Raw genomic sequence first — 72,089 nt, 5'->3', positions numbered from 1 at the left:
GGCATTGGATACATTTCTTGTACTGTTTGTTACCTCCTCCCTCATTCCCCCTCCCCACTCCTCTTCCCTTCTCCCTCCATGAGTTGTTCAGTTGATTTACACCAAACAGTTTTGCAAGTATTGCTTTTGTAGTCATTTGTCTTTTTCACCCTGTGTCTCTCGATTTTAGTATTCCCTTGCAATTTCCTAGTTCTAATACCAGTATATACAGTTTCCAATGTACTCTGATAAGATACAGTGATAGTGCCAGTACAACCACAGGAAGGGGATACAAGAGGATCATCAACAATAGAAGCTACAGTTTCACATGGCAGGTTGAAAGTGATTACAACAGTGATATAACACTCATTTCCATAACCTGGAGTTCATTTCACTTAGCATCATCTTATGCATTCATAGTGGCATAGCTATTAGGCTCTTGTGATCCTCTGCTGTGACTTGCCTAAACCTGTGCTAATTATTCCCTATGAGGGAGACCATAGAGTCCATGTTTCTTTGGGCCTGGCTCACTTCACTTAGTATAATTTTTTCCAAGTCCTCTATTTCCTTACGAATGGGGCAATGTCATTCTTTCTGATAGAGGCATAAATTCCATTGTGTATATGTACCACATTTTCCTGATCTATTCATCTACTGAGGGGCATCTAGGTTAGTTCCATATTTTAGCTATTGCAAATTGTGCACTCTTGAACCTATGTAAGGCAGCTGACCAGAAGAACAAAAACCTTCCTTCCCTCACTCGCTATCTCTCAATTGATTCTCTTTTCTCATTTGCTTTCTCTCTCTTCCCTTCCTTTCTTTACTTCATGTTTTCTCCTTAATCCCCCCTCCCCACTTCTCTTTCTCTCTTGCTTCTGTACTTCCTTTTTGTTATCCCAGTTTTCCCCTTCCATCTTTTCAGCTGCTTTGATCTCCATATGCTGTGTCTTAGACAAGCTGGTGACATGCGCTGCCTCCCTGACAATTCATTGTGATAGAAGCTGGATGTCAAAGGAAATAAAATAAATGTTAGGCACCACTCCCATGCATCAGCAGTGACCATGTGCTTCTACCTTGACTTGGATAATCAGTGGGTGGGCAAAAATAGTATGCACACTGTCTTTGGTATGCACTCCTAGTAAAGTTCCCCCAGCTGAGATGATCAAGGGCTACTTTTCCCCAAAGTGCAGCCTATGAATTGTGAAAGGCTGCCTGGCACTCTGAGGTCAGAGTTCCGAGTCATCTGAAATGCTCCATGCAGTACAGGAGTTGATCTGTGCTGCTACACATAGGACAACAAGCTCAGGTCCACAGGCCTGGACATAAAGATTTCAAGGCAGAGCCCAACAAGATTATCAACAAACTTTGTCTTTTTGTGCTTCAATTTAGAGGAGGGGAAGAAGTGTGGTTCTCCTGCTCTCTTTGGCTCATGTAATAATAACTGAAAAGAACTTAGTGTGCAAATATGTAGGAATGTCATGAAACAATAACCTGCATGATTCCTCCATAGAATTCTGTATTTGTCCAATCTTATTGCCTTGTTGAAGAGCATGTTTATATTTTTGTCTTGTGAGGTTTTTATAGAAAGATTGTGTATAGACAATTTGTCATAGCTAGAATCTGGAACCAACCCAGATGCCTCTCAGTAGATGAATAGATCAGGAAAATGTGGTACATATACACAATGGAATTTATGCCTCTATCAGAAAGAATGACATTGCCCCATTCGTAAGGAAATAGAGGACTTGGAAAAAATTATACTAAGTGAAGTGAGCCAGACCTAAAGAAACATGGACTCTATGGTCTCCCTCATAGGGAATAATTAGCACAGGTTTAGGCAAGTCACAGCAGAGGATCACAAGAGCCCAATAGCTATGCCCCTATGAACACATAAGATGATGCTAAGTGAAATGAACTCCAGGTTATGGAAATGATTGTTATATCACTGTTGTAACTACTTACAACATTCTGTGTGTAACCATAGCTTCTATTACTGATCATCCTCTTATATCCCCTTCCTGTGGTTGTACCTGCACTATCTCTGTATCTTATCTGAGTACATTGGACACCGTGTATACTGGTATTAGAACTAGGAAATTGCAAGGGAATACTAAAATCGAGAGACACAGGGTGAAAAAGACAAATGACTACAAAAGCAATACTTGCAAAACTGTTTGGTGTAAATCAACTGAACAACTCATGGTGGGAGAGGGAAAGGGGGAGGGCAAAGGGGGAATGAGGGAGGAGGTAACAAACAGTACAAGAAATGTATCCAATGCCTAACGTATGAAAGTGTAACCTCTCTGTACATCAGTTTGAAAATAAAAATAAGAAAGATTGTGTATAGAAAAATGTTTCTGAAACTTCTGGTAAAACATCTGAAAGTAAAAATAACAACAACCAAGAAACATCTGAAAGAGAGTGTGTGTGTGTCTGTGTGTGTGTGTAAAAGTGGACACAGCAGTGTACATGTGTTTACTATCATATTTCTGACAAATGTATATTAAAAGTTCAACTGAACATTGAAATGAAAAAATTAACATATCTAATTGGTCACTAACCCAAAAGATGTCAACATCAAAATTTGAACTCAGATCTCTGACTCCAAAGCCATTATTCTGTTTCTGTCAAGCTGCCTAGGAATGTGTATTGAAGTAGATTTCCCTCCTCTCACTGATCCCTGCAAGGCCCACTCATTCAACAAATACATGTCTACAGAGTGGATAATTATCCTATGAAAATCTCTCTAAAGTATGAATGTACTCGGGAAAATCACAGTTTGAGGAGAACGGAAGAAATGGACTCAATTCACAAGGTGAAGTTGATTATCATTCATTATATGCACACATGGAAATATTACAATACCCCCCCTTTGTAGAGTTAATGCATTAATAAGAAGTTCAAAAATCTTATGGTAGGGGGACTAAATCATGGTTCTGGGGCCAGCAGAACCACGAGATAATTTGCGGATACGTATCCACATGATTGCTCCTTGTTCTTCCAAGGGAACCAGGGCTGATTGAAGCTGACACGTTTGATTTATATGGTGACTTTAGTGCAGGAGGTGCTGGATATTCCTGAAAAGGGACAAGAGCTATGGAGACTAGATTTAAGCTACATGCCAGGCTACTACCAACTGGAAAACAGAAGAAAACCCTTTCTCCCTTCTCTGTCTTATACTCCAGTGTTTCCAATCACCAGACACTGATGGCAGTCTAAGGCCCATGCTCTAGGGAGGTAGATTGCAGATTCCAGTCCTAGAATTACAGAGAGCAGAAAGATAAGCAGAGGACAATGAGAAATAGGGAAATTGCCAGCACAGATGCTGGAATGCTTAGAGACAGCATTTGTTTATGCTTATTATATCCTAAGCATTTACCTGCAAAAATTATTTAATTGTATCATTCTCAAAAGCAGGTGCCATCATCATCATTTTTTGTTCATAGATAAGGAAACAAAAGAACATAGGGTACTTGCAATCAATGGAGTTCAATTGGTGGTTTACATTGTGCAAACCATCAGTATAAAGGGACTCTCCTATCACATGTTCTTAGTCTGATGACTACAAATTGTGCATGGATCTTCCCTTCATCCTTGCTAATTTCCGAACTTGTATCTTATTGATAACAGATTGTTGTGAACACAGAATCTTTCTAGATTGTTTGAGATAGTTATTCAGTTACTCAGACACCATAACCTGAGGACAGATTGCAAACACATAGCTGTGTTCTAGGTCTAGTGTGTCTTTGGAAAACTGTACAATCTCTTCATGCCTCTGTTTCTCCATTTGTAAAAGTGGGAGAAGTAATACCAGCTGCATAAGCATTTGTGAAGTTATGTGAGTAAATACATAAAAAGTACTAAATGGTGTCCTAGCATTGTATGGTAGACTTGGTTTGTAATTGTTATTATAATTACTGAGAAATGTTTTCCTCCACAATACATAACCAGACACACCCAAAAGACACTACCAATTCATCAAATAAGTGATTTAAGGTCCTTGATCAAGAAATTGACCCTCAGTAACTTTTGACTACTAGAGAGAAGCCTATTACTTCTCCTAACATAGCAGTCTTACTTTGATGATGGTTTAGAATTCCTCTGGTTTCTTGGTTCAGTTAGTAGCTTTCTTCACTGAAAGGAAGAGATGAGGATAGTGCCCTCTCAATGTAGCCACTCAACTCACCTGTGTGAGATGAGCTTGTCACGGAAAAGTCAGACACCTAACTTGGCAGGACTCACCAATCTCTATTCTCTCTTTGGCTGTCTCCTGGTTGAACTTCTCCATGGCCACAGGCCCAGTTGTCCAGCCAGGGAATAATTTATGCACCACTTGTCTTCTACCCTCTCAGCAACCTGGCTGGTTCTTGTGTTGCCTCCCATTAGCAGGCACCAGCAATGTCTCCCAGCTATTTCAGTCTTCTCTGATTCCCAGAAAGAATGAGAGAGTGCATGGGACTGAGGAAGCATTCCCAGGGGAACTCAGTGATGCTGTTAACTGTATGGCTCAGGCAAGCCTCTGGCAATCTTCTTTCTAGCTTTAATTTATGATGTGAGAGAACTCAGATGGATGTCTCTCATCGAATGCAGATAGGGTGCTGGACATTGTGTTATGTGCCTATGATCCTAGCTACTCAGGAGGCTGAGATTTGAAGATCACTGTTCACATCCAGCCCAGGCAGAGCAAACAAAGCTCCATTTTTCAAGAAAAAGCTAGAACTTGAGGCATAGTTTGAGTGGTAGAACGCCAGCTGTGAGCAAAAATCCAAATGAGAGCAAGAGGCCCCAGGATCAAGCGCTAATACCAACACAAAAAATAAAGAAAAGGAAGAATGTATGGTTGGTGTATAAAAGCAAATTAGTAAAAAAAAAATCACAAGTACAAGGAGAGCTCTTGGAAGAACAGGTGGTTATAGTGAGAAGAACTGTGTGACCACTGTGCAGGTATATAGCCTTCACTCGCCCTCAAAGGGCCATTCGGTGATAAAATTGTACAACCATTTTTTTCAAGTGACAAAATCTGTAACTCATCCTTGCCTTTCAAATTTTAACATTCATGTTGACTGCTTCACCTCAAATATTCAACAACAATGTTTAACCTTGCTCTTCCTGTCTTGTTTGTCCCTGAACTTCCACCCTAGCTCTTCTTTTCACATTCTTTGGAGGAATTGTGTACCATGATTGTAGTATGTGTCCCATGATTTTTACAATTGTTCTATGTGGCCTTCTTGTCCTTGCCTTGAACTCCCCAGTCTCTAGGAGCTACGCCCCATCACCCATCACGTACACCTAGTATATTATCCTGCAATCAGTCACCACTTCAGAAACGGACTGAAATGAAGAATACACTAGAATTAGGCATCAGTCAATTTTGGCAAGTATTTTACAAATGAAATGAGTTTCAGAAACTGTAAGGTATTCTAGACAATTGAGTAAATTAATTCAAAGCATTTTCCTGCAGAACCAGCCCCCACCGTTATCATGGTAGCCTGTATCAGAAATTGCATTGTTGGAGCTCTCACAGGTGCGGAAGTTCAAGTACAGCATGGCAGTGAAACTGACAAACATCCTGTCTAAAAGCACACTTGGAACTTGGCTAGCTGTGTAGAAACCCCAGGCCCTAAGTTTCAAGTCTTCATTTCCCAAATCTAAGGAGAGCACAAACACATGATCAGATAACAAACAGGAATTGTAAGTTAATGGCAGAGAGATTGATGCAAAAGGTGACATTTATTATGATTCCATATAAATTGACATGTTGAATTAAAATCCCTTTATACCACTACTTAAAGATAATAGTTAAAACAGAAATAGCTAATTGATCTAGGACTTCAATAAAAGTCTGTTTAGCCAAATGCTGAAATTTGGGTCCATTCTTTTAACTGAAAATTTACAAACCATTATTTTATTTATATACTTTTAATTAAAATTATCTTTAAGTAGTTGTACAAAGGGGTTTGATTTGAACATGTTGGTTTGTGGGTACAATGCATCTTGATCCATGTCACTCCTTTCTTCATTCTTCCCCATCTCTTCCAACCCTACCCATTTCCTCAATTTACCCTGTTCCATTTTCACAAATATACATTGAATATTATGTCTAGATTTGTCTATTTCTCCATTTGTTTGATTCCATGCTTACACCACTCCCCACATGTGTCAGCTTCTTGGTAGGTATTTTTAAACCAGTATTTAAAAAATAACTTAGATTAAATTTAAAGAACGTTTCAATTTATTGCTGAAAGAGCTCCAAGTGAATATTTAAGTGAATTTATTCTAATGTCACAAACAAAAGCAAAGAAGAAAAATATGGAAGATACAGAGTTTCTGTTCTTATATTGCAACCCTGATAGAACTCGATGATAACAAGTCTGTTATTGATAGTGATGGAACCTTAAAACTGTTCTACATCTCCTAAAAGGAGCCACAGTCTTGAAATACGTCAAAATCCCCCAACTGATTCATCTGACCAAAATAATATATTCCTTTAAAGAAGCAACCTGATATCATCTGTCAATACCTTTATTTGTTAAAAACTGGCAATAGCTTATGACGAGCAATGAAACAACTAATAATACTGACTGTTACCACTGCCCCAACACTTTCTTAAGGAGTTTTGGTGACTGAGTGTTTACTTGATTTTGGTAAGATCTTTTATTCTGTTCTTCACTTTCATTACATGTAAAATGCAGATAATAACTTATTCCTCAAGGATTGTTCTAACAGTAAAATACGTTAATATGTGTGAATAATTCAGTGCCTGTCATATAGCAAGTGGCAACTGAGTATCTACAATAATTACTATCAAGTGCCACAGAGAACTTCTGTCATTTACATGTTACCCATTTTAATTTTATCTCATTAATGACCATCTTACAAGGATTTATTTTTAGCATTTCTACAAATGAGGAATCTGAGACTCAAAGGTTAAGTAATTGCCCAAGATTTCACAGAGGATATGATGTAGATTTGAGCTTTGAAGTTGGGTTTCTAGAAATATTCAATATGTAGAATAATGATAAGGAGAATTACTTTCATCTTTTTTTTTTTTTTTTTTTTGGCCAGTCCTGGGCCTTGGACTCAGGGCCTGAGCACTGTCCCTGGCTTCTTTTTGCTCAAGGCTAGCACTCTGCCACTTGAGCCACAGCGCCACTTCTGGCCATTTTCCATATATGTGGTGCTGAGGAATCGAACCCAGGGCCTCATGTATACAAGGCAAGCACTCTTGCCACTAGGCCATATTCCCAGCCCTACTTTCATCTTTTAACCAAACATCTTCTATCTAACTTCCTTCCTGGGCTAGTTTCAACTCTGTTACCTGTTATATCTTTGCAGATACTCTGCCTCAAAATTTGTAATAATAATATTCAACAATCTCACTTTCATACAAAGTAATATATTTTTGGCTTCACATGTTAGTAAAGTTCATAGAAATTAAGTTCACAAATGTACAACTAATAAGGAGAATTGTAATTCATTGCACAAGTAGTGTTCTGGTACACTGCCAGGTACCAGAGTTACAGAAATGGAAGACTTGGTGCTTGTCCCTGAGGTGCTCACCACACATGCTCACCAAGAGTGGAGCAGTGATCAATCTCAGCAGAGGCTGGTTAATGCTATGCTAAAGGTAAGTTCAAGAGACTACCAAGTGAACACCTGACAAAGAGGAGGTGGGAAGAGGAAAATGATCAGGAAAGCTGCTGGGCCAGTGAGATCAGCGCTGAGCCAACACCAATGTTCATCCAATAAGACTACAGGGCAGGGATACAACTACAGGGCAGGGATACGACTACAGGGCAGGGATACAACTACAGGGCAGGGATACGACTACAGGGCAGAGACTGCCAGAGCTCGAGAATTCACATGAGCAAAGAACTGGCGGTTTCAAGATAAGTGGTAACTGAGTAGCTGTAAGCCTGGAATTTGAGAGTAAAAGAGGTTTCTATTTATCCGTGCTAAGATTTCCACTGTGAAGGGCCCTGTATGCCATACTTAGGAATTTAAATTTTATTGTAAAGGTGACAAGGATTTGGAAAATAATAAGCAGAGTTAGGGACAAGACTGACAATGGAGATGACATTTTGGGCCTGAGAAAGAGGAGGGGTTAGAGGTAAAAAATGTGATAGGGAGAGAATTATGTAGAATATGCAGAAGTTTAGATAAGAAACAACATACCTAGAAGGATGGTGAGCCTGTACAGAAAGAGGAAAAACTGAAGTCTCTGTAGGGTGGCCAAGATGTGAGGATTAACATTGGGCATGGGCAGTAGGGCACAGGGATCATTCTAACCTGACTCTCACATTTTGTGTAGAACACTTGAAGTATTCCTGAAAGTAGGAAATATAAAAAGGGATGCAGATTACAAGTAGCTAAGAGTCTTGCTGAGTTGGAATCATGGTGAATTTAAGAAGTATATGACCTATGAGAAAGTCTCTTCACTTGGTTGGAAGCTACAAGAGAGAGCGGATACTAAAGAATGTCTTAGCAGAAATCATGGGATGAGATGCTATCAACTAAATCAAAGGTTTAGTTTACCTTGAATACAAGTTGCTCTAATGTCATGTTCTATACTGTTTCTATGATCCACATTTCCAGCCCCCAGGCATAGTAACAATTTACAGTTGTGCTATTCATTCCATTCAGAGTGAATCTTATCGCTCACTCTGTTTTGAAATTCTACCTGTTCTTCAAAACTCAGTTCAAGTCCTACATCCCCTTCAGGCTCCTAAACTGGTATTGTTAGCATCCACCTTTTCTCCCTCGTCCTTCCACTCCTTGTTTTTGCTCCTCTAATGTACCTTGTAAAATCTCCAAGACCTCAGAAGAGCCATTCAGCGCAAACAAATGCCTCATCTTCAGTAACTTCCACAGGTAATCTCATGGCCCTCACTTTAACAGTTCTTTCAAATAAACAGGTTGCAATTCTCGGCAACAACTCATTTTAATTAAGTATAGTTTGAATTTTAAGAAAATTTGTATCTGGAGTTCTCTGTACTTGATGTGCTACACAATGACCTTTCAGTTGTTTAAAAGCAGTGACCATGTAGTGAGTTTCCTTAAGACGTACCTCTACCCTGCATGCTGCCGTTCAGAGGGGAAATAGCAGGGTCTGACTTCCCTCATAAAGACTCAAGAAAACAGAAGACAAAACCAAGACAGACAAAACTGAAGGCTGAGTTGTGGCATAATGGGCCCCCACCTCAGCTTTAACCAGACCCTCTTCTGGATGAGAGGAAGCTGGGTGGGCTCTGATGCACAGATCTCCCAGCACAGATGTGGAAGAACACAGCACAGTATGAGAGTCTGCTGAATGGGCCCTTCCTACTCAGTGAGCCCGGACCTCCACATCTCATCAGTGTGGAAGGGAGAAGGGCGGGTCTGGAGCAAGTCTGATCCCCTGACTTCTTCAATTTGCAGATAGATCGATCCCCAGATACCAGAAAAACATGAAAACAGACAGACAGGCACTTACTACGGAGGTCTCCCGAGTGACTCCAAACTCCAAAAAAATTTAGTGGCATCCCTGGCATCCTGGTGGTTAGAGTAGTGAAAGCACCATTGGGCTCTGAGAAACGTCTTGAAGGATGCCTGCCCTATGGAGTCTCCCATCCCAGCTGGAATTGCAAAGGCCACTGGTCAGTGTGGCTTCCAAGAACCCATGTGTACCCCTTGGCACTGGGGTCTCACTGACTGGGGTCCTGGAGCAGCCCCCAAATGTTGTAAGGAAACTCAATCAGGAGAAACAGAGAAGCCAACCACTCATGAGACCAAATTATGAGTCTTTATTGGAGATCCGAGGACTACTGATGGACTCTTGTGTCAAAGACCAGCAGCCCCGAATACAGCTAGCATGAAACTTCTATAGGCCCAAATCACATAAGGTGTATGGAATTAAACCTAACAAAAGTGTTCTACATAAGCAAAGCCAACAAGATGAGGCCGTTTGAAGCTAACACAAGTGTTAAATAAAAGCCAACCCTCTAGGGAAACAATCAGGGGAAATAAAGGGTCAATTTTCTAGGGGAAGCACAGACTCAGCACAGACCCAGTCTCCTAACTTCAGTACTACTCCACCTTCCCTTTCTAAGTCTGACACCCTTGAGTCCTCACCCCTCGCTCATGGCCGTTCTCTCACTAATCTTTCCTTTTCATTTCAACCTACCCTAGTTTGCTTATAGCTCTCTAAATACATAATACTAAAAGCTCACCACAATAATCTACATGTAACCACCAAATAGAGTAAACCATGCCCCTGTTTTCTTTTTTAACTTTTTTGTTTTTGGTTTTTTTGTTTTTGGTTTTTTGCCAGTCCTGGGCCTTGGACTCAGGGCCTGAGCACTGTCCCTGGCTTCTTTGATTGCTCAAGGCTAGCACTCTGCCACTTGAGCCACAGCGCCACTTCTGGTCATTTTCTATATATGTGGTGCTGGGGAATCAAACCCAGGGCTTCATGTATATGAGGCAAGCACTCTTGCCACTAGGCCATATTCCCAGCCCATTCTTTCTTTTTTTTTTTTTTTTAACTTTTAAGACTTAAGAAATAGTCTAGGGTTTTATAGTTACTCCATGATCTTCATCTATTACTTCTATCTAATCCTATCCATCTTTTTCTAATTATGTCTTTAAATTTCTCCAAAACCAAGTACCTATCATAATGACAACTTTTCTTAGCATAATCTCTGCACGTAGTTTTAGCATAATAAATGCTGAATTTTCAAACTGACATTTCTGAGGGTGACTTTCTAATGTGTGTTTCCCCCCCCCCGAAAAAAGCCATAGCCAACGTAACTGTGTGATTTTGTCTTTTATTAAGTCATTACTCCTTGTCAACTTGTTTTATTAATAAAATGAATTTACTAAAACAATAGTAAAGGAAAATGAACTTTAAATTTTCATTGAAAACACTGAGTGAAAAGAGACAGAATTTTCTCCAAGAGGAAATAGGAGTTAAACATCTGTTTTTGCCGGAACACATCTTAACACAGCTCCATTCTGAGCCTCTCAGGTCCCTGTCTCTGCATTTTTCTATAATTGGTTTTTAAGTCAGTTGAGAATACACTATTGTCATTTTTTTTTCTAGAAAACAAATAATTTGTTGTTCACAGGAAAGAGAGAACTTTTCCACATTATTGTGATTGGTGTCTCCCCTACATCACATCAAGATGCCCCAAATTAACCTCTTTTTATATTTTTTTAAGGGAAGAGTGAGTTGGAGACCATGTGACTTGGAGACAGTAGCTATTATTATAAAATTGATCATCTCCAAGAGCAGACCAACTTCCTTCCAGTTATCCCAAGTAAATATGTAAAGTACAACAAAAACAGCAAGAAGCTGAGCCTCAGGAGGGCCATGAATTCAAAGTTAGCCGGCATGCAAAGTGAATTTTTGTCTCAAAAAACTAATAATAATCAATCACTCTTGATGATGATAATGATGACAAGGAGGAGGAGGAGGAGGAGGAGGAGGAGGAGGAGGAGGAGGAGGAGGAGGAGGAGGAGAAGCAGGAGGAGGAAGAGGAGGAAGAGAAGGAAGAAGACAACTGATAGTTTCTCATCAACCCTTTCTCTGTAGAAAGTCTGGTGTTCTCTACAAAGAAAAGAGGTATAGTCTTCAGATATTAAAGTCACTTCCATTAATGTTTCAAGATTAGCTGACAAAATAGCAGGAACTGATGATTGAGAACACTAAATTCCTGGAGACTTCTTGGCCCGCCCTTTCTGTAATCTTTTCTAAAACAACCTTCAATAACTTTCACATCTACTGATATCCCAGGTTGTTTCCATGATGCATAAGAAGTGATCACACTGAAGTTATGGATGCCTCTGATATTTCCAAGATGGGAGAGGAAATAATCATCTGTTAAACACACCCTACTCAGCTACATGTAAAGCTCACAATTGGCTGCCTTCTACACATACGTAATGCCAATTTTCTCCAGATCACTTCCCTCTGAAGAAGGCTCATAACAAAGATGAACCTATGAGTCTTTAACTGCAAAAACTTTGAGCTTTTTTGTGGTATTCTATCTGTTGCTTATAATGATTTTAAAATGCAATGTGCTTATTTGATTATCGTATCTGAATAGCAATTATATCAAGACCCTTTGCTATGGTCATTCAGAACCAAAGGAGGGGATGGGAAGAAATCCATTATTAAGTGAAACTAGAGATTAGTTGTATCATGTTTATGTGTCACTAAATCATTTAGCAAATATTAAGTATTTATGTCTGTGTGTCAGGCAGTAAAGTAGTTTAAAATAAATTTGGTTCCTGCTCTCATGATGCATACAACAAAATATAAAAGAGTGATCAATAAAGATAAAAATCAAAGACCTCTACTTTCCAATCCTGGCTTTGCCTGCAGCTACTGTGGACAAATCATCTAGTTTCTGAACTTTTACAGTTAAAAGATGAATGAACGGGACTGTACCAGGACCTCGTCAATTGTATTTTTATAAGTTCTTTAAGAAAAGTTATTTTTGTCTATCTTATATTTAGGAATTCAACCCCTTAACTAAGTTCTAAAATATGAGGTCTATGTATCTTCTTAGTAAAAAAATGTTTACCAATTATGGATCCTCTGTATCTGTCTTTTAGGGATCTCCATGAAAAACAAGTTTACAAATCTGGTTGGCAATTGGATCTTCTGTTGCCTCATTGTTCTCTCCTTAGCAGTACATTTTAGCATTATTAAGTATGAATATATTTGATTTTAATTAAATAACTTGACAGTCAAATTAAATACAACTTCAGGCATAAAATGTTCGTTATTTAGAATATTTCACATGTCCTTTCTACTGTTGTATGTTCTTAATCTGACAGCCTGCTTTTAGCACATGCAGATGATTGGCTCTGAGGATCGTATGATGATTAAGAATATTACAGTGTTTCTGTACTAAGCACCCTGTTCCCCTTTGAGTTCCTCAGTAATTTCAGGGTATAACTGATTAACTTTTATATTTTCACAGTCTTCCCCTGATCAATTTATGTTTGACTCTTTCCAATTTCCTTTTTATTCTTAATTTCCTTTCCTACTCTTCAATTCCTAAAAACAATGGTCTGTAGTTTAGTGACTTCATTATCTGTCCCCTCTGAACTCCAGGAGGTATATTTCCCAGTCACTCTGATTTATTTAGATTTTCTAAGCATTTTTTTAACCTAGCTTTATTAATAGCTATTTTTACAAGGTCTTCATTACTTCCTAATTCTGCAAATTCCATTTCCTTATTTATCTTGCCAGAGACAGAGTTGAGAAAGGAGTTCATTATCTCAGCTGTTTTAGAGTCATTATTAATTTCCCTCCTTCCTTTATTTGTTAATGGCTCTACATATGCTCAGATATTTCTTTCCCTGGTACAGTTGTAAAACACCTCCATACTCTCTTTAATGTATTTGGCCAGCATGAGCTCATTATTCCTTTTTGGCTGTCTTTCCCACCCAATTCCTATGAACCCTGATAGATTGCTATATCCTTTGGGGACAGGGGGAGAGGGAGGGACAAACCTAGGTTTGTGAAGCTCCTTACAAGAAAAAAATACATAAAATTGTAAATATTTGCTATAGAACAAAGCTAAAATTTATCAGTAAATCAAGAAAATAATGACCTTTTGTTCTCACTTATTTAATTCTAACCTACAACTATGTTCTTTTCTGTGTTGCTTGATTCTAAAATTTTTGATAGTCATTTTTTACACTAATTTTGGAATTCAGAGTTGCTACATTTAGCAAATAAAAATTCAGATGTTTGGTTAAATTTGATTTTCATATCATTAATTAATAAAATTTTTAGCATCAAATATATTTCATGCACTATTTGAAAGAACTATTGTTACGGGATCTGGGGGAGGTGGAGAGGTTCTACATTCCCCCCAAGAATCCACCACTCAGAGACAGTCTCAAGCAAAAGATGGGATTATTGGGGAAGCAAAAAGCAAACTGACTGGCCAGGGATGCAGTGTAGACACAGGAGCTTCCACCCTGCCCCTGAGCAGTCCTCAAATTGGGGTTTATAAAGGTAAAAGCGTAGTATAGATGTAGGGGCTTGACGCAGGGGGTAGAACACACAATAAATTCACAGATGTAGAAGGTTGACTCAGGGTGCAGAGCTCACAACAAAGCAAGCGTGGTACAGATGTAGGAGGTTGACACAAGGGGTAGAGCAAATAACAAGTTAAGCAAGCCATTTACAGAAGCAGAATTTGGGGGTCAGGTTGACCTAATAATCAAGATGGAGTCAGCTCTATTCCCCCCAACATTTCCTACCATGTTTTCCTAATCAAGGTGGGTCAGCTTTACAACACTATATAACATTTATTTGCTATACTGTATATTTTTATTACTATCTTTAGATTGTTGTACAAAGGAGTTGCCATTTAACAAAGCAATTTATGAAAACAATGTATCTTTTTTCTTTGCCTGTCCTGGGGCTTGAACTCTGGGCCTGGCTGCTATCTCCAAGCTTCTCTTGCTCAAGGCAAGAGCTCTACCACTTCCAGATTTTTTGAGTAGTTTATTGGAGATAAGGGTCTCATAGGCTTTCCTGCCTGGGCTGGCTTTGAACTCCAATCATCAGATCTCAGCTGCCTGAATTTAGGATTACAGGCATGAGCCACCTGCACTGGGCTTGAATACAATATATCTTGATAAATGTAACCCCTTTCAACATTGCCACCCATCTCTCCCCTACTGACCCCTTCCCTCATTTTCCTAAATTTTGTAAGATATACATTGGATTCTTGTCTGCATTTCTGCCCTCTTCTCCTCTTTGTTCATCTGTCCTTTTCCCCTTGACTCACCTCTTTTGAGTACCCATTTCCTGGTATTTTACTTTGCTAAACTTTGATTTTGACTTTCTAAGGAATTACTACTTGAGATCTCCCTTGGATCTTCCATGTTTCAATGAATACACTTGTATATGCTTGCATACCACCCAACTTATTTACTCACAGTTTGCAAGGGAACTCTCGTTTCCACATGTAAGGGAAAACCTGTCTCCCTTGGGCTCTGAACTCAAAGGCCATGCCAGTCTTGGCCTGCACCAGAGGATATATAATGAATATTCTTTTTCATAGAAAGAGACTGGGGCTGGGAATATGGCCTAGTGGCAAGAGTGCTTGCCTCTTATACATGAAGCCCTGGTTTGATTCCTCAGCACCATATACACAGAAAATGGCCAGAAATGGCACTGTGGCTCAAGTGGCAGAGTGATGGCCTTGAGCAAAAAGAAGCCAGGGACAGTGCTCAGGCCAAGTTCAAGGACCAGGACTGGAAAAAAAAGAAAAGAAAAGAGACTAACAGAATCAAACACATAGAAACCGAGAGTGGAATGTTGCCACAACAGTATTGGGGGTGGGATTCAGAAGATGTTAGTTCAAGAATCAGTGAGGGGGAGTAAATGAGAAGTAGAGGTAACAAATATCCTAATTGTCTCCATCATTCTGCACTGTATCACAGCATCATTTTGTGTTCTATAAATATGCACAATTATAAATTGCCACTGTCCAATAAAAATCAATTTAAAAATTACATGCTGAAATTCATACTTAGCCAAGCATGCTGTATTTTATCTGCCCACTCAAGTAATATTTTCTAGAAGAGAATGCAAGCATATTTCATTTCTCTGCTGGTGTAGTCAAAAATTGTTGCTGGTTTTAGTAACAATGTAAACATTTAGAATTGTCAATTTGGGGGAAAACTTTGTCAAATTTCTTTATATGTTAAATGTAATATTTGGAAGAATGACTTTGCTCACATTGAAGGCTGTCTCACCAGCCCCACCCAAGTCATACCTTTCTGGTGCTGACATTATAGAGCACATCCATATGACAATCAGAATCACTGTGCTATTATTAATGTCCTGTGACTGTGGACATTATAAACATATCCTATTGGCTCCATGCCCAAAGTCCTCCCCCTAGTTCAGTTTGCAAATCTGCACAGGAAAAGATGGAATGGCTCTCCATGGTTGTAGACTGATTTGAGGTAAGATACAGACTTGAAAACTGAACAAAAGGCATTCCCTGTGAGAATGGAGAGCTCCAGCCTTCCTTTAGGTCTTAGAAGGGGATGTGGGCAAGAGAGGTTTCTTAAGCCTTGAATATCATCAGATTTGTGGTACATCTCCTCTGATGTGATGTGTGATGGAAGGAGCCCATTCTCCTCATTTTTCCTTTGGTATGACACCCTCAATTCTCATGTGTCAATTCTTTTCTTGCTCTCTCTGTCTCTCCCCTGTCTCCCTGTCTCTCTGTTCTCCTCTATTCTCTTGTCTGTTTATCTTTCTCTAAAGCACCTTGCTCATTATAGTATAGACTCATATTTTCCTAGAAAATAAAAAACTATTGGATGTCAGAAACATTATTTATTATTATTATTTTTGTGGGGTTTTTAGACTTTCTCCTACTCTTGAAATATTTTATCTTATTAGCTATTTACTAAATTTATTTTTGCAGAGCTGAGGACTGAACTTAGGGCCTTGTACTTGCTAGGCAAGTGCTTTTCCACTGACGTAAATCCTCAGTTCCCCAAAGTCTTGAATTTTAACATAGACTTCCAATTCTTCCTAATGCAAGAAGACTAGCATTTAACTCAGAGCAAATCCTCTCTTTAAAAAGATACTTTTGTGGGGCATTTAGAAGCTAAGGCAGGGGCTGGGAATATGGCCTAGTGGCAAGAGTGCTTGCCTTGTATACATGAAGCCCTGGGTTCGATTCCTCAGCACCACATATATAGAAAAGGCTAGAAGTGGCAGAGTGCTAGCCTTGAGCAGAAAGAAGCTCAGGCCCTGAGTCCAAGCCCCAGGACTGGCAAAAAAAAGTAGAAGTTAAGGCAGTATACAGCCCTAATTTCTCTATTTATAAGTGTCTTCTTCATTTGGTCAGAACTTTCATTTTATTTTTTTCTTGTGGGCCCATCTCCTTTCCCCCCACTGAGATGACCAGTCAGGGAGGGACAGTGAGTCATGGTCCATGAATGCTTTCTGCTATTCCTTGTGAAGTTGCCAAGTTGAAGTAGGAGGGCAACTGGTCTACAGTTGTTTGTAGCCATTAAACCATCAACCTACTACCTGCAATGCAAATGGAGTCTTTTAAATCAAAAGACCAGTAAAACCTAGAGCTAGACTAAGAGGAATTCTATCTCTGTCAATATGTGTGTGGGTGGCATCTAAGAGCGCTCCATCTCAGGACTTAACATGAACCAAGCAATCTGGTGATGTTTGCTTGTTTAGTCATCAGTTTATAGAAGTCCTGATGCCAAGAGAAAACCAGCAGGGAAATCACAAACTAAAAATAATAAAAACTAGATTCGACTGTGCATATTCCAAATATCAAACTTTCAAAACTCAAAAAGCCAGTTGGATGAGTCTAAGGCCAGACCCAGGCTGGCCTAAAAGGAATATATCTGTAAGCTGTCTATCCTTTTTTGAGTAGGCTGTCCCTGGGTGAGACATAATAACTTGTTTGCCCTGGTTGAGGAAAAGGGTTACAGATAAGCCTTTTTGCTTCTCTTGGAGATTGACAGAAAGGAAGTCAAAGTATGAGTGGCCTCGGGGCCAGAGAAGCTTGGAGTATGCTTCATTCTTCAAGAGAATTGGACTTCCCACATGAGAGAACAGGAGCCAGGCCAGAGATAACGTCATGAGATGCCAGGAGCCCTCACCAGCAGAGAACGGTGTGCCAGAGGAGTGGGGCCTCATCCCACCAACCGCAGGGGCAGCCATGAGTGGCACAGAGGGAGGACCAACTCCTGAGCATAGCACTCTCAGAAACTGAGAAACAAGAAAGGTAAATTTTGAAGAGCAATACTTTCTGGAGACAGGAGAAGGTAATTTCATGTAGAACCAACCCTCTATTAAACTGACTAGTTCTAATGGAACAGTGCCAGCAAATTCCTAGTTTTAATACCATCTCCTCTCTCAGTTGTAGCTGTCATTATGGGCCATGGTTTATGTACTTTAATTAAAATGGAGATGGTGTTCTTTAAACTTGAACTCTGAGGTGGTTCATGCGGCTGGCACTATTTTTTTAAGGAAAGTAAATAAAACTGACATTTCCATTCTTAGTATATCTAGCCCAGATTACATTTCCAAATCAACTCCCTGCCTAAAAAATAGATCTCATTGGCACACTAATTCTTGGCATGTAACAATGATTGTCACATACAGTGTTTGAATACTATTTTAATATTTACAAAGAGTTTGCAGGTCCTTTATCTTTTTTGTTCATCAATAGGCCAGTGAAGCTCATAGGGCAAGAATTATTGTTATTCCCAGTGTGCAGATGACACAATTAAGTTTAATGAAGTGAAGTGTAGGGCATGAGCTCACACAGATAGTAAATGATGTTCCCATGTATTTTGAAGCTGGACTTGGCTGTCTGTCTGTTAGGTTCTCTTATTTCCTACCTAAATTTGTCAGTGGTACTTATAAATTATGAGATCTGTGAACCTCATTCCACTACTTTTGGACAGGCCAAGACATTCACCATGGATTTCGTTCATATCTATTCACTATAATGAATGCAGACCCAGAATACTGAACAAGGGGGAGTGAATACTAAGGTATTCTATTTGTATTCTGTTACATGAAGAAGATAATTTGCCCTTTCTTCCCAGGAATTGCTTTGCCAATATATAAAATAAATAGTTAAATAATATTGAATTTCTTTGTAGCTGAGCCATATAGCATTATTCTTGATATCTTTGCTTATGAAATCAATGTCTTTTAGTATAAATATATAATATGTCTCAAAGATGTACCTGTGACACCTGTAGTCTATGGTATTTACTTGTAGTAAATAATCTTAGCTTATTTCTACTTTCTGTGTGAGAGGAAATGAAATTTGTTCTAGTAGGAAAGCCTCTAACTACCTTCATATTAAATAATTTTCTATGTTTCAGCCTCAAAAACTTTCAGTACAATCTAACTATGCTGGATTTATTATTTTCCATTCTTATGGCGAGCAATAATTTGTAGCATTTTAGGTACTATTGCATCTTTATCCTTACATTTTGAATCAAATTTGTAAGAGACCTGAAATTTACAATGAAGGTGTGTCCTATTTAGTAGAATCATATATCAACACAGACTAGTGAATACTCAATGATAATCCCTCTCTGAAAGATTACTATGGGAACAAAAATCACACAATTATCTCTGCAGTTAAAAAGCTCCTTAAATTAACTTTATAGTCATGTGAAGCAAGGTACATTTGCTACCAAAAAATGGGACAACTGGGCATGATGGACTGAACGGAGTCCATCCAAATCCAGACTTTCATACCCAAATCCAAGCTTTAATACCTCACCAGGTGGCTGTATTTGCTGTTAGGTTCTTGAGGCACCTAAAATTTAGTTACAATAGAGTTCTAAGGATGCATCTTAACCTAGCTGGGCTGGAGATCTTATATAAAGTAAAAGAGGGGATTTGGGTATACAAAGAGATATCAGGGAAGAGCATGCACAAAGGAAAGCCCGTGAAAGTGGATGAGCAAAGCCAAGGGAAGAAGAGCAGGGAGCACCACCTGTGTTGCTTGCGAAGAAGCTCTGCTGAGGCCATCAAACCTGCTGACATTGTGAGCTTGCATGTTCAGTCTGTAAGATATATGCCAAAGCAAAGTCTATTGTTGCAGCCATCCATCGAACCTGCACTAGTTTGATATGGCAACCTTAGCAGCCGAGTGTCATGGCTTTATGCAGTTATGTAGAGTCAGAGAAGAATTTTATTTCTATCTAACCAGGTAAAGATGGCCTAATAGTGTTGTAGAGCACGTGGTATGACTCTTCCACATCTCTAAACCACATGGGCTCTTCCTTTTTCTAAATGCCACCATCCTCATTTGATGTCCTGTGTCTGTTAACATCTCCCATCACCAAAACAATGAATGGTATGAGATGATTTTTATGGACATTTGTTGGGAGATGATAGTTTGTTCCCTCTAACGAAACACTCTAATGAATAGAACAGAGTGGTACAAGTTGATTGCTCACAGTGACCAGAGAGCTCATTACCTGCTGAAAATGCTCCCTGCTTCTAAGATGGTGCCTGATGATGCATCTTCTGGAAGGAATGAACAGTGCTTCATCTCATGATGGGAAGGCCAAGGGGACAGGAGGTCCAAAGGGATGAGTTAGACCCCACCATCCCTTTCACAAGACTCTCATTGCTTCCCAGAGAGTCTAACCTCTTAAGATTGCTGCAATGGAGGAAAATGTATGAACCTAGAACAAATCATGTTAAGTGAGGGAAGACAAGCTACAGAGACAGCCTATGTTTTCTCTCATATATAGAAGCTAGATCTAACACCAGGGCATAATAAATTTTACAGATCTCTAGGCATTCACACACAGTAAGACCAAAGGAGGATACTTTTAGAAGAGGAACAGAAAGGCACAATGCCTATGTTCATCTGATCATGGTTGTTTTTTTTTTGTTGTTCTGGTTGATTGTTTATATGTCTTTGGGAGTGTGAAGGGAGGCACAGAAATGGAAGGATAAAGGGTGAACAAGTGCCCCAGTGGTACTCACTGGGCACTATGATAAAATGATTATACAACTTATGGCTGTTGATAGAAGGGAAAAACTTGGAGAGAGTGAGGGAAGGGGTGGCACTGTCCAAAAAGAAATATACTCATTACCTATGTAACTATAACCCCTCTGTACATCACTTTTACAATAAAAAATAAACTAAAAAAAGAAAGGTACCATTTATATGACTTATGTAACTATAACTCCTCTGTACATCATCTTTATAATAACAATTTTAAATCTTTTAAAAAAGATTGCTGCATTGGGGATTAAGTTTCAACATAAATTTTGGAGGAAACACAAACACTTAAGCTATAACAGAAGATTATATTTTGGTGATTGTTTATTTGAATGGTGCATCTCAGGGACAGGAGTATGAGTGACCTATTTTCTTTACCTAGGTAGTCTGTTCATGGTATCCAGTGGGGGGGAAATCAAGTAAGTCCTTGGAACCATGTTTTTCTTTGCAATCCTTGCCAATATTCAGGCACATTGAACCACAGCTTCAAAGACTACAGAAATGTCACATGCTAACATTTTTACAAGGCCTGCCATGAACTAAGGTGCACAATGCACAGATTCCTCAGTTTAATCATTATAATAATTTTCTACAAACTTCATTTTACAGATGAAGACACATAGACATGTGTGCCTCTCTGAAGAGGCACAGAGAAATTGAATAAATCACCTAAGACAACAGAGCCCTAGAATATTGTGGCTGAAATTTAAGCCCAGTAGTCCCTATTCTCATCACTTTATGGCGGGTCCATAATATATATTCTGGTATAGTAACAACAACTTTGGGACTGATGGTCCCAGAATTCTGTAATACTAAGACTCTTATGGAAAGGGAATAAAAACTCTCATTAGACTGGCAGATGTTTAGATAGGAATTGGAAATAAGAACAGTCTCAGATTTGCCTGCCTAGAATGGACTACAAACCTTGGTTCTCAGATCTTAGTTTTCTGAGTAGCTAGGATAATAAGCATGAGGTGTGGGAGCCCAGCAATTGGCGTAATTGTGAGAACAGGTTAATGACCTCTTAATGGCAGAACAATTACAGAACTGAATGAAGACAATGAGCAAAAGAGGTCAAATAACTCACCTCAGACAACAGTCAGAGAGTGGGGAATGTGAGAAGTTTCCAAAGTTTTATAAAAACCATAAAACTTTTAATAAAGAAATTGAAGAAGATATCAGAGGATGGAAAGATATCTCATACTCAAGGATTGGCAGAATTAATATCACAAAAATGGTCATACTGCCAAACGCAAACTACAGATTCAATAAAATATCCATCAAAATCCCAATAGCATTCCTCAGAGAATTAAGGAAATCAATCCAAAAGTTCATATGGAAGCATAAAAGATCCCAAATTGCAAAAACAGTTTAAAGTAAAAAAATGTAGCACTTGGATCTATTACACTATCAGACTTCAAATTATACTTCAGAGCCATAGAAACAAACAAATCTTCATACTGGTAGAAAAGTAGATCTTAAGACAAGGAGAATAATATAAAAGATCCAGGAATAAATCCTCGCAGCTACAGTCAACCAGTTTTTAACAAAGAAGCCAAGAGTATATCCTAGAGAAGAGACAGCCTCTTCAACAAATATTGCTGGGAAAACTGGGCATCCATATGCAGAAGACTGAACCTGGATCTCTTACTCTGTGTGACAATCAACTATGAGTGGATCCAAAAGCTCTGATAAGACATGGAACTTTCAATCTACTACAGGAAAATATAGAGAAAATCCTAGAAGTTATGGCATACATAAATATTTTCTGAATTTTTTTCTGACTCCAGTGGCTCAAAGGATGGAAGCAACAATTGACATATGTCTTTTTCTTTTGTCTTTCTTCCACATGGTTTTACCCCTGATATTGCTGTAACTGACTTTGTTACCCTGGATATTGTATATACGTGTATTAGTACTAGGGAAGGGAAAGGGAATATCAAAATCGAGAGACAAAGGATAAAAGACAAACCAATGCAACAGCAATACTTACATAACAATATGCCGTAAACCAACTGTACAGCTCATGGGGAGGGGGGGAGGGAGGGGAAAATGAGGGAGGAAGTAACAAGTTGGATAAGAAATGTACTCACTGCCTCACATATGAAACTGTAATCCCTCTGTGCATCACTTGACAATAAAGAAATCAATAAATTTAAAAGAAAGTTTCTGCATGGAAATAGTCACCAAAACCAAGAGAAAATCCATGGAATTGGAGAAGATATTTATCAGCAATTCAATAGACAGATGATTAATATTCAGAATATACAATGAGGTAAAAATATTGAACAGTAAGAGAGTAAGTAATCCAATTAATAAATAGACAAGATAACAATTTCCACAATAAGTATAAATGAGTAAAAGATAACATGAAGAAGCCAAAGAAAACACAAATCAAATCTACATCAAGATTCTGTCTGACCTTATTAGAATGGCAGCCATCAAAAAACAGACCCCATTTAATGATGGTAAAGATGTAAGAAAAAAGGAATCCTTATACACTGTTGGTGGGAATGTAAAGTGGAGTAATCACTATAGAAATCAGTATGAGGCTCCTCAAATATACAAGAAAGACACCTGCATACCTATATTTATTGAAGCACTAGCCCAACAGTGAAATCATCCAAGGTGCCCAACAACAGGTGAATGGATAAAGAAGATAAGCTCTCTCTCTCTCTCTCTCTCTCTCTCTCTCTCTCTCTCTCTCTCTCTCTGTGTGTGTGTGTGTTTCTGACTGTTGGTGTTTCTGTCTTTTTCTCTCCCAATCTTTCATCTGTCTGCTTATCTTCCTTATAGAATGGTCTTCCCTGAATACCTTTGCATCCCTAGTTTCTAACTCAGTATTTTCCATATCATATACATTTCTCAAAATTTTACTGAATGAAGGAATTGAGAGAGAAACAAAAAGAAATGGGAGACAAAAGGACTTTGTGAGGAAATCCTCTCTCATCTCCATGGGGCATCCTTTCAGCTCACTGAAAGGTTGAAGCCAATGTGAGAATAGGTAGAAGGAAGCCATCACTGCATGTGGGTGGGCCAGGTGAACATGTAAATTGATGTTTATGGTTGGCACAGCTGCAGACCTGGGCATCATGTGGGCTCTTGCCTAGGGTTATGGAGCAGCAGGTGTGTCTTCTACTGCTTTAAGTAAGCAGTAGAGAATGTTGTATTTGACAATGATGTGGTCATCCAACTCAACTCTCATTTTACAGATACAGAAACTTAAAACCCAGGGAGCTTGAGGGATGTAAGCCTAAAGTAGAACTGCATCTCTGTCTTGTAATGAAGTGCTATTTCCATTCCCCTGTGCTTCCTGGATCATTGGAGAATTGTCCATAACTGTGTCAGCTTTCATGGTTTCCAACTTTTCTCATGCCCTCAGATTTCTAGGAAGGAAAACTAAACTGCAAAAATAAAATCATGGCTCTAACTCTTAATATTACAACATACAATGAAAGAAGAAGAACAGGATGTTATTGCCATAAAGCTCTTTTATTAACATAACATTCTTACTATGTGTACTTTGCCAGCTCCAAGACAATCTGAAAAATATATCATTCTTGTTGCTATGCTGAAAGAGTATTAGATTTTAAACAGTAACTATTGCTTTTATAGATTATAGAAAAAATGTCTATTTTAACTATATGGTAAGCCCAAAAACTATTACCTTCTAGTGTTATCTTCTTTCTTTTCTTTGCTTTCTTTAAAATTCTACTTAGAAAGAAGCAAAAGATTTATATGATCTGATGAGAAACCAGAGTATAAATCTGTCATTGTTTTTGATTTCTGTACCTTTTGTCTATGTAACTTTATCTGATTTGGGGAGGGGAGTGGGTAACATTGTTCAAATGGAAATGTATTCATTACCTGAATCATATAAATCACATCATTATTTTTTTAAAATTAATCTTATTGTCATAGTGATATACAGAGGAGTTACAGTTACATATGTAAGGTAGTGTGTACATTTCTTGTCAAACTTGTTACCTTCTCCCTCGTTTTTCTCCCACCTTCCTTCCTTCCCAATCCTTCCCCCCCCCCCGAAATTGTACAGTTAGTTTACAACATATTGTCTTGTAAATATCTCTGTTGTTGGTTGGCCCATTGTCCTTTGGAAGTGAAATGAGCCAGGCTTAAAGAAACATAGATTTTATGTTTTCCCTCATTGGTAATAATTAGTATATACCTAGGTTAGTTCTAGTAGAGGATCACAATAGCTTAATGACTATGTACATATACTCACATAAGATAAAGCTAAGCAAAATGAAGTACAAGTTAGGAGAACAAGTGGTTTTCATTGCTGTTGTTATTTTTAATGTATTATGCGAGACTATTTCTTTTTCTTGTGTTTTTATTCCCTGTTATATAAACCATGTAATTCCAACCCCTCTGTACATCACCTTTACAATAAAACTTTTAAAAACACAAATAAAATTTTACTTATATCAAAGCCAGGCACTGGTGGCTCACATCTTTAATGCTAGCTCTTCAGGAGGCTGAGCTCTGAAGATTAAAGGTAACCCTGGCGGGAAGGTCTGTGAGATTCTTCCACTAAACTACCCCCACCCCCAAAAAAAAAAAAGCCAGAAGTAGATGGAGCTGAGGCTCAAGTGGTAGAGCACTAGCCTTGAGTAAAAGAAGCTCAGGAACAATACCCAGACCCTGAGTTCAAGGGCCAGGAGAACCATACACACACAAAAATTTACTTATATCAGTAAACTATACATAATAAAAATATAAATCATATTTCCCTTAGGAAAGCATATAGAAGAATTTTAGAAGACCAACACCACCAGCCTTGAATTGGATAATTCTGGAGAAGTACTAATGTTACCTTCTAAATCTTAATATAGTTCCTTTTGTTTACTGATATGGTCCAAGTGTCTGGACTATCAATTGTTACACACTAAGTATTCCACAAATGTTTATGAAAAATTTGTCAAACACGTTTTTAAAAGATTAGTTATTAGCCTAAACAATAATCTATTGTGCAAAGTTGTAGATGACATTAGTTGTACATTTGCTCTGGGTTATGATAAAAATTCAGTTTTTAAAATCATTCTCTTTGAGGATTTTACCTCAAAAAGTTCCATCTGGCACCAAAGAGAATGGGTTGACTGATGTTCCTTATGATGTGGATTCTCATTTGTTCTGGTGCTGCATGGTCTCAGTACATAAAGGGCCCAATGTTTGGACCTCATTGAGCTCTGTGTGTGAATTTAAGTAAACATGTGAGGAAGACTTGCTATTTAAATAGCTAAGAAGCCACATTTAAAATTGACTTTATCTCCAAACACTGGGTTTCACAAACCTAGTCATGAAAATCTGGCACTGGGGAAAAGAGAAATAGAGAGTAATTTATTTCCTTAACTAGATTTCATTAAATGTGACTGTTTACTTGGCTTTTCCATTTGTGATGGACTGACTTTGTAGTTATCATTAATGGACTCATTTAGATTATTTTCCCCTACAGACTGTTAGCTAAAAATTTCTTTTTTATCTTGAATTCGCAGTAAAATATTCTCCTTTTGGTAAGATAAAATGACTGAAAATGGATTGTATGAAGGGAGACGTGAGGTCAACATTTCAATGTGTGGTCAAAAGGAACTGTTGCATGGTGTGGAGGACAGAATGCCTACACAGAGATAAACCATATCTACCTCATGTTGGTCTGGTCTGCCATTGTGTAAACTTATGGCTTGCCTTGTGTTGCTTTTTATGCTTTACTACTTCTAACATTTTCATGTTTCATTTCATTTTTTGTAACAACTCTGTGAGTAATGCAATTTTTTAATAGATGAAAAACTTAAAAAAGACCTTAAGAAAAATGACTAAGGGTCTAGGGTAATGGCTTATAGCTATAAACTCAGTTACTTGGGAGGCAGAGATGTAGACAACTGTATATCTAGACCAGCCTGGACAAAATATTAGAAAATTACTGTCAAAAAAACCCACCAAAACACTAGGCCTAGAGATACCTGTCTACAATCTCAGCTACTGAAGAAGCACAGATAGGAGGATAGCAGGCTGAGGCTGGCTTCCAATTTAAAAATAAAACAATAGAATAAAGCAAAAGTGACACAAAAAATAACTAAAAGGGTGAGGAGGCAACTCCCCCTGACGTAACTGTTCCCGAAGACATAGACAACCCACAAATCATGAGAGATTTTTACTTTAAAACACTATCAGCTGCTGAATCAAAAAATGTAAAGCTCAGCCAGCAGCTGCGGGAGCAGCAGGCCCGTGGCAGGTGCCTGGCCAACCTGGGAGCCCAGCGCCAGACCAAGCTGGAGCACCAGGCCCACTTCCCCAGGAAGTGGAGCCATGGCCTGTTTGGGAAGAGGAAGCAGGACACACAGGTGTCCAAGAGAAAGCTGCAAGTCTGCTTCATCCACGACCTGCCTGACAAGGTGGATTTCCAGAGTCAAGCGGAGGACTTCCAGCACCACTGCAGCTGGCTGTCGGAACACATCCGTGCCAATGGAAAGTCCATAGTTTTATGTAAAGAAGAGATGGAAGTCCTGGATGAGTGAGTCAACCAGCTGTCCCAGGAGAAGAGGGAGAAGAAGAGGGAGCTGCTGTTGCACCTCGCAGGTGAAGGCACTGAGTGACAGGGCAAGACGCCGGCAGACACCAAGACCCCTGCTGCTGAAGTTACCTCAGGCTTGTCAGGCCCCATGAAGATGGAATTTAGGGAGGAACACAAAGGTTTAGAAAAAGTGCAACTTAAGGACAATATGAAACCTGCCAAAGTAGAGGCTTGGGTGCCTTGCCTCCTAGAAGACTCCACCACAGAGCATATTATGTTGCTGATGTCTGATATCCAGCACCACCAAGAGCTTTCAGGCTTGGGCAATGAGCGCTCCATCCCTTTCTTCTCCAGACTGATGCAAAGGATGAGTTCGTGATATGACTATCTAAAGACCTGGCAGCCACCATCTAAAGAAGTAGGCAGCTAGATGGCATGATATAATGGGTCATGAGAAGGGTTACATGCAGGCCAGCTAGGGCAGAGTCTGCTGGGAGGTGGCCCAAATTCTAGGGACATCTAATAGTTCATTGGTTGCCAGTGAAGGGGCCTATGTTATGGTTATTATGAAGAATAAATGCTTTCCAAAAGAAAAAAAACAGAGACAGCACACTTGCCTAGAAAGTATGATGCCCTCAGTTCAAACCCCAGAACTACCCTTACCTTCCCAAAAGAAAAATGCCAAAATATGATTTGAAGGTCTTATGGGTAGTTGAAACAGGCCAGGCCCTTGGTCTTTCATTCTCTCTCTGCAGCTTTAGCCACAAATGCATCCTATGAGCCAGGACTATCCTCTGAATATGAGTGACCCTCTTTCAGGTACTTTCACTAAGCATGAGTAGTAGTAGTAGATGTCCAATACCTGTGGAAAATGAGGCTTCACAGCCTGGCCAGCAAGAGGAAGATACAAGTGGTTGTTCTGCTTTTTCAGTTTCCACACTGAATAAAGCCCAGGGGAAGAATTAAATCTCATGAATATAACATTAGAAAAATATCACCTTGAAATAAACCATTTGTATAGCATAAAACAAACAAGAAAGGGGAAACCTGAGTCTTATATGAAGTCATGCATTAGATAAGCTAGTGTTTTCTAGGTAAATGTGAAAACCATCATCAGGCAATTATTACTGTGAATATCAGAGATGTCACTTCAAGCTAGAGGCATCCAAGTCACAGTCATTCTGGTCCCAAATATAGGAATTCTCCATCACAGCCATTCCCTCTTCTAGACCTGCTTGGAGATACACACACACACACACACACACACACACACACACACACACACACACACACTTGCATACAGATTGGAAGTATATATTGGCCAAGGGGTTGCCTATACTTGATGTGAAATGAGGCAGGGGCTATAAGAGGCATAGACCTACATTCCCAGCTAACATTAGCTGAGAATGCCTTGATTGGATTTCATTGGCTGCTTACCATGTGTAAGAGCCAATGTATGTGTGTGTGCTGATTCTGGGGTTTGAACTCAGGACCTGAGCACTGTCACTGAGCACTTTTTACTCAAGACTAGCACACTACCACTTGAGCCATAGCTCCATTGCCAGCTTTTTGGTGTTTAATTGAAGATAAAAAGCTCTCAAACTTTTTTTCTTCGAATTGCAATTCTCAGGTCTCTGCCTCCTGAGTAGCTGGGTTTATAGACATGAGCCACCGGTGCTCAGGAAACAGTCCACTTAAAAAAATACTTATTTATTGTCAAAGAGATGTACAGAGGGGTTATAGTTTCATATGTTAGGCTATGGGTATATTTCTTGTACTATTTGTTACCTCCTCCCTCATTCCCCCCCATCCCCCCTTCTCTCTCCCCCCATCAGTTGTTCAGTTGGTTTACACCAAATGGTTTTCCAAGTATTGCTTTTGGAGCCATTTGTCTTTTTATCTTTTGTCTCTTGATTTTGATATCCCCTTTCACTTCCCTAGTTCTAATACCAGTATATACAGTATCCAGGGTACTCAGATGAGATACAGTGATGGCACGGGGGCAACCACAGGAAGGGGATCCAAGAGGATCGTCAACAATAGAAGCTCCAGTTTCATATGGCATGTTGAAAGTGATTACAACAGTGATGTAACAGTCGTTCCCATAACATGGAGTTCATTTCACTTAGCATCATCTATGTGTTCATAAGGGCATAGCTGTTAGCTCTTGTGATCCTCTGCTGTGACTAGCCTAAACCTGTGCTAATTATTCCCTATGGGGGAGACCATAGAGTCCATGTTTCTTTGGGTCTGGCTCACTTCACTTAGTATAATTTTTTACCAAGTTCCTCCATTTCCTTACGAATGAGGCAATGTCATTCTTTCTGATAGAGGTATAAAATTCCATTGTGTATATGTACCATATTTTCCTGATCCATTCATCTACTGAGGGGCATCTGGGTTGGTATTTTAGCTATGACAGATTGTGCTGTGGTGAACATTGTTGTGCTGGTGGCTTTAGTGTGTTCTTGTTTGTAGTTTTTTGGGTAGATGCCCAAAAGTGGGCTGCTGGGTCCTAAGGTAGCTCTATGTTTAGCCTTCTGAGGAATCTCCATGCAGCTCTCCAGAGTGGCTGAACCAGTTTACATTCCCACCAACAATGAAGTAGGGTTCCCTTTTGGCCATATCCCCTCCAACATTTGTTATTGCTAGTTTTCTTGATAATGGACATTCTTACTGGAATGAGGTGGAATCTCAATGTTGTTTTGATTTGCATTTCTTTTATGGCCAGTGATGTAGAGCACTTTTTCATATGTCTCTTGGCCATTCTCATTTCCTCATCAGAGAAGTTTCTTAATACAATTCAGTCAAAGTGAGGAGATCAAATAGAAAATATCCAGGTTAGGCATGAAGGAAAGATGTCTAGACAAGAAAATAAAGTGACTACAGGGAATTCCTTAGAAGGGGGTCTGTCAGTGCTTCAGTGGGTGTTGAATGGCCTGAATGCAGGATGATTCTGTACTGGAGAAGTGTGACTCATAGGGTACTGGAATGTGCAGAGACTCTGTTTATGGCTTCTTTTTAAAAAAAAATTCTTTATTGTCAAAGTGATGCCCAGAGGGGTTGCAGTTTCATATGTAAGGCAGTGCATACATTTTTTTATCCAATGTGTTACCTCCTCCCTCATTTCCTCCCACCTTTCCTCTTCCCTAATGCCCTCCCCCGCTTCTCCTGAGGTGTATAGTTGGTTTACAGCATATAGTTATATAAGTATTGCTGTTGCATTGGTTTGTCCTTTTATCCTGTGTCTCTCCATTTTGATGTTCTCCTTCCCTTCCCTAGTTCTAATACACATATATACAATATTCAGGGTACCAAAATCAGCTACAGGAATACCAGGGGTAAAACCATGGAGGAGAAAGACAAAAGGCATAATTTCACATGGTATGTTGAAAATAACAACAATGACAAACTACTTGTTTCTATAACTTGGAGTTCATTTTGCTTAGCATCATATTGTGTGTTCATATGTACATAGCTATTGAGCTATTGTGCTCTTCTGCTACAATTCTTATGAGTCACTGGTGCACTTTCAAAACTCTTAGGATTCAGCTGCTGGTAGCGTACTCCTGGGATCCAGTTACTACTCAAGAGGCTGAGATCAGAGGATCGCACTTCAAAGCCAGACCAGACAGAAAAGTCCACCTGACTCTTATTCCCAATTGAGCACCAAAAAAAGCTACATGTGGAGGTGGGGCCTTGAGCACAAAAGCTTCAAGATGGTGCCCGGAGACTGAATTCAAACCCCTATACCAGGCAAAAAGAAAAATAAATCTTAGAATCCTAAGTTGCTGTGGGTACATGGATGGGTACCAGAAGAGTATAAACAGACTTCATACAGGTACATATTCTAGTGAACTAACCTGGTGATAATCATTTAATTTAAAAGCTCACACATTGCCACTTACAAAGATCAGAGTCCCCAGCATGGAGAACAGACACACATGCGAAATGCAGCCTTGTCTGTGGTGATAGAAACAGAGACAAGAATAATCACCAGAAAAAAAAATAATATTTTCACTGACAGTTGAGGGCAGTTTGTTTCCCAGGGAGAAACGCTGGTGGCAAAGGGCTTTACACAGGGAGGCCTTTGTCATTTTATGGATGCTCATCTGTCAACTGTCAGTGTGTTTCAAAGGGGCTCTGGCCATAATGTTTTCCTCTGCACCTTTCCCATCATGGTGGCCCAAATTTCCCTGACGAACCATTCGTCTTCCTATTTGCCTAGTCTGGTCACTTACAATGAGCAGAGATGTAGTGGTGGTTGGGCAGCTGCAAAGAGTCAGGAACAGGGGCGGGCAGGAGGGGGCGGCTCAAAGAATGGGCTCAGAATCTCTATGGAAGCACTTCTTCCCAGGGAGGAGTTTTTTTGTCTGTACTGTTGTTCCTTTGGTAAAAAGGGTTGAGCCAAGTGTGAAGTTGGCAGGGCAGAAGCAGGGGCCCTGACAAGGCACAGTGAATCCTTACACCCACACATCTACCCCTGGGGCCCCTCCCATGTGACAACGTCATTCTTGGCAGTTCCAGGGGGAAATTCAATGTATATCTGAGCTGTAATGGTTCATAGAAGTAGCTATGATGACTGTGAGTTGGAATGCACAAATCTATTTGTTTATGTCTCTATAAATATTATCAATATTTTTGACAAGTTGGACAGTGAAACAGTGGCTCACTGTGGATGCCACTAACATCAAACTCTGCTCTCTCAAACTGTGCTCTCTCAGCAAGTCCCCTCTACTTTTTAAGCTTTTATTTAAACTCTATTGTTAAATAAGAGTTATAAATAAGCCGGGTGTTGGTGGCTCACACCTTTAATCCTAGTTACATAGTAGGCTGCGGTCTGAGGATCGTGGTTCAAAGCCTGCCCAGGCAGGAAAATCCAGGAGACTCATCTCCAATTATCCACCAGAAAACCGGAAGTAGTGCTGTGGCTCAGTGGTAGAGGGCTAGCCTTGAGCTGAAGAGCTTAGGAAGAGTACCCAGGCTCAGAGCTCAAGCCCCATGACCGACAAAAAAAATAGTTATAAATAGCTGTTTGGGGGTAACTGTGGCAATGCAGCAAAAGAGCCTATGAATCTTTCACTGTCTGGATAGTTTCATGCTGCTTCTGTGTCTTGTTATTTGATGTCATATTCTTGCGCAGTAGCTTCTCTTGGATGTGACAGCCCCACATGCTTCTGTCTCTTAGTTCCAATCTTATCATCGTACATGGCAGTGCTAAGGGCTGGCAGAGATCTGAAGCCTATTTGACATGTGGATGACAGATTAAGCTGATAACCCAAAACTTGCTTGACATGGAAATGAGGGCAGGGAACTACAAAAGAATGAGGAAATAAGAAGGACTAAAGAATAGGAAATGAGGATGAAACAGTAAATCTTTGACAACTCAGCATTTCAGGAAGCACAGGAGAACCAATCAGAAAGCCATGTGATTCTCACTATTAAAACCAAAGCTTAAGTTCTGCAGTAGGAAGACTGCCGAAAGACAGTGCAAAATGGCCAGTCACCAGCTCAACTGCCATCTTCACGGTGATATGTCTATGCAACATGCTCTCTTTCTCTGTCATAGTTCTTATCTAATGAACTTTCCTCTTTTACTATACATCTTCTCTGAGTTCAAGAACTGAGGTTGCTTAGTGTCTTTAAACTTTCTGGTAATAAACTAGGTGCCTGTAACTCATACTTGTAACTCCTAGCTACTTAGGAGGCTGAGATCTGAGGATCAAAATTGAAAGCCAGCTTGAGCAGAAAAGTCTTTGTGATTCTTATCTCCAATTCCTGAGTTCAAGCCCTAGGACCAGCACAAAACAAAAACAAGCAAACAAATTTTTAAAACCCACACATCTTTCTGGTAACATACTTGGCACATTAGCCAGGACATTGGGAATTATGTATGTCTTCTGCCTTGGACTCATGGAATGTCGACAGCCTCTTGGAAAGCTGGGCCTGAGCCTGGGCAAGCTTCAGATCTATCAGAGTGGGACATGAAACAGGAAGGCAAGCTTTCCACCCAGTCCTTCCCTATCACTTAGAGCTTTTTCTTTTTTAATCCCAAACTTGTTACTTCTGTGTCACACATACCAATTGCTGCCTTTGAGGCTTTGTTTTATGTTATAAAGCCCTTTCTTACCCTAGGATCTGAGAAATAACATTAAAAAAAATTTAAGCATAGAACATTTATCCAACTACTATTGAATTTTGGCTTTCTGGTGTCTTCATTGTTTTTAATAACAGGGCAACTGTTACTGTGGGTTTGAAGAAGTCATAGACAGAGCCATTCTCTCCCATATCCACATCACTAGGCTGTAGATACAAAGCTTCGGTTTGAGCAGTTCTCTCTCTATCAATACAGTTCATGAGGTAAAACACTAGAAACAGACTTTACTTTGGTGCCTGTGGCTCTCTTTTGGTCCAAGGATGCCTGCTGTGGCATTCAGTACTTAAGGCCAGGGGCTACAAGTGAAATAAGCTAGTTCTGTGACCCGACTGAGAAGCCAAGAGCTGCTTGCATGCTAAGGGTGGCATCACTGCTTAGAGGCATGGCTTGGCAAGTCGAGCTTTCGGGTGGCGACACAAGCATGTTTTGTTCTGGGTGATGTAGCACACACTAAGACATATGACTTGGTGATCTAGAGGCAGTGGGCCTCAAATTTTGAAGCCTAATTATGGACTCTTTCAAAATCCCTTTGGAGAGTGAACAACCTTATTATCCATAACAGAAAGTAGTAAGAATTTCATGTTGTTGTTTTTTTTTTAAATTAAATGGGTGGTCTGTGGGGCACACCTGGAAGTCAACTAGCTGGCCCCTCCTGTTTCTCAGTCCTGGGGCCACGTGTGGCTAAGATGGCACCTAACCATGAACCCGGAGGTGGTTCTGTGGGCTGTGATGCCTGGCTCTTCTGCCCTTACACCCCTCCCCTTCCTGCTGATCTTTGACCTGATTGGCTCCTGTGCCCTATTTAGCTGTATGTACTTCCTCAATAAACGAGATCTTGCGCTGACTTGACTCCCAGGCCGTCTGATTGTCCTCCAGTGAGGGAGGGCTGGGTACGGGCAGTCTGCTGACCCTTCTCCTTTCTTGGCTCATCCGGTCGGGTCGTGCCTTCCCTGTCTCTCCCGCAGGTCGGGGAAGCGCGGGGGCTAAAAACCCTGACAACTGATGCCCAACGTGGGGCACAAGGAAGCGTAGGTTTAAGCTTTAGACGACCCAAGGTAAGGGTATCCCCGAAAAGATGGGGCAATCTCACACTAAAAGTGAAATTCGTCGAGCCAAGCTAAGCGAGTTCCGATGAAAGGGTATCCCCGAAAAGATGGGGCAATCTCACATTATGCTTTAGATGACAGGAAAATGAACAAAGAAGACTGTTTAGGGAAGAAGAGAAGAGCAGGAGGAGGAGAGAGGAGGTGGGTGAAGCAGAGCAGAGTGGAACCAGACGGACTGGAGGAGCAGACTGGAAAGCTGAACCCGGCTGCCTGGAGGAGTGGTGCAGAGCCCACCAGAGCCGGCTGGAGGAACGAGATGGAGAGGAGAACCGACCCGGCCTGAGGAGCCCAGCTGCCTGAAGGAGTGGTGCAGAGCCCACCAGAGCCGGCTGGAGGAACGAGATGGGGGAGGAGGACCAGGAGGAGGCTGCCAAGATGAGAAGCAGCAACCAGAAGGGCAAGAGGAAAGGGGGCTGGCCGGGCCCGGGAGCAAGCGCAAGGGAGTTCGCGCGCCTCAAGGGCATCTGCCCCTGGAACAAGAGCGGCCTCCCACGCGCTGGCAGCAGCGAGCAGCGAGTGGTGGCACCAGTGGGGATTGGCGTGCCCGCGAGGGAGCGCCTGGCACAGAACGGCGCTGTGGGTGCTGGCGCGGGACAATGCGCAGCTGCTCACCAAACGGCTGTGGGGCCCCGGCGGGAGCGCGTGACGTGGAAATGGCGGCCCCGAGAATGCCGAGGACGCGACCTGCTGCTGGGTGCTGAGGAGCTCCATCAAGGACAGCTGCCCCGTGCAGTAACAGAACTCCCTCTTGAGTGTCAATCTCTCCCCTCCCCCCAGTAAAACAAAAAGGGGAGATGTGGGGCACACCTGGAAGTCAACTAGCTGGCCCCTCCTGTTTCTCAGTCCTGGGGCCACGTGTGGCTAAGATGGCGCCTAATGATGAACCCAGAGGCGGTTCTGTGGGCTGTGATGCCTGGCTCTTCCGCCCTTACACCCCTCCCCTTCCTGCTGATCTTTGACCTGATTGGCTCCTGTGCCCTATTTAGCTGTATGTACTTCCTCAATAAACGAGATTTTGCACCGACTTGACTCCCAGGCCGTCTGATTGTCCTCTGGTGAGGGAGGGCTGGGTGCGGGCGGCCTGCTGACCCTTCTTCTTTCTTGGCTCGTCCGGTCAGGGCATGCCTTCCCCGTCTCTCCTGCCGAGGGGGGGGGGGAGAGCGCGGGGGCTAAAATCCCCAACAGTGGTCTAGCTAAAATCTTTCTAGTTCCTTCATCCCTTCCTTCCTTCCTTTCTTCCTTCCTTCCTTTCTTCCTTCCTTCCTTCCTTCCTCCTTCCCTCCCCCTCCCCCCCTTTCTTTTTCATCATTACTCAGCTCCAAGCTCTTGCTAGGCATTTTTGCTCATGCCTAGTGCTTTACCATTTGAGCTACAGCTCCGCTTCTGGCTTTTATTTTTTCTGGTTAACTGGAGATAAGGGTCTCAAGTATTTGCCCACCCGGGCTAGCTTTGGTCCATGATCCTCAGTCCTTAGCTTCCTGAGTAGCTAGCATTATAGATTGGCACACTCAGTATATTTCTTTTCAGCTTAAGTGATTTACAGTGAGCTTCTGTCATGAGCAACCAAAACCTAGTTTGGTAAAACAGTATCTACTTTAAGGCTGTAGATATTTGCTTGAATATGACTAATTATTACCCAAAAGACCTAGCAACAATTATTTTAATATGTCTATTTTTTCTCCTACTCTTTAGAAACCCATTTTTATGTTAAACTATTTCATCCATACTCAAGGTATACCTGTAGATATTATTCCTGTTCCATTTACCTACTTGTTCTTGCTGTGTATAGCAAGACACTCTTTATCAGCCCATCTTTGGAAGGCTCGCCTAAGAAGCCTACCTCTGAGACTAGAAGGACTGGAAGCCCAGATGGATGCAAACAAATTTATGTCATGGAAAAAGGAAGCTGAAGCAGTTTCTACCTGATGGTATCCATTCTTTTAAAAAAACAGAAAGTAGGTAAAGGGTACCCAACAGCTGACTTCTCAGCACAAGCTGGGCTTTCTGGGGTACCTCCAGGAGCCACACTGTGTGCTCCACATCCTTTCCTACAGCAGGAACTCATTGGGTCCTGGGATTGTGTCTTGCTTCCATTACAGTCTGTCAAAAGCTCTGTAATCGCTTAATTGACGAATAAGTGGAAGAGTTCCCTTTCACTGGCAATAATATAAAGTGAGTTTTGAGATAGATGGGAATCAGTGAGGAGGTCCCTGCCAATGCACTGTCGCATGGATGCTCAGCAACCTTGGTGGTGGAAGAGGAGCAAAGGTGAGTTCACAGCATAGCTTCATCTAGCTTGGCACCCTGGGTTGGTTGTGAGTGGACTGTGGTAGGAAAGCTCTATCACTCAGAGCCACAATGTTGGCAGAGCACCACTGCCCTTCTTTCACTAAAAAGATGTGTACATTTATTTTCCCAAAGGGAAACAAAGAAAATCAAACACATAGGAAACCTTATGCACTTCCATGAATGTTGATCTAGTGTCTGGAACATGCAAGTTTAGAGCACTGAAGAGTACAAATTAGCAACAAAGGAAGTCTGGTTAATTCTGGCTAAGTGACTGCTCAGCTTTCTTGACCTTGGTTTTCTCATTGATAAAATGAGTTGAATTTGATGCTAGATTAAACCCTTGGACCAGGGCCTTAAACACAAATGCTAAACAATAATGAGCCATTGCTCTATGCGTAGCAAGGAAGAACAAGAGGATTGGTTCATGCTACAAATATGTGAAAACTTGACACAGGATCCTCATCAATATAGTAGGGCTAAAATAGAGCAAGAGCTGGGTTAAAATAGAGCTAGGCTCTACCATCTCATTTTTAAAACCACTATTGGAAGAGATTTCACATGCAGATGATACAATTTTAGGATGACCAACTAGAAGTGGTTTTAATAGACCTGACTTTGCTGGAAAGAAGCATGAAAGATCAGTGTTTCCAAAGCCAAAGGCTATAACTGGAAGACTCACCTCAGCTTATTTGATAGTTCTCTATAGAAGCTTACTTTATTTACAAAAGTGAAGCAGAATTATGAGACTAATTTTGTTGAAGGTCACAAGAAATTACACAGGGACACAAATTAAATTGCATGTAGAATGAATGCTTCACTAAGAGTTCTAGTGGTGAGGGTAACAAAACTGTTTCACAAATTGTCCATTAAAATTTTTGCCAGCCACAGTGTATGGTGGGGGGCATTGACTTCCTACTTATTGGTTCTGTGCATTCAGGTAGATTTAAGGAATTACTTCCTCTAGAGAAGCTTGGTCCTGCCTAGGATCCAGTCCGCTTGTCTTCCTGGGGAGATGAGATGGCCTCTCTCCAAGGATGTTTAGCTTTTATTCATTCTGTCCCCAGCTCAGTTGGCTTTTAAAGCAGACAGCTCTGTATTTAACTTGCCACATAAAATAACTGCCCTCCAAGGAATTATCAGGAAAAATATTCTCATAATCACTGCCAATCAATAGCTATTTAATTTTTTTTGATGCTAACAGTGTTGCTTTGAACTCCAGGAGAGCTCTCAAAGTCTCTCCCCATCATCTCTTCATTCCTCATCAATGTTCACACCTCAGCCACCATCTAAGAGCCTTCTATGTCCTCTCCTCATATGTGTACTCAGCCTAACTCTTCCAGTCCCCACATCATATCCTGAGTAACTTTACCAATTGAGTTGAGCTACCCTCTGGCTTAAAGGCCTTCAGTGACTTCTTAGGTTAAATTCAGGTTATCATTCTGTCCTTCAAGGTCAGAATACTTTGGCTTTTGTCCCTTTCTATTTCCAATTCATTGGGCAGCACTGTCCATTGCTGGCCTTCTCGGCCCCCTCAAGATTAACCAAATGATTCTCCCACAATTCCATGCTATGCTCCTACCTCTACTAATGGTTGATAAATCTTCTCAATTTTCCTTTTACCAACACTGAGGTTTGAATTCGGGGACTGGCTACTGTCTCTTAGCTATTTTACTCAAAGCTGGCACTCTACCATTTACCCACAGCTCCACTTCAGTGTTTTGGTGGTTAATTGGAGATAAGAGTCTCATGGATTTGTCTTCTCAGGCTGGCTTTGAACTGGATGTTCAGTTCTCAAGCCTCCCAAGTACCTAGAATTATAGGGGTGAGCCACCATCACCAAACTCTCCTCTCACCTTCTTGTATGAGTTTGTCATGGGCTTTTGAGATTTCTATTAGCTTACTTACATTTTTCTTGGTATTTTATTTTATGTTTTCCTATACTATTGTTATTATGAAGGTGATGTACAGAGGGGTTACAGCTACATAAGTCAGGTAACAAGTGCATTTCTTTTTGGACAGTGTCACTCTAGTTTACTTATTTTTGAAATTATCAATTATTGTCAGTAATTATATTTCAATTTTGAAATTATTTAATATCCCTACATCTTTCTCTACAAAGACGGATACTAAGATTGTACTTAAGGATTATTTCCTATGCTTGTGATTGTACATTGCATATATTCAGAACCTGCTTGCCAAGGATACATGGTTTTTCCATTCTTCTAGGTATTTCAAAATCTATTCTTGGGTAAAATAAGCTAAGAGATATTTATATTTGATTTCCTAAATCTTCTCACTACTCCCATCCACTATATAATGACTTAGACTTAAATGTGTCTTAGAACAATTTCATCAGCTTCTAATGGGGGATAGTATAAGATATAGCCTTATGAAATAAGCATTTGCATAAAACAAATCGAGACATTATCCATTCCATGACAATGTACAGGAAGCATGACTTTCTGAAGTAGGCCTGCTTCTCTGGAGTTACTGTTGGGTTTTTTGAACACCATAAAAAGAAAAGTTAACAATCACTTTAAGAAGTCTGGTTGGCTACCCGCTTTTGGCAAATGTATAGGTTTTCATGCTGTGGTTTTTATATTCTAAACTGGTAACATTTACTTTCATAGGCTTTTTTTTAAAAACCTCAATTTTCTAACCAGTTTTGAAATTGTGTTACCATAACCCATCTTTTTAGGTTTTATTTATTAATTTTTTTTTCAGAGCTAAAGACCAAACTCATGCCCTTGTACTTGCTAGGCAAATGAACTTCCACTGAGCTGAATCCCCAACCCCCGTAACACATCTTAAGTCCTTTCTGAGATAAAATAGAGGCATAAATAAATTAATGCATAATATATGTTCTCAGCAATAGTTTTGCACGTTTCCCACAAGGTATCAAAACAATTGTGCAAATCAAGCCAAAGCATTCGTGTCAGTTTCCTCCATCGTCCCAGCGTCGCTTAAGACTCCCTGACAGAGTTCCCCTGATGGAGTCAAGTTGCTTCTTTAGTAATTCATTCATAAATACTCATGGGCTGTCTAGAAGAGCACTTGAAATCGCCATAATCAAAAGCTTCTTGTGTGTTTGTGAAGCTTGAAAAGGAAATTGAAGCTAATACCAAGGGAGAATAGAATCAAGTTAGATGTTTTCCTTTAAAAGCAGCAGGAGGTCATCTCAAGTATAATGTCATGCACAACTTTTAACTTTATGGACCTTTTGGCTTTTTCTTCTCTTTTTGTTTGGCATTTACAGTAGTAAGGTTACTTTGTCATGCATAATTAACTTGCGGTGTGTAGAGAAAGAGAGAAAAAAATAAAAATCAAACTCCAAGGGTTGCCTGGTGCTTTGGGATAAGAGAAGGAATGCCTGGCATTGAAAATCCTCTACTGAAAATGTATTAGAAGGTTAAAAAAAAGACGATATAACTTAATAGTATATAATATCGTATGTAATATATAGTTATACCTCAGTTATTTATATATGTATATATAATATATTAAATATAGTATATATAATTGTAAAAATACACAGTATTACTGTAGTGGAAAATGGCCATTTAGAAAAATGAGAAACTTCGTTAGGTTAGAAATGAACTTTACAAGCTGGGGGCAGGGAAGTGGGGAGTGGCAAGCAGTAGAAAATGAGGGAGGGGATAATGGTGTTTAAAAAAAATAAATCTACTCATTTCCCTACTTGTGAACCTGTAATCCCCCTGTTCACCACCTTGATAGCAATAAAAATATATATTACTTTTTTAAAAGAGGAACTCCATAGCCATTGAACAGAGCAACAATAGAGTTTCTTTGGCAAGAATGACACAGAAAAGTCTTTGGCCCAGCCATCTGGCTGCCTTCCACTGGTCCCAGAGAATGCCTACGAGGGCCCTTGTCTTCATCATCTCTGGTTATTTGTTCTGATACTTTCTTCACTTTCCATTTTCCTCCATGACCACATCTGTGGTGGGCAATGGATTGCTGCTTTTCTTTGAGGTTTCACAGTTTTTGTATCCTATTTCTTGCTGGCCCAGGTTGTTGAGCCCAGGGACTGCATCAGGGCCTGGCCAGACTTTTGCAGATCACATCAGTGGTTTCTTTGGCTCCACAAACCCATCAGAAATTTGGTTGGCTTTGGATATATTTCTACCTGATCTGTTTCACATATCAGTCATACTAGCCAAAGATCTAGTCTTGATACAATTTTAGACTACGTAACTCCTGACTTTTACTTTCTACTAGGTTTATGCCTTCCTATTTTACCTAAATATAAATTCCCTTATAACAAGCTACCTGAAGATAAGTTTCTTGAGCTGGAATTTTCCTCTGAGCTACTCGCATTGTCTTGGAGAAAACAGTTATTAGATGCTTGTAAACTATATGGGAACATTAGTTATATAGCCAATGCTTCTTACCTATTCATTTAGAATAGATGCAGTCAGGGTTTTCTACCATACAAGATTTCTAACAACTGACTTCTCCATAATTTGTAGGCCACATGTCAAAACTTTTCCTTTCTACTTTTTAAATTTTCCATCCTGGGGCTTGAACTCAGGGCTATGTGCTGTCCTTGAACTTTACTGCCTAAGCTGGCTTCAAACTGGGATCCTCGGGTCTCAGACTACTGCTTAATTAGGATAACAGGCAAGAGCCACCAGCACTTGGTCTTTTGTACAGATGAAGTACTTTGGGTCTGTACTTATATTTCCTCTTTGAGACTTCACTGAAAGAGGTAGGAAGCACTCAACACTCCCCAATGTATTGGATTTTCTCTGCAGAAGCAGCATTTGGTTTGCCTTCATAGGATTGGCTACACGTTTTGCAAGTTGGTTAAGCCATCTTCCACCCTTTCAGGTTCACTAGGCCATTGATTCATGTGGGTTATGTTTATCTGCATTTCCCCAATCCCAGTCAATTATGCTTAGCTGAGGGTAACAGATCCCCAAGTCACCATAGCTTAAACAGCACATATGAGCTACTCTCACATGAAACACAATGCGGAGGACTAGCAATCCACATTAGTGTGCATGGTCATAGTTTCTTTAAGCGCATAGGGGCCCTGGTCCTTTTGGACCATCTATGTCTTCCCTTGGGATATTGTTCTTATCCTTATGGTCAAAGGTAGACTGCCTGCCACCAAGTCCAAAGTCCAAACAGATTCGCTACTGTCAAAGTCCCATAGGGGGTAAGAAAGGTATTGCTCTCTTCCAAAGTTGCACTGACCATTGACTACATGTCTACACTCAGGAACAAAAGCAGTCTTCATTTGGGGATAGCCATCTGCTTAGCTAAACACCAGTGCTTCTGTTGTTACTAGAAAGGGTAAGATTGGGTGTGGAGAGGCAATAGGGGTAGATAATCACAATTGAGTAGAGGGTTATAGGGACAAATGCCAAGATGCCATCCAACCTAAAAGTGCTCAAAAGTAGTTCTCTCAAGATGGGCTCTCTGTCTCTCAGGCTCCAAGTGCCTGAAGGAGCCAGGTGGTTTTTAGAGTTAATTAAGCAGCTGTATGTGAGATATAAGGAAGCAGAGAATAAAAAGACTAGCTGTCTAGATATTCCATCTCCTGTGGCTAGGTCTTTGAGGCTTAGCAAAAAGGCTTATGAGAGATATCAGATTGCTAACTAACTTTGATAAATCATGTAGACCAAAAGTTCCTGATTTTTAAGAATGTCTGGATAAAGTGGATAATAGTGTTATTTCATTTGGGCCAAAGTTGACTTTGGCAAACAAAAAAGATTTAGGAATACTAGAATATAATCATGGATTGTTTTCCTTTAAAAAAGCAAATGAGAAGGAAAAAATTGGCTACTGGTTAAGAGGTTAACATGATCATGAAAATCAAGATCAGACCAAACTGAGATTCTGAAAAATCAGAGGATAACAGATATTAATAGAAGGAGAGCTACTGGGAAAACAGAAGAGAAGGAAATGCTAAAGAACAAATTAGTTAAGGATTCTCCAGATTTTACATAATTTATGTGTGTGTGTATATATATACATATATATAATCCCATATATATACGTATTCACACATATATACATATATGTATACACACATCCATACATAAGCACCCAAATATATGTGGACAAGTATTTGGTTCATGCTTAGATAATAAACTTAATATTTTGGTTTATAGTTTATATTAGCCATGAAATTAATGTTTTGGTTTGGTTTCAGTTACAAACGCAATGTGATCTTGCAGACATTTTCCTGGTTTGTAAGTTTCGACATAGCGGCATTCCATGTCATTGAAAGATTTACTTTCTTTGAAAGATGAAGGGGACAGGGAATATGATAGTACAAAACTCAAGATGGGATGAAAACCCACCTTGATGACAGAAATTCTATCTATCTATCTATCATCTATCTATATATCGTCTATATCATCTATCTCTTCAAAAGAAAAAAGGGCATAATACAAAGAAATAGAATTGATCTGGAGAAAGAGGGCCTAGATGTGGACTTTCAGCAAAATAGGAAAGTACTGATTTCAGATTATGATACCTGCCATATTATAACTTAGTATCTAGGACTCAGAAATCTGTACCTAAAATACAAAAACCCACCCTTTGATTATTCATCATCAAGTCAACATGTAGGAATATCCACATTCCCAAAATAAGTACCACAGACATTCAGTGAGAGAGACTGAGAAAAAAGAAATCCACATTCCTAAAGCCAGCCACAAACAAGCAGAGAGATGAAGTTTCACCATGTTGGGAACTACATCAGCCTCACCCCCAGGAGCTGTCCATTTCCTTCAGAAGAAACAAAGCATGTACTACGTTATTATTTAACTTCTCACACTGAGAGCTCCTTGAATACTGAAGAAGGAAGGAGGGAAACAGGTTCCTGGACTTTTCTGCTTTCTTCCAATCTCTCATCCAAGTGCCTAACATTGGCTGAATCCAAAGGAAGCCAAAAGGCTCAAGAGGCTGTTATGTATCCTGCCAGCTTTGCCTCTGGAGAAGAGATCAGGGAAGAAAAGAGTAGACCTTAAGGGACATGGGGGTATTTTAAGGGCACTGAAGGAATGCGAGAAGTACTACAGTGTATAGGTAGTACATACTTGTGTGATTACCCTTAATATCAAATCTACTCACCTATCAAATCTACTCACCTACACCCCCCAAAAAAGCTGCTATAGACGCTTTGCCTGGTGTTCATGAAGATGGAGCTGCACAAAAAGGAACAAGTTATACAAAGGAAGTGCAAACTCTGAAGCAGGAAAGGAGCTCCTTTGCTGCTACTAATGCTTTCGCTTGAAATGGGTCCCACTGGGCTGTCTATGTAGTTAGTGCTATTTTCGCTAGCAAATCATACACCGTAGCCTCTGCAAAGAAGGCAGACCTTTATCTCACAGAATAAATGATGATAGAACTGGATACAAGTACAGAAATCTAGATTAGGCCCATTTATTAATCTGGGATTCAACCTTTCCTTTGACATGTAAGCATTAATCTCAAGCAGAAAGAGTTTATTTCAGTTTTATTTGCTGGTGGTTCCTTAAAGTCATGCCTGTAGTTGTCATGTTGAAATGAAATTAGTTTGGCAAAAGAGCTAAGGTACCAGCGGTCACTCTGGAAAAGAGAAAGGTATATGGGCAGATGAGAAATCATAAGAACTGAAATTTCAAATGCAAGCTTCTATGGAAATCACTCGAGCAGGTGATCTAGGATGATGTATATTTTATCATAATTTTATTTCTCCTCATGCTTATTATTGTAGTATCATATTCCCCGTCCCCTTTATCACATCAGTTTCTTTCAAAGAAAGTAAATCTTTCTATACCATGGAATGCCATAACGTAAAAACTTCCCTCTTGGTAACTGCGTAATTTCTGGCTTCTGGCAGAAGCAGTCACTTAGATTGTGCTGGTCTTGAACTAAGTATCCCCATCTTTTCCAACAGCATGGCCAAAAGAATGAGAGAAGCATATGGAACAAGTATCAGGGAATTTCAAAAGGCATTTCTTTGAGATTAAAGGACTAGCAGATCCTGTCTCCTTTAATGTACTAATCCTCTATTTAATTGTATCTAGCATAGTGTTTTGTTGGATACATAGGAAGAAATGAATTAGTACTTGATTAAAATTTACTAATGTATCAACATAATTCTATATCAATATTTATCATGTATGATAATATTAAATATTATAATATATTATGAATTATAAAAAATATTTATGCTGGGTGCCAGTAGCTCATGCCTGTAACCCTAGCTACTCAAGAGGCTGAGATCTGAGGATGGAGGTTCAAAACCAGCCAGGGCAGGAAAGTCTTTGAGACTCTTACCTCCAATTAACCACTAGAAAACAGGAAGTGGTGCTGTGTCTCAAGTAGAGGGGGCTAGCCTTGATCTGAAGAGCTCAGGGACAGAGTCCAGGCCCAGAGTTCAAGCCCTATGACAGACAAGAATAACAAGCAGACAAACAAACAAATAAAATATATGTTTATATATAGTATTTATATAGCTATGTAGCTGTATATATGTTATACACACAGACACACATATATGCTAGGCACTTATTGATTAATGAAAAATATACAAGTCAGGGTCTCTTCTCTCCTCGGGCTTACTTCAGAATGGAGAATCCAATGGTGATCCAAACTAATATAGGATTAGTAATTGTGATACAAATCCTGAAAAAGAACTACAATCTTTGAATTATTTTAATAGAAGGATGTGGTTTGGCCAAGGATTAGTGATGTCATTCTCTAAGGAAGTGCTGTTTTAAGTTTATTCAACTGCTCACACTGTAGTGTAAGAAGTACAAACTGGCTTCCCCAACTCCCAACTCTTTTCTACTTTGCAGCTTGCAGTGTTTGGGATGGATAAGTAATATTTTGAGATTTGTTTTAATACATGTAATAATGGCCATGGAAAAAGATCTGGCCAATACCACCTAAATTTGAGTGTGTTACAACAAGGTTATGAAAGCTTTTTGTACATGATGCAAGTATTGTCTCATCTCCACCTTTTCTGTCTCTTTGACCATGATTGTGATGGCAGGAGCTTCAACAATCATATTGATTGTAAGGATTAAGGAAAAGTATCAGACAGGTCAGCTGCGAGGTAACTGAACAGCTAAAACACGCTAGCAATAGCTACCTGCAGACCTTATGAAAGACAAAATAGCATTTCTTGTAGCTATTTTGTTTTCTATAAATTGAAGAAAATAGTCATTTCTAACCAACAGGGTAGCATTACAAATTTGACAGTAGGAAGCATACAGATTATAAATGGAATCAGGGTTGAGAAAAAGGACCAACACAGGTCCTGAGGAGCACAAGGGTAAAGAAAACTAAGTGGGAACAGAAGACCAAGAAAACATAAAAAATTTTTTTTAAATAGTAAAGAAACAAAAATACTAGGAGACTCCTGGAAAGAAATATTTTTAAAAAGGACTAAATGGTCAATGGCATAAAGGGCTGCTGCAGGGGTCCCTGCACCCTGGGTGCTCTCCCAACCAGCGGGAGAGGCAAGGAAGCGCACCCCGCCGAGGGTGAATCCAGAATAGGTAACAAGCCACGAGTCGCCCGCACCCAGCCCAACCCAACCTTTCCCGGCAGTTGGACAATCAGACAACTCGGCAATGGCAGCAGGAAGAGGAGGGTGTAACATACCTAGCCAGGGGCGATGATTGGCGGTCCAAGCTGTCAGTCAAGGGTGGAAGGCCATGGGACCTCCCTAAGGGGCCACCTAAGTACTAGCAGGACCGCCCCCAGGTTACTGCCGGCAGCCATCTTGCTGCACATGGTCTTATGGCTGGGAGGCGTGGCCAGCTAGAGCTGCCTTTCCAGTTCCGAACCCAGAAGGCAGGCGGGGCTAACCAGGATCCCTCTTCCAGAGGCGGTGTAAGCAAGCACGCCCCCAGGGACTGAGGCAGGCGGGGCTCTTCAGGGCCTCACTCCTGAGGCACAACAGCCACACACCTCCGGGGCATAGACAGGTGGGGCCAGTAGGTGCGCCCGCAGGCTGCAAGATGATGCTTAGTGAAATGAACTCCATGTTATGGAAACGAGTGTTATATCACTGTTGGAATCACTTTCAACATGCCATATGAAACCGTAGCTTCTATTGTTGATGATCCTCTTGTATCCCCTTCCTGTGGTTGTACCCACACTATCACTGTATCTTATCTGAGTACATTGGAAACTGTATATACTGGTATTAGAACTAGGGAAGTGAAAGGGATTATCAAAATTGAGAGACAAAGGATAAAAAGACAAATGACTACAAAAGCAATACTTGCAAAACTGGTGTAAACCAACAGAACAACTCATGGGGGAGAGAGGAAGTAACAAACAGTACAAGAAATGTATCCAATGCCTAACATATGAAACTGTAACCTCTCTGTACATCATAAGATGAGAAGAAAACAGCCAGTAGGAGCTGTAAAGTCCATTACATTTTTCAAATGAGATACTGAAGGAAGCTTGGATGTAGGAAGGTCAGCAGAAGCAGAGGAGAGACCATGGAAGCCAGAGGATTCTCAAGAAAAGTGAGGTCAAATAATGACCAGAGCACACAGGTTGTGGGATTATTCATTCGTGTCAAAAGTAGGAGAATTAGAAGCAGATTGATTTGGCACTGATCTACCTTAAATGAAGCCATTCTCTTTAGGGGGGACAGCACAATTGGCTTCTCATGTAGACTAATTATACAATTAATGGTATTAAAAGAGGTACAGGAAGAGAGCTCCCAGGGTGATTCAGAGCTAAACCAGACAATGACAGCAAACATGTGCTGCAGATGCTGCACAGTGACTTGTATGACCTTGATGGATATGGCATACTGCAGACTCTTGATTTACTTCTCAAGGGTTTCCTTCTCTACAGTACAGCAGCCAATCTAACCTTGAAGACTAGAACACCCTAGCCCTCTGTCTTCCCTTGGCCAGTGTGTATGTCACCCTGGGTAGGCTACAGTCTCCAGTTACCCAATCAAACATTGATCCAGGTGAACATGTTACCAGAAATTTAGGGCAGCTAAGATGACCTTGTCCCTTTTATCTGGCAAGAGAAGAATTCAGGAGAAAAAGCATGTGACATAGACAAACTGCAGAAAGATGTCCCCTCAGCCCATCTCAGCCATCTTGTATCGTATTCTCCCATCACAGAGCTTGGTATTGAGTTATATAGGGAGAATTGGAGTTCTTGAAGATGGCTTTCTGACTGGTGGGTCTCTTTTCCATTTCCTGTTAAGGTTGTGACACAGATGATTTAGTGTCTGTCCTTATTTCTTTATTCGTTTGTTTTTCTTCATCATTCTTTTGTAGCCCCTTGTCCCCATTTCTTTGTCAGTAATTTCTTTTTCCCTGTTTTCCTACTAATGTATATTAGTTGTGTAAAGATATTTTATAAATGTGATTAAAGCCAATCATCACTTGAATCTATGTAAGAATGATCTTAGAAAATCTGAAAAAGGCCAATTCAATCAGTTGAAAGGTCTCAAGAGCAGAGATGAGGCTTCCTTAATGAGGAAGAAATTCGGTCTGTTCATTCTTTAATCTTTTGCATTTTAGATTGGCCTAGCCCAGCCCCAAAGAGAGTGGAAGGCAATTCCTTATAGCAAGTTTCTGAATATATATCTCTCTTTGATGTAAAATCAAATTGTTCAAGAATCTCATGGTCCTAGACAGGTTTTTGCTTCCTTCTATGGTGCTTGTACACATCTGTTCTGATCTCCCTCTGAAACACTGGGGGGGGGGGGGCGGGCGATAAAGTGGGAAGAGAGCAACAGTCTTGGCCTATTTCTTGAAAGATCATTGAAATCAATTCTGTGGCCCTGGATAAAGGATGTGAGTAGTTAGTAGGATGTACTTTCATGAGCCAGAAGGTGACTCATAAACTGGCCTATGGTTAATCTGGCTACTGATTAGATTCTATCCTAGGTCCAAACCCCCTTCCTGGTAAGCTTGCCCCTCAGAATCAGTGTGTGCAACATGGTGCCGTCCTTGCCAAAGGCTTCATATACATTGTTTTGTAGAGTCCTTATAAAAACTTAGACGCACTTTAAGAAGATAGTTTTATCTTCCTACTGGGACTGGGAATGCAGGCTCAGAATGTAAGCAAGTTGTTCAAGGTCATGTGCTAGTGAGCCAGGGTTGGGTATAACCCACACCTGCATCTTCCACCTCAGCACAAGTGTGTCACAAGGAAGCATGGAATCAACAAATCTCAGTGAGCTCTCACCTATCCTAGGAGTTGTGATCCAGAGACCCCGCCGTAGGGAACAATCTGCCAAGCAGCAGCCCTATGTAGTCCTGCCTCCTGACGTTGTGATCCACTTATTGTGGATTGTCCCCTATGGCAGGGGGCTCTGGAAGGTAGCTCCCACCATAGGTGAGGGTTCACTACGTATTGTCTTTAAAAAAAACAACAAACCTGTGATACAGATACAGTGAAGCAGCAATAAGCGAACCACGATATAGTGAGAAATGACTGTATTTCTTATCTTCAAGGCCGATTTCCTCCTGGAGTCTTTCTAATCTGGTAGGTTCATAGCCAGACATAGCAAATTGGGTTTATTTCTTTGACCTCTTGTTTCTTCCACTACATGATTGCAGGATATAGATTTTATTTTTTTCTGAGTTTGGCCTAGATATGAACCAGTTTATTTTTCAGTTTCTCACCTTCCTTTTTCACTCATTTCTTATCCAACCAATTGTAATTTTAAAGATACTATGGTGATGATTTGAGTTTAAAGTCATTCATGAAGAGGATAAATGTTAAAAAAATAATTTTTGTCATGAGTTTTCCAAGGTCATTTCATCTAAACACACTTATCCCATTCAAAGAAATTTTATATGCGTTATACAAATTATTTTGTGATATCCTTATGTGCTCAGAAAGGTGGGTCTTATATTCCATTTTTCAGACTAAGAAATGGAAACAGTAAATTTAAAGAGCTTCCCATTTTCATTAAATAGAAGTACAAAGATTTATATGGTAGTGCCCCCTTAGAACTTTTTCACTAAATTCATACAATGGAACCCATGGAAGTTTCATGGAGAAATAAGACATGTAATACAATCACAGAGCTAACAACACTTGAAACCTGTGAGCTAGTTGCTGAGAGGAAAATATGAACTCTCTAATTAGACTGGCCTGAGCTTGATTTAGCAAGATTATACTGCCTCAAATTTCCATATCTAGGTTATTTTTTTTTTTTTGGCCTTAACTCTTAGCTGATGATACAGTCATTTGCGAGAGTAAATTTAGGGGTTTAATATGCATATATTTTTTTTCAACAGCTAGAAAATGTCACCAATATTGGGAATATTTAAAATTCAGGATCAGTTTCACTGTATTCTTCATTTTCTTTCCTTTGCTCTAACCCGCTTTGCTCTACACACACTCTTACATCAGCATACGACATGAATAACACAGCTCTAACATGATATAAACTCTAAGGACACTAGAGCAGCCCAATTCATTTCTTGGGTATGCTCTCCTCCCCTTACCATTGAGTTGTCATTGCTGGTAAAAAGACATTTACGTTTTCTATGTGGGGTATTAATTTAAAAACAATCATTAAGGACACCAGCATTTATTTGCATCCACTAACTATGAAACATTCAGATCCTAAACTAATACTTTCAGAAGCATCTCTTACTGGTAGGCAATAGCTGTATGAGCCCTTCCAAGCCTGTGCTATGCTTTTTTGCTTATTTAAGTCCACATGGAAATGTGCTACTGGGTTGGTAAGTGTCTTTGTAAGACTGTTATGTACGGATGGCAAAATGGACTCACAGAGCTATTTAACTGTGACCCACTTTCTTGCATCTATCTCTGATACATTTTTGATGCTGCAAATTTGAAGAGAGAGAGAGAAAGAGAGAGAGAAGGAAAGGAAAGGAAGAAGAAACCAGGAAGAAAAGAGCAATGAATGAGAAGTCAGTACTACTTCAGTTTGATCCGGATATCCAACCTTAAAAAAAAAAAAAAAAGTTCAACCACCCAACCCCAACAGCGAAGAAAAACTCCAAGGAAACAATAGACATTTTAAGCCGAAAGTGTTCTGGATCCCTCTGACAAAGAGTCTCCCGAGGATTACAATGCAGTCAATGTTGCTTTAATTAAATTTAATGCTGTGTGAAATGCACTCCAAGAAACTTTGATGAATGACTGGGGCGATTCACCGAGCTCACTAAAGGGCATCCAGCCCTTGCCGGGGTGTCAAGCCACGATGAATTGGTTAGTACAGGCATGTTTATAGACAGCCTCAGGAACCTTGTATCTGTGTGGTAATGTCAGAGCTAATGTTATGATTCGCTGGGCCTGAGGGGGCTTTGATGACACGGTTAATGAGATGTCCTAGGGAGCTTCCCAGCAGGTTGTGCACGGACCTCCCACATCAAACGAGGGGGACTTGCCCCGCGAGACTCCCTGCCCGCAAAATCCCTCAGCGGGGCTTTGCTTTCCGTGGGGTCTTTTCCCTCCTCTTTCTTTTTCTTTCTGTTTTTGCCCCCTTTTCTTCTTCTTAGTCTACATTCACTTTGTCTGGCTGTTGAAATTCAAAAGTTGTTAGTTTTTAATTTGGCTTCTTGTTGACCCTACAGTGAACAAAAGGGTTTTTCTGGGATTGTGTGGAAACTGGAAGAAAGAAAGAAAGAAAAAAAGATGTGGAAAGAGCAAGGGGAAAAAGGGAAAAAAGGACTCGTGGAAGAGAAAGGTATAGACAAAATACCCACTGTTGTTATGAAAAGGAAAATGCTTCCTGAGGGATTTGGGTTGTAAAAAAATAAAAATAAAAGACAGAAGTCTCATTGGATTGATTTACCCATATCTAAACGAAGAAAAGTTTAGAAAGTCAATTAATATTTAAAATGAACCCAAACAAGCAATTCACTTATAAACACGAGATACACCGTTGTATGCTCAACAACTTTTCTCCTTATTATAATCTGTGGCTGGAAAAAAGAAGTCCTGCTGGGATCTGAAGAAAGTAACAGTAGCTAGTAAATAAACACCCTCGGAATATATCTATCTCTGAAAAACATCCCCAGACAGGAAATGACCAGACAGTATTACCTCATTAAAGAGGCCATGCATGGAAAGAGAACCAGGACTATATCAAATTACCCTTCCTGAGAAAGAAAATTGTTTTGTTTATTTTACCCTTTAAAGACATTGCACAATATTTGCCTCTCTAAATGTAGCAAATATTTCCTCCTTAGGGAAAAAGTAGCTTCTGTTATTAATACTTCTTTTTTCCTGGAGAAAAAAAAAGGAAACTGACTCTCATCTTTAAATCTCTTAAATGTGCTTTCTACTCCCATTTTTCTTTTTTTATTCAAATAAAGCCCCCTCCAAAACAATTCAAAAATTCCTTACAAGAGTACAAGAAAAACAAACAGCAAAGCATTTGCCTTTTTCCCCTATTGTACTGTTGGTTTTAAAAAGCTAAAGACCGTTTAAAAAGCTAAAAGATCTTCTGTATTGCTCAAGATGAAGCAAACTACCAAAGTAGAAAGCTTTTGTGGTAAATGACATTCATTTAAAAGTATACTTGCTTTTGCCTAATAGCGTTATAATAAAGCTGAGATTCCATCGCAAGCACAGAACTGCCACACAAGGTTCAGCTGGGTGTTTCCTACAGAGGACAACAGGGAGGCAAGAGCTAATCTATTCTAAAATAAGTCTAGCTCCAAGATGGTGTGACCAACTAGTCTCTGTACTCATTAAAGATCAATTAGTGCTGCAGCTCACCAGACTCCTTCCTAAACCTGTAAGGACGGAGAAGCTCAGACAGATGGGTTTTAAGTTATTTTAGGTTCAATAGTATTAGTGATCTTATCAAAGTTCAAGTTGCTGAACAAACAAACACAATAGCTATGTTAGAAAGGAAAATTCATATCAAAATATTGAAATTGTTTCTTAGAAGTATGTTAGAAATTTAAGCATCAAAAGAGAGGGATATGCCTGTAATCCTAGCTTCTCAGGAGGCTGAGATCTGAAGATTGCAGTTTAAAGCCAGCTCAGGCAGGAAAGTCAGTGAGACTCTTATCCCCACTGAAATAATCAAAATAGTCAGAAGTGGATCTGTGGCTCAAATGGTGCAATGCTAGCCCAGAGCAGAAACAGAAGCTCAGGGACAATGCTCAGGCCTGAGTTCAAGCCCCAGGATTGCCACCAAAACAAACAAATAAGTGAATGGTATTTGGCAGAGAGTTTACAGTAAATAGCGTGCTTGCTTACATAAGATACAGTTTATTAGAAGATCTCCAGGAAGTGAATTTGCTTTATGTGGAGAATACCTGGTGATAAGAGAATTCTTTACTTCCTCACTCTGGTGGATGAAGGTGCTCTCCCAAGGAGAGGAGACACAGGAGGGTGACGCGGCTCACTCAGTTCTTACAGCAACTTCCATCTCTGTCCCCAAGTTACTCTTTGTTCAGTCTTCCTATCAAGATTATACTTTAAAACTACTTTGGTCCAGCTAAGAAAATGAGGTTAGTGAGGAAAAAAATGAATGAATCTCAAAGTGAAGTCAAACTAATACTAGAGTATAATTCTAACAGCCAGTTATTTGAGAAATATAGTAATAATGCCCAAAGCCAATTTCTATTCCCACAGGATTACTTTTATGTTTTTCTACCCTGTTTAAATTTCTTTTTTGAGAGAAGATTAATAGTTATAGTGGTATGTACACAGATATTATATATGTTGCATGCATAATACATACTATTTATAGCTGTCACTATATCTATTTAATATATTAAATATAATTTACATATAAAAGCTAATTTATAAATGAAATGTTATGTTAATGCCTAATTGATAAATTAAATATAGATTAGATATGAAGAATAATTTACATTTTATCCACCAAACAATCATTTATCACATGTTTACTAAGTGGCTCCCCTGTCCTGAGGAGCTGGCTGTGACCCTTGAGTCTGCTGATACTCTGCTGAAGTTCACATTCTGGTGAGTTGAAAGACAATTAGGTCCTGACTGTAACTCCAGGACAAGACCTGTTGGAGAAGTGAAGCTCATTATCCACTCTGCCACCCCAACCTGGCCACACCTGATGACAGCTGCAAGCTACAGGAACGGTAGAGCTCACCAGGGCCACGAGAGCCCGGCAGTGACACAGGAGACATGAAGTCATTTGGCCTTTCTGTACCTCATCAGCATCGCTTTGTGCTTTCGACCAAATCTTGACAAGGATTGTCAGCCCCTCACAACATGGATTGTCAGCCCCTCATCAGAATCAGGAAAGTAATGCCTGCTTCCGTTTTATTGAAACTTGGGATGTTGGGCAGGTCAATCATTGCCACCTTTGGCTAGAGGATGAGTGACAGTGAGGGTGACGGTGAAATTGCCTCCTGATTACCTCCCACTCAGACTGTATGCTATACAAGTCACATGGAGCTGGACATCACCTCCTCTCTATCTTTTCCTCTCTCACTCACTCTAGTTTTCACTCTTGCTGTTTGTCTGTCTCAAAATAAAAGTCTACTTCAGCCCTGAGGTCGCTACTTACTGTATGCATGGATACTATTCTAGGAAACACAAGTCTAGCCCATTCAGAACTCATCCATCTTTCCCTGTCCACCTACATCCTCTTCCCTTATTTTTTTCTTCATCATTGTTTGTGCATGACACAGAATTGGAGAACTGGCTTGTAAATTCCATCTCTTTCTCTTTTGAAATGATCAGTACGATACCTGTGTGCTCATCGAATCTTCTTTTCTTAGCTTGAATCCTGTGTTCTATTCTTCTACTCAAGTCTTTGTGATCAGTTATGCCCCCTTGTTGAACATCATGTGTCTCTGTGGTTCAGATGACTTTATTCCTCAGCTGAAAAAAGTGCATAAGCCCTTCAAAGATTGCCTATTGTTTATCATAGCCCATATTAGGCATTGAAGTTTCTCTACCATCAGAATCACCAAATTCTGTCTACTCAACTCTGTCTGTTTCCCAAGGCCTTCATGAAGCAGGAAATTGTATCCCTCTGCTTTGCTTACACAGTTAGGTCTTCTAGAGTATGTCTCCTTTGACTTCATTCAATTGACCTGAGAATGAATTCAACACACTTGCTGGGAAAATGGTAAGGAAGAAAACCGGCATTTCTTTCCACCATCTTCTTTTCTCATGAGTCCTTCTGCCTCAGGAGATACTGAGGAAATGGATGCCATTGCTCATAGAGGAGTCTGCCTCACATAGAGTGGTTTTTGTTGCCATGGCTTGGATATATGATCCTCAGAGCCCGGTGTGAAAGGCTTGCCCCAGCCTGTGGCATGACTGGACGATGGGGAGACCTTTAACTGGTAGTGTCAATTAGGAGTTCTTCTGGCCAAATGTAGTGTGTCCTTGTGAAGGAAATATTCACATTGGAGTCTTTAGTCATATGGTGAAAACAATTGATACTTATTTGTAGAGAAATATTTAATTGGCATTTTGCTAAGAAGAAGAAACCACTCACTGCCTTCTTGTATACACAATGGGTATGACTAATGGCATTCCATGGAATTGAAATTTTACGCAGGATTTTATTTGCACATAGGTCATTTGAAAGTGTTTGCCTTGCATCTACAAAGAAAATTGGCATACATAACAAAATGTTTATGTGAGATGTCTCGATCAGATATTTACCTCTTTGGAAATGTAGATGATAGTAGGTTAGGTGATTCTCTCCATAGATAAGAGATTTCAGGATTCTTAGTTGGGATTCTTAGAGGAAATAAGTGGTATATTGAGATTGGGTCATTTAATGTGAGTTTAATAAAGAGCATATTTACTAAGGTGAAGAGAAGGATGTGGAAAACCACAAAGATTGATGCTCTAATTGGTATGAGTGAGAAAGGCCCTTGTATCCCAAAGGTAGAAAGGTGAGGGAAGAAAATACTCAGCAAAGAAAAGGGGCAGGCAGGGAGAAAGCAGCTAAAATAGGAAAGAGGAAGGAGAGGAAGCAAGGGTCAGTTTCGAGGACTATGTGACTATGGAATACAATATAGTTCAATATAGTCAAGAGAGTGAGGAGACTATTATATAGAAGAATGTTAAAGATGTTGCTTAAACGTTTTCTTATCAAAGATTTCTATAGACTCCTTACAAACAGAAAAGGTATTTGTTAAAATATCTCATCTTCATTTCTATTAATAATAGCAATGTTATTAAAAGGCAAAAATTCATTGGTGAAATACCCATCCCAAGAATGTGGAGTTCACATTAGGTTTAGAAGCTAATTTCAATATCCTTTCATCCTTGTTTTTAACTTTGTGGTCCCAAAGGCATTGAGACTAAACTTTGGGAAGCACTGATTAAATCTAGCCTAGGTATTTTAAAGAGGACCAAATTGGCCAAGAAAAATCAGGAAAAAAAAAACTTGGCTAGAATAAGATAGTGGGTATCAAGATGAAATTGGAACACAGGTCATCTGTATGCTCTTTTTGTTCCAAAGAGACCTAAACCATATCAAAACCAAATTCTACATTGAACCCCATAGATACTGCAAAGGTAAAGTAACTAGTTAAAACAAAGAATAGAGCCATGAATATAACAGTAAAGGCACATGGCATTCTATCTTGGTATTACCCAGCTAGTAAGAGAGAATTCCAGCAAAATGAAAAGTTATGCTGTCCTTAGGGTGCAACTCAGCCTACGTTATTGATAGGCAGTATGCTAGTGTGCAAGCTCAGAACTTCCAAATCTTTACATATTTTTCTATCCATCTAAGACAGGCAGGAATTTTATGTGAAATCCCCCCCCCCCCAATATTTAAGTTTCCAACTAGATTTTAAAATAGGATTTGTGTCAATATTTTGAGAGGCAAAGCAAAACTTGTGCATAATTTGTTAATTTATGGTTGTTTTTAAAAGTCATTAACATCTAACCAGACCTCTAATATTAATTTGTCCTTCTTCCCTTCCATGTACTCATATGACAAATTCTTGGAATTTCCACTGCAGATAAAAGGCTCTTCAGGATGCTGTTCTAAGCTCTGAGAAGGACTGGAAACAGCAAAGAAGAATGGTGATTAAGTGGACTTGCTTAAGAATAGTTTTTGTACTGGTTATATACCCAATTTACCTCGTTCTAATCCATGAGAATTCTGGCTTAGTTATTCTCAAGTGCTATCTGCAGTTCATATTAGATAAGCTGATGGCATGTAACATAAAATTCTGGTAAAGCCAAACATGTATGATATAGTGACTTCTAGAGATCTCACGGTAAAGGTCAAAGTGGCAGTAGAGGATGTAGGGAAGAGACCTCCTTTTGGTTAGGACACTGGCAAGGCAATCACAACAGTCTTGACTACCTGCTAGGTCCAGGTTTGGGTTGGTGGATACCTGGCTAGTAGAGCCCTCGTAAATGGGTTTTGAAGTATTCTCAGAATGTAAATATTGTGCTCATTGTGTTTTAGGAGAAACAGAGGAACTTGTGTCTTAATTTTCCTAGATTCATATCCAACTGCCTAAATAATCCTGAGAAAATTTTCTCATCTGTCCAAACAATGTTAATATTGCTGTAGCAGCCATTTGAAACTTGTAGACCAGCTTGAAGTGTGGGAGAGAAGGGATGCAAGAAAGGGGTTATGATTTTCAAATTTGTTATTTTGGTATTTTTGAGTGCTAAAAGGAGTTTCTTAGAGGAGTCTTTCTCTTTCATAAATCCAATCACAAATGTTCAATTTCTGTACACACGAACAGGCAGCTACAACTGGGAAAATGATTCTGTGATTCCACACATTTCTTTGACAAGTCACAAATGGGTTTTAGTGACCAGCTGCAGCGTGTGTGTTAAATTCAAATAATTCATTCTTGGCACCGTTATTTTTCACATTCCCTTGCATTAGAAAAAAATGTTGCCTACCAGAACACATTGTAAAAGCGATAGATTCTATCATATCTATTTGGAGAGGATATTGCATGCTAAACGCATAAAATGAAAACATCAATGGATTCAACAATATGTTTCTCCTCTGATCAGCAGGGAAAAGCCTTGGGGGGGTCAGTCAGCAGGTCTGCTAAGCTCTACTAGGAATTTTCTTATCTCATAAACTATAGAGAATGTAAAATGAAGATGGTTGTTGACTAGTTTCCAGGTACTCAAATAGAAACTACCCTTCAGGGCTGAGGCTGGTCTGGAATTCTTATACACTCCCAAGGGTCTGGAGCCAATCACAATAAACCAGACAAACCATTCATCTGCTTACTGGTACACTTCGGGTTTTCAGAAGAGAAGTTTCTATTTGATGCAAAGGGTATTCTGGCATTGGGCTGAGTTCTTGTGTTCAAGGAATTGGTTTATCCATTACCATCCTGAGAAATACATTGAAAAACTCATTATTTTTGCTATGCTTTAAAAAAGACTATGATCCTGAAGGGGAAAAATTGTCCATAGCAAGAGATGTTTCAAGATTGTTGTAATAAAATAACAGTATTATCACATCACACTGGAGATGGTTTGATGGAAAAGGACCCTGGGGTGTTTGCCTTAGTCCCTGACTAAATCAAGACGAAATTTCTACTGACCTAATTATTCTTGAATTAAACATGCCTACTATTGACTGTGATTACCTCATCAGAAAAGCTGTGTAGCCATCTGTTTTTCCTCATGCTCAAAAGGTTCCCTTTTACTTCAAAAGTGAGTTTCCCCCCTCTCATGCCTGCGTTGTTGGACTATTTCTATCCAAGATAAATACTATTTTTCACTTAGTAGCTGTGTAAGACGGAGTGGTGCCTTCCAATATGTGTGTACACAACTCTCCGCCCAGATGGTTAACTTCGGTGTGGGGGTGGCAGGGAGGAGCTCTCAGTCCCAGAGACTGTATGACCCTGCATTTGTGCTCAGCGTATAAGTATTTAGGTAATTTTTTCATTTCCTGACATGCTCAGTATCATTTCTATGGCAAAATATATATGCGTGCCTCGAATTTTCCCCATCTGTTATAATCTTCATCCTATTACTTTCCTTTGATCTTTTTAGTCTGGATGCCATTTCCCAAAGACAATGCATGTGCACGCTCATATACACCAAGAGAATAAGTAGCATCTATCTTTGCATATAAGATATAAATAACTACATAGATTCTTACCTTTATGTCTATCTCTATGGTGACAAAATTGATCTTTTAAAAAAATTTAAATAGAGAGGTGACTTCTCTGGTTTGTGGTTTTGAAAGGTCAGGACTTGGGATGGAAAACAATCTGCATTCTCTCTCTCTCTCTCTCTCTCTCTCTCTCTCTCTCTCTCTCTCTCTCTCTCTGTGTGTGTGTGTGTGTGTGTGTGTCAGTCCTGAATCTTGAACTCAAGGTCTGAGTGCTGTCCCTGAGGTTTCCTTTTTGCTCAAGAATAGTGCTCTACCACTTGAACCACAGCTCCACTCCCAGCTTTTTGGTGGTTAATTGGAGATGAGAGTTTCATAGCCTTTCCTGCTTGTGCTGGCTTTGAACTACCATCCTCAGATCTCAGCCTCCTAAGTAGCTAGGATCACAGGTGTGAGCCACTAGCGCTGGGCTTCATTTACCTTCCTTCTCTGGATCTAATTCTGGGATGTTTTTTATTTTTTATTTTTATGAATTCATACTTGTTTCCTCTTTGTCTTGAAATAGCATTGCTAGCTTACCCTCTTGAAAGATGTTGACATTCAAGAAACCACCAAACTGGGTATCAGGCATTTGTAGGCTCATTCTGGATTCCAGGTGGGGATTTGAGGCTCAACAAATGAAAAGCCCTATTTTAATATATTTGCCTGCCCTTGTTTTCTCACTTGACTTCCCAATCTAATTTCTTTGCTGCCAAGAGTTCTCACTCATATCACCATTTAAAATTTAAAAGCAATATATATTTAAATGCAAAACAATGTGCGTATGTAGGGACTGCCACCGTGGAAAGTATAACAGTAGGTTTCATTTCAGAGAGTTCTGGATGAGCTCCCGAGTAGTAGAGCCAGAAGTAAGAACTGTTAGCTCATTCCAAATGACTGGAAATAAAACAACTATTATTTCCTGTCCGATTACAGGGCTGTGTCTTTCCATGTTAGGAAAATTTTGTTTTTATTCATTTGCCCCTTGTCATCTTTTTTCTTGGTAGTGACTAAGATTGTATGAGTAATATGAAAAATACTTTCCAAGTTAACAGTAGGTGAAATGGTAAGCCACCTATTGTCATATTTTGAGGAAATTGAGAAGTTCTATTAATAATGTAAATGCATTTTAGGTTCTTAAGAATCTCCTGATGGATTGAAAACTCTCTTCTAAAATCTTACCAGTCTAGAATAATAAATACAATTCAAATGAAGAATTTCCCCCTCATCATTCTATTTCATCAATTCACTCAGGAACACTCAGCATGGCGATCAGTTACACAGAATTGGCCACTCGCATAACCTTCTGCCACAAAGGCTAACAACGAAGTCAAATGTGACGAGCGCAATAAAAATGAAAATGCTTTCTATGATGTGGTATGAATATTTAGCAAAAATGTTTATATATTTTGTATTAGTAGTTGCTGAAATGCACAAGTAAGTTTGTGTCTAGAGTCCATAGTCAAAATATGCTCTGATAAAGGAAGTAGAAAACGTGAAATGAATCTGGGAAGAACAGGTAGGGTGGGGAAGAATGATAGAAGCGGTGACTCTCATTAAGGAGCACTGGGCACTTAGATAAGCACATTAAAGTGTAACTCCATTGAACAGACTTCTGAAATTCAGAAAAACAAAAAGTGACCTCCAAGGAAAATACTGAATTATTTCAACACTGATTGAGAATAATGGCCTATAAAACTAGTAACTTTGAATGTACCTTTTCAATTGCATTTTTTCCTCTTTCATTTTTATGTGTTTTCGAAAGCTTAACATTCCACTGTTTTCTATGGAAGAAATACCAACAAACTATTTGTTCAACATACATTAATTCTTCTTCTAGGAATTTAAAAAAATGATATAGTGTGATGTATATGACATTGGAAATGTGTGCATAGTGACCCCACTCTAGGGTGTGTGTCATCCACATACTTGAAAAATTATGTCTATGTGAATAAACAGAAATGAAATCATATCTTAAATGTTCTGTGAAAATTCAGTGTAATGGAACACCCCTGGGTATTGCTTTTAACTGAAACCTGCTTCAATAAGGTAGTTATATTCACAGATACACTAGATTTATGGATGGAGATTTTTTGAGCACTGTATTTTCTGTAACGATATCCATGTGAAAATATTGGTAATACGAAGACAAGAAAACTGAAAAGATATGTTAGGATCAACATGTTTTTGCAGCTTTCTGGGAAGATGTTGAAGATGAAGAATGGACAGGAAGCAGAGGTGTGGTGAAGAGAAAGCAAGGTGGGCTCACCTGGCTCCCCTTGTTCCTTCTAGGTTTTTTTTTAGTTGTTCTGACAAGGAGTGAAGGCTTGGTGTATTACTGAATTTATACTGGGATAAAGGGACTTCCTAAGGGAGGAAAAAAATCAATAAGCCTTAAATTCATAGCTGAATATACCTATGAAGTGCTAGAACGACTACAGGATCTGACCTTAAAATGGAGGCCCATTCTATAGAAACTGGACAATGGAAATGGGGAACAATTTAAATCATTTTCTGTAAAGTAAGGAATTAGACAAGGCCATCCACTCTTCCCACTCTTATTTAGTATAGTACTTGAATTCCTAGCTGGAACAGTAAGGCAAGAGAAAGAAATATAAGGGACTGAAATAAGGAAGGAAGAAATCAAATTATCCCAGTTTGCAAATGATATATGATACTAAACTTAGAAGACTCCAAAGAGTCCACCAAAAACTCTTAAACATGATTTAACACTTTTAGTAATGTAGCAAGATATAAAATCAACATACAAAAATTACTTATATAACTGTAACCCCTCTGTACATCACTTTTACAATAACAAAATTAAGCAAGATTAAGAAACACTAGGATATAACTTTGATAGGAAGTTTGCAGAAAATTTGGAAAATGTATATGACATTATCCAGAATTAAGACATGGGAAAGCTTTCATCCAACAATAAAAATAAAATATTTTATGAGCAATGCTGGAGCAGACTGTCTCCTGTTTCTTAATGCAGTTGAAAAAAAAGACAAAAGGAAGAAAGAATGTTAACTCTAATATTTTTCAATTCTTAAAAGTTGTACTTTGTTTAAATTGCTTTCCCTTATTCTAAATATTTTACTTCACACTAGAATTGCATTTTCGTTGTCTTATTGCTTTTTTTATATCTGTTAAAGTTACAGGCCACATGGGGCTGGGGATATAGCCTAGTGGCAAGAGTGCCTGCCTCGGATACACGAGGCCCTAGGTTCGATTCCCCAGCACCACATATACAGAAAACGGCCAGAAGCGGCACTGTGGCTCAAGTGGCAGAGTGCTAGCCTTGAGCTGGATGAAGCCAGGGACAGTGCTCAGGCCCTGAGTCCAAGGCCCAGGACTGGCAAAAAAAAAAAAAAAAAAAAAGTTACAGGCCACACACAGCCTATATCTACTTATACAGATGAATCACATGTTGAAAACCTGAATAACAAATGTATATGTACACATATGTCTGTGTGTGTGTGTATGACATGTTTTATCAGGAAAAAAATTCTATAGCTTCTCTACACACTAACATGAATAGTCTGAGTAAGAAATTAGGAAAACAATTCCATTATCACTAACCTTTCAAAAAGATAACTAGTTAGAAGCTTAACCAAGGAGGTGAAAACCCTCTTCAATGAAAACTGTATAACTCTGAGGAAAAAATCTTGAAGAAAATATGAGAAGATGGAAAGACCTCATCATGATTTGGCAGAAATAATGTTATGAAAATGGCAATTTTACGAAAAGGAATCTAGGAATTCAATACATGCTCATTAGAGTCTGGATGATATTCCTTGCAGGAATAGAAAAATCAGTCCTAAAATTTATGTGAAAACATAAAAGACATAAAGCAATCCTGAGTAAAAAGAATAATGCTGGAGGTATTACAATACCAAACCAGACTTCAAATATACTATAAATAGTAACAAAAAAGCATGATACTGACATAAAATCATACATGGAGACTAATGGACAGAATATAATATCCAAAAATGAACCCATCTAGATACACCCATTTGATTTTTGACAGTGAAAGAAAAATATCCAGTGGAGAAAGGCAGCATCTTCTACAAATAGTGCTGGGAAAGCTTGTTATCCACATGCAGAAGACTGAAACTAGAGCCCATTTCTTACCCAGCATAAAAACCAGCTCCAAATAGATCAAAGGTCTTAATGTAAGAGCTGAAACTTGGAAGCTACTACAGGAAAACATAGAAAGACACTGGAAGTTATAGACAGTAGGTAACTATCTAAGAATCCAATCGCCCAGGAAGTAAGAGCAAGAATTGACTAAGGAAACTACATCAAATTAAGGAGATTCTACACAGAAAAGAAATAATTACCTTAATCAAGAGACAACTGTCAGAATGGGAGAACATCTTCACTAGCTATTCAACAAACAAAAGATTCATAACCATAATATATACAGAGCTCAAAAAACTGAGGCACCAAAGTAATAACCTTATTAATAAATGGAAAAATGACCTGAATAGATAGTTCTCAGAAGTAAAATGGCTAATAAATACAAGATGTGTTCACCACTTTTAGTCATAATTGAAATGCAAAGATTCCATGTTACTCCAGTCAAATAGCCATCGTCAAGCAAACAACAAATACTGGCATAGATGAGGGTGGGGGAAGGGGAGAGAAACCCCATACACTGTTGGTGGGAATGTAAACTAGTGCAGCCATATTTTTCCATATTTATCAAAACCCTTTTATTCATTATCTTGAATAAACAAACTTAATAGGTATGAACATGTCAAAATTCACTAAACTGTGCCATTTAAATGTATACCTCATTGTATATCATTTATACCTCAACAAGGCTAAAAATGACCATAGGGAAAACACTAAAAGTTGAAGGCATAGGTAACTATTTTGTGAGATAGACATGAATTCTAGTAACTGCTTCTTTTGCTATGTAGAAATTTGTTAATTAGATATAATCCCATTTGTTAGTTCTAGTTCTTACTTCCTAGGTGCTTTCAACTGTACTGAGGTATAACTGACTACAACAGAAGTATATTTAAGTGGTTCAGTTTAGTAAGTTTGGACATATGGATATACCTATAAAAATGTCACTACGTTCAAAATAAGGAAGATAAACATCTCCTCACAAGTTTCTTTTCTTTCTTTTTCTTTTTAGCCAGTCCTGGGCCTTGGACTCAGGGCCTGAGCACTGTCCCTGGCTTCTTTTTGCTCAAGGCTAGCACTCTACCACTTGAGCCACAGCGCCACTTCCAGATTTTTCTATATATATTGTGCTGAGGGATTGAATCCGGGGCTTCATGTATGCAAGGATAGTACTCTACCGCTAGGCCATGTTCCCAGCCCTCTTCAGAAGTTTCTTAATGGCTCTTGAGAGTTCCTTCACAAGGCCTCTTCCTCCTCTCAGGGTGTCAGTGATTTTCCACTGCTACTATAGATTAGCTTTGTCTTTTCTAAAAATTGGTGTTCATGGTATCATAAAAAAAACTCATATATTTGCAAACTTTTTTGTCACTTAGCATGAAATTCAAAGGGGTTATTTTTCATTTATTGTCATTGTAAAGGTGATATACAGAGGAGTGACAGTTACATGTCAGGCAAAGAGTACAGTTCTTTTTGGACAATGGCACCCCTTCCCTCCCTCACCCAGGTTTTCCTTCCTGTCCCCAACCCCAAGTTCATTTTCAACATCCTGTCTAGCGAGTCTCACTGCCGTATTTGTTCACTCTTTGTCCCACCATTTCTGTGCCCCACCGACCCACCTCCCAAAGATAGATAAACAAGGCAACAGGAAAACCCAAACAGCAACAAATTTTAAAATGCCTCTTGTTTCCACTTCCTGTAGGTCATTTTGATAAATATTGTTTTATATGGTCAGTTGCACATAGCTATTGTACCTATGTGATCATCTCTGAAGAGTATCCTTCTTTGGTTTCACTGTGTGTGAATACCCAGAGAAACCTGTATAGAAATTCTGAGTTTTTGAGGCTTTTGAGTGTAGCAATAGTTTGTTCCAGCAAAATACCAGACTGAAGTTGTGACTCAAGTGGTAGAGCACTAATCGTGGGTAAAAAATATGAGACTGGAGTTCAAGACACACACACACACACACTCACACACACCCCCAGTGTGCACACATACACACTGTATAGAGAAAGCAAAGGGGGAGAGGGGAGATGGGGGGAAATGAGGGAGGAGGTAACAATTTGGATAAGAAATGTGCTCACTGTCTTACAAGTGAAACTGTAACCCCTCTGAACTTCACTTTGACAATAAAGAAGAAAAAAAAGTATAGACAAAAATCACACTACAAACATACTTCAACCTTCCAATTTAATTTCCTGAAACAAAATGAAGGACACATCTTTGCTATCTATAATTTCTTTAGCTTGTTGATGTTATTTTTCAAATATCCTATTTGACTACTGGCAGAAAAGAAAGAAGTGTCAAGATTTATAAGGTCTCCAGCGGGTCTATCATAGAAAGCATTAAAAAGAAGGATACATATATTGTGGTACTCATAGAAGCAGCTTAGATGACAAACGTTCCTCAATTAAAGAGCACAGCAGCCCATCATTTGTTGCTGCATGCAGATGGAATTTAACTGGCAAACAGACTATTGGAGTTAGGTTCATAATAAAAGATCTTCTGTGCTCCTTGTGGTAAACTCTTAAAACACCAAAATATAATGGAAACTATGAAAAATGCAGCCAAACAACTGCCCTATAGAGCAATAAAACTCATCAGTGGGATGTAACTAGATTGTTGCACTCAATTTATTCAAATGCATCGCATCTCTACTTACATGCCCTATGGATGAAATTTGGCCATTAACAGATGCTTTAGTTTATGTTGATCTGAATTTTCCTATAATTCTTTGAAACCTAATGGAAGGGTCTGAAAACCATATGTTCATTGATCCGTAGAAGGCTAAAGAATGAAGCACTATTAAAGACTGGTTAAAAGACCATGGGCTTGAACTCAGGACCTTAGTGCCGTCCCTGAACTATGGTGCACAAGGCTAGCACTTTATCACTTAAATCACAGCTCAAATTCTGCCTTTTTTTGTTAATTGGATATAAGAATTGGATGGACCTCTCCTCCCTGGTTAGCTTGGAACTACAATCCTCAAATCTTAGCCTCCAAAGTGGCTAGGATTATAGGCACATGGTACCAGTGCCCAGCAGCGTCTACCTTTGCTATTGCTAAAGACATTGTTTAATATTACTTGATGGACCATAAACCGTGTGTGTGTGTGTGTGTGTGTGTGTGTGTGTGTGTGTGTGTGTAGAGAGAGAGAGAGAGAAAGAGAATAGTATAATACAATTCTCTTTGAAAACTAGTAGAACTTCCTAGAAGATAAAAAAAAAATCTATTGATGGCAAAAATATGTTATATACAGTGATATATGACTCATCAACATAAAGGGACAACACAAAGGAACAAAGCACTGTAGACTGATATTCAAAACCAGCTGAGAGAAACCAAACACAGGTAGAATGTCATTTATACAGAGTTCTAGACCAGGAAGCCTCGTGTTAGAAGAAATAAAAAAAAGTGAGCTGTTGACTGGGAAGGAACTTCCTTGATGCACTGACTGTGAGCCACGACTTGATAGGGATATCTCACTACATGGGCATCTGCATCTGTGAGATCTCCCAGGACTGAAGCCCGAGTATTAAAAAATATGTAAAGTTAAATGCTAGTGGCTCATATCTGTAATCTACTTGGAAGTCTGAGCTCTGAGGATTGAAGTTCAAAAACAGCCCAAGCAGACAAATCCTCAAGACTCATATCTCAAATTAACCAGCACAAAGCTGGAAGTTGAAAAGCCAAGCAAAAGCATGAGGTCTTGAATTCAAGCCACAGTCCTGAAACACACACACACACACACACACGCACACACACGAAAAAATTAAGCATGTATTTTCTGTTCTATTTTGCACTTTCTTCATGTTTAAAGACTAATTTTCCAAGGCAAATCAGTGCCCATGCTGTCTTCTTCAATTGCAATAGTGTGTCTGAATAGTATAAAAGATAACTTCCTCTTGTGATTTTTGTCATTCCCATCAATAATTCATTCTCTTGAAGAATGTAACATCAATTACATGGAATATCTATGTACTTATGTGTTTTATTGTACATAGTAAAGCTATACAAAATTGCCCAAGCTTTTTTGCTCAAGACTAGTGCTCTACCACTTGAGCCACAGCTCCACTTCCAACTCTTGATGTTTGTAAAAGCAAATATACAGCATGACCATTAACTATGCAATCAGCCTTTTCTTTTCTTCTCATTTATATGTTCAGTTTCCTCCTAAAAAGACAAATGCTCAAAAAATAGAATTCTTTAACCATGATATTGGCAAAAATAGACTTATCTATAGCAGTGGTGGAATTAAAACTGCGCAACTACTGTGGAAGGAAATCCAACATGGCAACCAAAATCATAGTTACAGTTACCACCTGAATTTGCTGAAGAATTCAAGGTTGAAAGTGAATATCAGTGCAGTCAGTGCACATATTTACATTCACTTCAGTAATCCTACTTTGTGATTCCATTCTACAAATACCTATGTACTAAATGACACAGGTATGAGATTCTTCGTTGTGCTCATTTATAGCAAAAGATTGGAACAGGAAGATTTGCTTTTGTTTGGAATCGTTGAGTGGACTCTAGATGAACATAAAGTGATCACTATACATTTTGTTTTGTTTTGTTTTGTTTTTGTTGCCAGTCCTGGGGCGTGGCCTCAGGGCCTGAGCACTGTCCCTGGCTTCTTTTGCTCAAGGCTAGCACTCTACCTCTTGAGCCACAGAGCCACTTCCAGCTTTTTTCTACATATATGGTGCTGAGGAATCGAACCCAGGGCTTCATGTATACGAGGACGAGCACTTTACCACTAGGCCATATTCCCAGCCTCGATCACTATACATTTTAAGGAAGCTCTCTAATGTAAGAAAGGATTGTTAACGTGATGTTGGATGAAAATAGGATATAGAAAATATATGGTAAGTCAACATTTTCTGTAGATAATAAAAATACAGTAAGATTATATATTTGTATTTGTTTTTGCAAGAAGAAACAATGCATATCAACAATGACAAAACAAGTAGACTCAATAGAGAGAAGGGTAGAAATTAATATATGGGTTAGGGATGGGTTGACATTCTACAGGAATTGTAAATGGACATTTTTAATCTTATACATTATGGTAATTATAAGATTAATTTTCTAACCTTTACCATGAAAAATCTGTATATTCTTCAATCCATGTTTCTACTGGGTTCTCAGTCTCTATTGATTTTTGTTATTTTTCCAATAAAGAAATTCCTTTAAAAACTTTTATTATTAAGGTTATTTTATTACAAAAACAACAAGGACATTTTTCTCATATGCTCATTTGTCTTTCATTTTTTTAGTAAGTATTTATCGAATAAGATTTTTAGTTTTATGTAGTTGAATTATTGCTTCTGTGTATGTGTCCTTTTGTATGTTTGGGAATTTGTCTCATCTTCAACAGGTATTTCTGATTCTAAGAATAGCCAAAATCAAGCCAAAACCAAAGCAGCCACTTTAGTACTTTAAATTTTTCATTTTAATAAATGAACATTTAATCTGTCAAAATTTATTCTGATATGAGATATAAGGTAAAAATTCAATGCCATTTCTCATTTTAATGGAAATTTCTTTGTAATATGTTTCCTCAATTAAAGTGACATCATCAAAAGATACAAAATTCGTGTATGCATTTGTGTCTATTTTAGAATTTCCTATTGTATTTCACTTAACTCTCCATCCATGCTTTGTAACCACCCCTTTTAATCATTTTATCTTCAGAATACATTTTAATATTTCTGAGTTCCTTGTTTACATAACATGTAGAATCAGCATTTCTTATTCCAGATAAAATTTTACTTTTTTTCCTCCTTTTTTCCCCTTCATTGTCAAAGTAAACTACAGAAGGGTTACAGTTTCATATGTAAGTCAGTGAGTACATTTCTTGTTCAACTTGTTACCTCCTCCCTCATTCCCCCTCCCCCTCCCCCTCTTCCTTTCCCTCCCCCTTCACCCCCCCCCCACCCATGAGTTGTACAGTTGTTTATACCAAATGGTTTTGTAAATATTGCTTTTGGAATGGCTTGTCTTTTTATCCTTTGCCTGTTTTATTTGGAATTTAACTTAAACCTTAAAAATTAGAAAATTTTTATTTTGTCCCATTTCATCAAAAGTTTAAGCTAGAAGTTTGTCAGCCTAAATCATTTGTGACTTTTTTCTCATTTCCCATGGGCTGTATACAATGTTTTTCACATGAATTACCTCTGTTTCCATGATTTTGCAGCATCTTATTGTAACAACCATATTAGCTTTATTATCTGTCAATATGTTTAATCCATATGTATCTATGTGACACCTATGTATTTTTTCAAACTAGGTGTCAATAAATCCTTTAAATATCCTTCTGTTCATTGTACTTATCAAATGTTTTGTCTTGGTATAGGAACATAAAATGAAAGTTACATTTTTTAATGAAGCTGGCAAGAAAAAGGTACCAACTGTGTGTCCTTGGTTCAAAAATTTCAGCATGTGCACAGCATGATGGAAATAGAAACAAGAGCCAAGGGGGGTATGAGGGACAAGGTAACAAACAGTACAAAAAAATGTATCCAATGCCTAACGTAACCTCTCTGTACATCAGTTTGATAATAAAAATTTGAAGAAAAAAAAAAGAAACAAGAGCCAAAAATCTTATAACTACCTTCATGCAATGGATGAGAAAAATCCCAGTAGAGAGTTATAGGAGGTTGAGACTGATTGGAATACATTATATAGCTGGAAGCAATGTACATATTTAGATATCAGTTCGTCTTTTTAAAAAGTGTTTATTATCAAACTGATGTACAGAGAGGTTACAGTTTCATATGTTAGGCATTGGATACATTTCTTGTACTGTTTGTTACCTCATCCCTCATTCCCTCCTCCCCCCTCCCCCTTTTCCTTCCCCCCCCACCATGAGTTGTTCAGTTCATTTACACCAAACAGTTTTGCAAGTATTGCTTTTGTAGTTGTTTCTCTTTTTTTACCCTGTGTCTCTCGATTTTGGTATTCCCTTTCAATTTCTTAGTTCTAATACCAGTATACATGGTTTCCAATGTACTCAGATAAGATACAGAGATAGTGTAGGTACGACCACAGGAAGGGGATACAAGAAAATCATCAATAATAGAAGCTACAGTTACACATAGCAGGTTGAAAGTAGTTACAACAGTGATATAACAATCGTTTCCATAACATGGAGTTCATTTTACTTAGCATCATCTTATGTGTATCAGTTCGTCTTTGCCAATACAGAACAGACAAGAAACACAGAAGAGGAAAGGGAAAGGTTTATTCAATGGGGATATAGGAACAATGCAAGAGTCTAAGAAGGAAGACAGAGGGGAGGAGCCATATCGTGTTGCTTGGGAGTGCTTCGATGATGCTGAGACAGTTGTTCAGGGAAGGTACTAATGTAAGCTCAATCTCTACCCTTTGTGTTATTGAAATTGCTGTGCTTATCTGACCAAGCTTTAAGCCTAATGAAGGGTTTTGGTAAAGATTGATTACATAGTAGGTTAATTCTACTAGATGATTAAACTATTCCCTTGGGGAAGGGAGGCAGTTTGGCAAGATGTATTATTTTTTTAAGACCTTTTTACTGCCATTTATTCCAGTCATTCAAGCACAAAGCCATTTAAGGTGCTTTCTACCACTCAAAATGAAATTCTAGATAATATGAATAATCAGCATTAATGATATGTCCAGTGTCACAGGGGATACAGATAGAGATAGAAATTGTAAAGGGTCAGAACATGGGCATGCACAAGTTCCATCATGCAACTAGGAAGCCATCCTAAGGGGAAATTACTCTATAAATAATGAGGCTTAAGATCCATTATTCAGATAATGGTCACCAACAAAAGAGTGTACTTAGGAACAGGGGGAAATGGGTATGTACTTGCTTGTGAGGTGGATTCATTGATTTCTGCTTCTGAAAGTCTTACTGGGTTTTTTTGTTTGTTTGTTCATTTTTTGCCAGTCCTGGGCCTTGGACTCAGGGCTTGAGCACTGTCCCTGGCTTCTTTTTGCTCAAGGCTAGCACTCTGCCACTTGAGCCACAGCGCCGCTTCCTGCCGTTTTTTATATATGTGGTGGTGGGGAATCGAACCCAGGGCTTCATGTATATGAGTCAAGCACTCTTGCCACTAGGCCATATTCCCAGCCCCAATTCTTACTGTTTTAAAAGTATTACTATTGTTTTATCATCAGGATCTTCTGCCTTACCCAGACTAAGCAGTGTGCCATTGGAATGTGGATATACCGTTTAAGTTGTTCGTTTGGGATGTAACCAGTTCTTATTTGTAGGTCTACCCTTGCCTACCAAATGTTAGCATTTATACTGGAATTATCCAGTCTACATGGTGTATTCAGCTTGTCTATCAAGCCCAGGACTTGTAAATGTTGGAAATGTGTGGATCTTACAAATCCCTGCACTGGATGGGATTGAGTTCATTGTATTCTCAGATACAGAACTATCTGTTGGAAGAGACTATCTACATTGTGATGACATTGCTGTTAAGTTCTAGAATTCAAGCAATTGAGCTCAAATAAGGAGAGATAAACCTGTCATCTTATATAAAGGCCTGGTCCACACAGCTTCATGGCATACTTTCTATACTACTAACCTCGCCCTGAAGATGCTAAGGTTCACAACATTCTGCTAAGTCTATGTTTCTCAAGTTTAGGAAGCATGAAAGTAAACTAGGGAAGGGAGGAGGAGGGGTTACTAAAGTGCATGTCCCTGAGCCCAGCACCTGGATAGAGGTGGGAAATGTCAGAATTGAGAGATTTAACAGAATGTAGGTGCATAGGACTGGGATCTAGATTGGTTAAATACATTGTGAAATAACTTGTGTTAGTCACTTACAATAGTCACTTATGTGGTAGATGGGGGTGGAAGAAGCTATCAGGGTAGAAAATCACCAGTTTGTTCAGGATAGAATCTTCCAGATTATGCCTAGGACTCATTGACCTGCTGATATGAAGGGCAATGTCTCATCTTGAGTTTCTTATGTGGGAAATCATCAGATTAAAGATGGTGGATGCAAAAGTGTTCAACAAGAAAAGTACTCACTACCTTACATCTGTAACTGTAACCCCCTCTGTACATCACCTTGACAATAACATAAATTTTTTTTTAAAAAAGATGGTGAACATGTGGGGACCTAGAGATCAGGAACACATTACTTGCTAGAGTATCATGGAGAGTTCTCTAGAAGCAGGAAACAAACTGAAGAGTACCCAGCTTGTAATAACACACTATCTGAATATTTCTGGAACAGAATAGAATCCCTTGGAAGTTGGGTTTGGCCTCCATTTCTTCCATGATCTGTCAACTGAA

This window comes from Perognathus longimembris, chromosome 16, assembly GCF_023159225.1.
Source record: "Perognathus longimembris pacificus isolate PPM17 chromosome 16, ASM2315922v1, whole genome shotgun sequence".
Taxonomy (NCBI): domain Eukaryota; kingdom Metazoa; phylum Chordata; class Mammalia; order Rodentia; family Heteromyidae; genus Perognathus; species Perognathus longimembris.
The sequence above is the reverse complement of the archived record's forward strand: the minus strand, read 5'-3'. Positions refer to the sequence as shown.